Source organism: Musa acuminata, chromosome BXJ2-9 (assembly GCF_036884655.1).
Source record: "Musa acuminata AAA Group cultivar baxijiao chromosome BXJ2-9, Cavendish_Baxijiao_AAA, whole genome shotgun sequence".
Taxonomy (NCBI): Eukaryota; Viridiplantae; Streptophyta; class Magnoliopsida; order Zingiberales; family Musaceae; genus Musa; species Musa acuminata.
The window spans coordinates 29,995,870-30,067,958 of NC_088346.1; the positions used below are offsets into that span (position 1 = coordinate 29,995,870).

The 72,089-nt window shown below is 44.5% G+C and overlaps 2 protein-coding genes across 3 annotated transcripts; one reads left to right on the forward strand and one right to left on the reverse strand.

The window, feature by feature from the left end:
- Positions 1 to 8,160: 8,160 nt before the first annotated feature.
- On the forward strand, positions 8,161 to 23,648 carry LOC135623345 (COP9 signalosome complex subunit 4-like). 2 transcript variants are annotated; one of them, XM_065126205.1, is made up of 15 exons: positions 8,161 to 8,426; positions 8,530 to 8,681; positions 10,979 to 11,082; positions 11,166 to 11,226; positions 11,320 to 11,412; positions 11,507 to 11,607; positions 12,872 to 12,980; positions 20,744 to 20,788; positions 20,953 to 21,021; positions 21,107 to 21,198; positions 21,281 to 21,323; positions 22,170 to 22,229; positions 22,545 to 22,604; positions 22,976 to 23,090; positions 23,423 to 23,648. In XM_065126205.1, exons 1-14 carry the CDS (start codon positions 8,291 to 8,293, stop codon positions 23,048 to 23,050), a joined length of 1,200 nt encoding a protein of 399 aa, XP_064982277.1. In that variant the 5' UTR covers positions 8,161 to 8,290; the 3' UTR covers positions 23,051 to 23,090; positions 23,423 to 23,648. The 2 variants fall into 2 exon arrangements, with proteins under 2 accessions (XP_064982277.1, XP_064982276.1); XM_065126204.1 differs by lacking the exon at positions 23,423 to 23,648 and having other exon boundaries at positions 22,976 to 23,222.
- Positions 23,649 to 64,223: 40,575 nt separating this feature from the next.
- LOC135622021 (uncharacterized) lies at positions 64,224 to 66,536 on the reverse strand. The gene is made up of 4 exons (XM_065123651.1): positions 65,742 to 66,536; positions 64,948 to 65,642; positions 64,641 to 64,881; positions 64,224 to 64,583 (listed from the first exon to the last, which is right to left on the reverse strand). Exons 1-4 carry the CDS (start codon positions 66,534 to 66,536, stop codon positions 64,224 to 64,226), a joined length of 2,091 nt encoding a protein of 696 aa, XP_064979723.1.
- Positions 66,537 to 72,089: the final 5,553 nt, after the last annotated feature.

Sequence of the window (72,089 nt, forward strand, 5' to 3'; positions counted from 1 at the left end):
TTGTATAGATAAAGCTATTTATAGAAACTTTACACATAATGAATTTTACTTTTACTTACCAAAAAAAAAAAATTACTCTTTTACACTCTTTCTCTTTTTCACGTGTTTAGGAGATAACCCTTATAAGCCTCTTTTTCTTAGACCTCATTTCTCCCTTTAGATGAACTTCTAAATACTAGGAAGAGGTGATCCTAAATCCTAAGAGAGTTTCCCAATTTTTTTAAGTATTCATTCCCTATTTTTCAACTCAATTTCATGCTTAATTATTGCTACTCCATGTAGGAATAGCTAGGGCATTTATAGACTCTAAATGGCTTCAAAATTGGAGCAAAAAAATGTCTCATCCCAGGTTTCCTGAGTCCGGGCGGTACCACCGCTTGTGCTGGGCGGTACCACCGCCTACAGCACTAACACTAGGCAATACTACCGCCTAGTCTAGCGGCACCACAGCTTGGGAGACTATGTCCAGGCGGTACCACCACCCAGACTAGCGGTACCACCACTTGACAGTCTCAGAGACTAAGTTTGGGTGGTACCATCGCCCAAACTAGCGGTATCATTGCCTAACACAATCTCAAAGACTATGCCATTGATGGTTTTATCTGTTGGGTTACTATTTGGGCCTTTCACTTAGCCCAACACATCCTAAACTTGGGCCCAATTGGCCATTAATTGTGTTGGCCCAATTCCAACCTAATTACGCCAAAAACCTACTTCGATCTAGACAATTATTACGAAACTAATCAAATGTTGTCCAGCATGTCATTAGTTCATCGACGCTTCGTCCGAATCTTCGGCGCATTATCCTCTCTTGCAACTTATTGCCCAATCGGCTAGTTGACCTCCGCAACTCCGATTTCCTTAGCACAATTTTCACTCTTCTTGGCCCGATGTTCAAACCGATGGCATGAAGCCTTCTGTCGATATGTCGACCGATCCTCCGACTCGACGTTCAATCTTTTGACAAGTTCCACTCTCGCCCAACATGATTCTTCCTGCTTTTAATTATCTCTCCTTAATCGAAGCTTCCTACGTCACTCAAAACACAGATCAAATAAACACTATTAATTGGTTTTATCATCAAAATCTGAGATTCAACAAAAACTTCCTACATTCCAGAAGTTCGATGGCATTGGGAAGGTGAATCACACTAACTAACCCAATAGAAGGAATGCAAACACTTCAAGTGCATGAGAAGTGTGAGCAAAGAGCAAACGAAGGCTAATAACTAGCTTGATGCATGGAATACAACCCTCGAGGAGGTAGGCAAAATCAAAGTAGCATTTGTCTTCTCAACTCTTAATAGAATGGGTGAAACTGAGTACCCCAATTCTCCTATATATATCCAGCAGAGGAGCTTTGCACATGTTCAAAGATCTTTCTAGAAGACAATAGTTGTCAAATCCTCACCAATGATAATCAATGCTACTAAGAGTAGATTGTCCGCTTCATTTCCCAATAAAATGCCAAACAAAAGCAAATTTTGTAAAGGGATGACCCAAAAAACTTCAAAAGTTTATGAGGTGATGCTCGTTATAACTTCAACAAACATCCACCCAGTTCAAACAACGTGAGGCATTTGAGATACTAACGCATAGTAAAGATGGTCTTTTCCTTCATTTAAAGGATCAGCAAGAATCAACAGGGATCAACACAACTCAACCAACCCTACACTAAAGTCAGAGTCATTGGCGAGTTGAAGCAGCATGGTGGATCAAAAGTTCGACTACTCAACAACAATAGTGGAGAGCAATTGAGAATCAAGAGGCACATTGTAGTTAGAGCAAAAGATTGAAGAGTTAATAAAGGTGAGGAGTTTGTTAGGATCGAGAGCACTAAGAGGGGGGGGTGAATTAGTGCAGCGGAAATCGTATAATAAATTTAAAACCAAAAGCTGCGTTTGTTCAAAAACTATTATGATGCAAAAGCAAATTCTCAGTTTGTATCTAAGTGCAGTTTGCGTCTAAGCGCAGATTGCGTCTAAGCGCAGTTTTGCGTCTAAGCGCAGATTGCGTCTAAGCGCAGTTTTGCGTCTAAATGCAGATTTACGTCTAAACGCAGATTTTACGTCTAAACGCAGTTTTACGTCTAAACGTAGTTTTACGTCTAAGCGCAGATTGCGTCTAAGCGCAGTTTTGCGTCTAAATGCAGATTTACGTCTAAACGCAGATTTTACGTCTAAACGCAGTTTTACGTCTAAACGTAGTTTTACGTCTAAACGCAGATTTACGTCTAAACGCAGTATTACGTCTAAACGCAGTTTTACGTCTAAACGCAGTTTTACGTCTAAACGCAGTTTTACGTCTAAACGTAGATTTACGTCTAAACGCAGTTAGACGCAGATTTACGTCTAAACTTTGAAACTTGTTTGTATACTCGCAGAAGGCAGTATGCAGATGAAACCAAGACGTAAACGTGAACTGAAATCTGATGATTGAGCGAAGAAAGTCGATTTACGTCTGAATGCAGTTTTACGTCTAAATGTTGAAACTCGTTTGTAAGATCGTAGAGGACAGATTGCAGTTATTAATAGGATTAAAATGTAAGCGTAAACTGCAAGGAAGCTCGTTCGTAAAAGCACGGAAAACAGATTTGCAGAATCAAACGTAAACGTAAACTGTAATGTATGAAAATACGAGTTTACGTCTGAATGCAGATTTGGAAGAACAGCACTTAGAACTTGTTCGTGAAAGCGCAGAGAGCAGTAGTGATGAGGGAGGTTTGCAGTAATGATAAAGTGCTCGAAAATAAACGCAAACCAGAGATTTAGAGTGGTTCGGTCAGCCTTGACCTACTCCACTTTTGGCTTCCTCCACCGATGAGGTTGCCGACGTCAACTAGCTGCCTTCCTTCAATGGGCGAAGGCCAAACTTCCCTCTTACAGTTTCTCTCCTTTTGACAGGCTTAGGAGACAACCTTTACAGACCTTTCTCTCCTCACTTTACAGTTGAAAACTTGAAGAACAGAAGGAGGAGACTCAAGGGCTTTACAACACTTTTGAGCTCTTTAGAATCACAGAAAAGATCACAATTTCGGTATAGGTCTGTGTCTCTTCAGTGCTGAATGGGTGGGGTATTTATAGGCCCCAACCCAATTCAAAATTCGAGCTCAAAACGATCAAATCGATCAAATCCCAGAATTTCTGGGATCAGGCGGTTGCATCACCTGGCAGAGCTCGAAGACTGAGCTCAATGGTTGCATCACCTGGCAGAGCTCGAAGACTGAGCTTGGTGGTTGCATCACCTGGCAGAGCTCGAAATCTGAGCTCGGTGGTTGCATCACTTGGCAGAGCTCCAAACTGAGCTCAAGCTGATGCACCATTCTGCCATAGCTCGAAGACTGAGCTTGGTGAATGCATCACCTGGCAAAGCTCGAGACTGAGCTCAGGCTGATGCACCACTCTGCCAAAGCTCGAAGACTGAGCTTGGTGGTTGCATCGCCTGGCAGAGCTCGGAACTTGAGCTCTGGCGGTGCAACCTCTTGGCTGGAGCGGTTGCACCTCCCAGCCTTGCAACCCTGGCGGTTGCACCTCCCAGCCCCACAGCCCAGGCGGTTGCACCTCCTGGCTGGGGCGGTTGCACCTCTCAACCCCACAGCCCAGGCGGTTGCACCTCCTGGCTGGGGCGGTTGCACCTCCTGGTGCAATCAGGGTCCGAATGGTTCACTCCATTCGACCCACTTTGAATCTTTTCAGGGGCCCAATTGCCCCAAGATTAAGCTAATGGGATCACCTCCCATTTTCATGCTTAATCATCGTGCTAACTACGATTATCTCTAAGACAACTTCTGCAGCTTGCTCCGATGCGTCAATCGCTTCTTCCGGCGAGTTTCCGGCCAACTTCCGTCGATCAACCGATAACCCTCGGTGATCCTTCTGCGGACATCCGGCATACTCCTGGACTTTGCGACGATCCACTTGGCGAGTTCCGACGAGCTTCGCTTGGCAAGCTTCTGGACTTCTCGGATCTGTTCTCTCTGAACCTCCGACGACCGTCCGAACTTCCGTCGAACTCTCGAACTCCCAACGTGATCATGATCTTGACTCCGGCGCAACTCCTGCTGCTTGTCTTAATCTCATCGTAGTTAATCCTGCACACTTATCTCAACACATAGATTAGATAACAAATGACAATTGACTTCATCATCAAAATCCGAGATTCAACAGAGTTGACACTAGCAAAGGCTTCGACAAGGACGTCGAAGGAATAAGTGGGGGAGAATATCATGGACAAAACTGTAAACAGGGTGTTTAATGTAATGCTCTTATGTGTCCATATCTTTTAGTTTGTTTATGCTTTGTACAACATATAAAGGGATGGTCGAAGGCTTAACAACCCCAATTTAGTTGGGTTTAGTGGCCAATTTAGGCTTGTAAATAAAGGTTGTATCATGTGGACACTTGTGAAAGATTTCGGTCTGTAGTGGACCATTTTAGATTATTTGTTATGCGACCGTTTAGAGTTTATGAAGTATGTTTGAATTTGTATTGGTTATGAAATGTTTCCTGAAATGATTACTTATGGATCTCGAGTGAGGTACTTTCTCTAACCCATTTTCTCTTTTGTAGGTCCAAGGGATCATAGGAGGTTTCAGGGAGGCTGACCTTTGCGAATGAGCACGAAAGGGTGACGTACAACTTAGGTAAAATCGGCTAAGTCTATGACATAATGGACCATAGGAGGTTTCGGGGAGGTTGACTTTTGCGGACGGACACGCAAAGTTATCGCACGACTTAGGCAGAACCAGCTAAGTCCGTGATAGTAGATCACAATGACCGAACCATTATAAAATTGGTGTGTCTTCTCTTCTTTGCTATTTACTTACTTTGCAACTACTTTATATCTTTATCACTCTCCTATAAATATCTTTAAACTTAAATGTCTTTCTGATACGATTTTATCGTATGAATTTTTACGATCAACGTAGTTCTCCAAAAGCACTAATTCACCCTCTCCTCTTAGTGCCAACTTAATCCTAGTAGCCACTGCCTGACCCAATTGTAGGTCACTAAATAGGTCATCCAATAGGCCTAACTCAACCTTGATTAAGACCCAATAGGCTGTTGGGTAATCATGGGGGGGCGACATCATATGCGCAGCGGAAGAACAAGAAAACAAAAATCCCCGATTCCCAAAAAGATGTTCGTCGTCGTGTGAAGATTGGTGTGCAAAAATCCGCAAAACACAAAACTGCATATAGAGATTGTGTTACCTAGGGAGATCGTATATCTCTGTTTCCTTGCAGATCCTTAGGAGAGGGTGAAGGAGGTCAAGCGTCCTCCTCTCTAGCGGTGATCCACACAGCAGGGTTGCGACGACGCTCCTCAAAACTCCAGGCCTACTCTGAGGTGGAGAGGGAGAGGAGAATAGGAAAGGCAAGCAAAGACTCTGATCTATGAGGCTGTGAATCCCTCCTATTTATAGAGATCCCGTGTCAAACCCTAATGGGTCCTTCCCTAGTGGGTATTGGATCTGCATCCAATAAGACAAGGGCTCCGTCGGATATCTCATATCCGAACCTCTACTCATCGCAATGCCTACCATATGTGTGTGACCCTCTAGGCCCAATATCGAGCTGGCCGTGAGTCATACCTGTCAGAACTCCTTCTAACTCAGTGAATTATTATCTCTGTAATAATTCACTCGACTCATCGACTACGGACGTACTAGGCCACTACGCCGTAGTCCCTAGACGATACAGGGGAATCCAATCCATTGGACCTGTCTGTCCTCAGTTACCATGTACCTATAGTCCCTCATCCATCTAATATCCCAAAGACCGTATATCGAGCATGGTGTTGTCAGACCCATACGGTTTCTACTCGAGTCTCGCTCTAATCGGATTCTCCCGGAAAACTCTTTCTCTCTCAACCCGAATGACCCTGGCTAGGGATTTGTCTGAGCAAGAACACATGGGATATTCCTCTCATGACGCCGAGAGTGGATGATCCTCTGTCGACACTCAATAGCCCTCGTAAGGTCGACTACCACTCCCAATGACCAACTGTACTAGATCTGGGACAGTCAAACCTATAAGTCTGGTATCAAAGAGTGGAGCACTTATACAGGACATCCTTGGTGTCTCAAGTCTAAGGACCAGATACACCACTAGGACTACGGAATCGCTGTCTAACAATAAGGCATCATCAACCATCAAGTATTCCGTAAGCGGATCAATCAGTGAACTCATTCTCCAATAAGCACCTGTACTGTATCCATAGTGTCCCTACACGAGCAGCTATGAGACCAGCTGCATCCATCATATGGACGGGTATACAGCACACCAGTCTATCCGGTTATCACGATGTCCCTCTCGAGTAACCTATGACCGGGATTATTTAGGATATGTGTTTAAAGGTGAATCGATCTCATTATCGTGATCTCATCACGATCCGATTCACATTGCACAAATCCAAGGACATCACAATATATATATGCATTTATGCAATAGTTATAAAGTGATATACGCCAAAATATAATAAGCAAAATGATTCTGTATTAAGTCACACGTGCCATCACTCACGTGATTGGCTTGCTGAGCACCTATGACTAGCATAGGCTCCTAATCAAGTTGGCATAGTTACACCTAAAACTAACTCAATTAAAACCTAAACTATCAAGATACAACTGATTACAAACATGAATCTTATATTGTCCGACATATCATTGGTTCATCCAGTGCTTCGTTCGAACCTTCGACGCATCGTCCTCTCCTTCAACATATTGCCTGATCTATTGACATATTGACCTTTTGTAATATCTGATCTTCTTGGCATAATATCTGATCCTTCTAGCCCAATGCTCGAACTCATGACATGAAGTCTATCTTCTGACATGTGATCAATCCTCTGATCCAACGTCCAATCTTATAACATGATGCTCTCCAGCCCAACGTATGATTCTCTTGCTTTAATCGATTTGCCTTTTCATAATTGAAATTAGTCCCATGTTACTCAAATGCTTATTAAATCATTACATCATCAAAATATGAGATTCAATAAAGGATCAGCTATTTATTGTCACCAAGGAGATGTCGTTGGACAGTGAGAAAGGAAGACAAATCTTTTTCTAAAACAATAGATGCTCTGATACCATAATAAATTAAAAATTAATGATAAATTACATATGAATTAATTAAATATAAATATCTATTTATACATATTAGAAGAATTTTTTTTTCATAACTTATCAATAAGATTTCTTCGTATAGTTAGAGAAATCTTATCTACTATCAATCACCCGGTTTCCTTTCATCCTTTGTCCGCATACCTTTCGGACTGTACCAACCGTTTCTTTTTTGGGGTCAATATTAGCAATGCAGTTCATCCAACCATAAACCTAATTTGAATTATAGAGCTATGAGACAATCAAACCCGAATGAACAAAATGTTGAGCTATGACACAATCTTTTTTGTTTTTTTGGGTTTATTACTCATTTTTGTACTTACTGTTTTATTTTCTAATTTTTTAATTATTTTTTCAATTGAAAGAAAGAAAGAGAATAGTAGGAATTCTCTTATCCCATTCGGAAAGATTCCATCCTCATAATTATCTATGACTGTTTTTGTAAGACCGATGACATAAACGTTTCCTTTCATCCTTAGTCTGCATATCCTTCAAGACAGATGACATAATACAAAGGTTGGCCTGTAAGGTAGCTCAGGAGGTCCGCTTGTCCTACATCTAGGTCATAGGGGCATTCATCGATTCTAAGCCATATTAGAAGTAGATATATGTTTACTATACAAGACTTTTATCGAGAGGCCCCAACAGCCTCAAATGTCTCCTCGTTTAGAAGCACGAGGACCACCCTCTCTACCAAGCAAAAGGGACTACTGTAATATCAGATCCTGCCTCTAATCTTTCACCGGTAGCCGTGGAGCAAATGGGGGCAGGCACCATCAAAATCCTAGAAGATAATATATATATATATATATATATATAATTAATATTTTGTTTATTTATAATAATAATAATAATAATAATAATAATAATAATAAAGGGACAGATATTTTTCGTTAAAGTGTTTTTGAATGAATTTAAGATGTTTCTTTGTTACATGCATTTATCAAAAATATTGCTAGTCTTTTCTTAAATTTTAAAATACCCAAAAAGGGACAAAAAAGGGAGATTAAAGTGAGAAGCGGCTGCTAGGACGGGGGACGGAACGTGTAGGACCTAATAAGAAGCCACAGGAAATTGAAGGCAATAGAAGCGTGAAGACGGTCGAAAGCTAGGGTTCGGGCGAGGGCAGGGCAGGTGGCGGAGAAGAGGTTCGGCGACGATCAGCGATGGAGGGCGCCCTGGCCACCGCGGCCGCCATCACGGACCAGCGGCAGAAGATCGAACACTACAGGCTCATTCTCGCCTCCGTTCTCTCATCCTCCCCCGTCGACACCTCCCTTGCCAAGCGTTTCATCGATCACAGTGCTCGCTCCCTCCCTCTAATCCTTCGTAGATTAGGGCTTCTCCTTTCCGCCCTTGTCTGTAGTTCTTGATCGGTTTCTTGGCTGTTTTTGGTTGTGTTTAGTGGTGTCGGACGAGGTTCCACTGGTGGTCTCGAGGCAGTTGCTTCAGTCCTTCGCGCAGGATCTGGGAAGGCTGGAGGCGGACGTCCAGAAGGAGATCGCTCACTATGCTTTAACTCAGATCCAACCCAGAGTCGTGTCCTTCGAGGAACAAGTATGGCTTCTAAGTGGAAAGGGATGATCCTGTAGCAATTAGAACATCGACTTCGTTTTAATCCGACCCTTCTCTTATACTGAATATATGATTGTTGACTTGGGAGTTATCTAGTGATTCTAGGGCAGTGCTGCTTATCGATCTAGTTTCAATAGCTTCATTTTTACTTAATATGTATCAGAACAAGTAATTGTTGTTAGTTTAGTTGGTTCTTTGACATAAACACTGTCACTCACAAGTGAGCAATGGAATTGAGTGCTTAGATACGCTATCTGTTTTAGAATACTTCTCTGACCATATCTGTCGGCATAGTGCTGTTCAAATCCCAGGACTATAGTATTGAGTATAGAGCAAATGCATTGGAAACAAAACCTTGGTCTATGATGAACTAAAATGTCAACAAGGTATTGGATTTCTCCTTTATACTTCTCTTTTTCCCAGATAAGAGCTTGATCAGTACCTGTGTTACAGGGTGATGGTTATGGTTTCTATAGTCTCCATGATTTGGAACATTTCAATGAAATTACTGGACACCTTGTGACACATTTCAATGATTTGGAGCATTTTTTATATAATCTTTTCTAGTGTTGCCTCTATCAATGTTGTATGATCTCTTCATTAATTAAATTGTTACTATGTTAATATTGGCTATGTTACTTCTTCAAATTCGTTTGGAAAGAGGATGAGAAGCAGTGATATCATGCTTAATCTGATGTATGGTAAGTGTAGATTTTTCCCTTTGAAGTGATAGATTCTCTAGGAGTTTTTAAGTTCTTTTGTTTGTTATATTTAGTGGTGTTAGTCTGTTAGATGATCAGACATGAGAATATTTTATGAATGAGTATACAAGCATCCAATTTCGTGAGGAGTCGATGGAGGTACGGAGACACTGCATTATGCAAGAAGTAAAATCGAGAAAAAATGATATTGTAATAGTGATATTGTATGAGAGGGAAATCCTAGAAGTTACAGTCATGATAACCCTTATAATGATTAAAAAGACCCAACATCTTATATTGTTAGAGTGTTTCATGATTGAATAGTATAATTCAAGGTATGCAATTTTGTATCATACCGGAGTTTTGACGTTCGCTCGGTACGATACAAAATTGTATACCGAGCGGTATACCGTTCGGTATATATATATATATATATATATATATATATATAATATTATAAAGGCGACGTTGCCTTTTCCTTCTCCCACGCGGGGCGACGTCATCGAGGCGACACGACGTTGCCTCGTTTTTATATATATATATATATATATATATATAATATTTATATATAAAATATTTTTATAAAAGGCGACGTCGCCTTTTCCTTCTCCCATGCGGGGCGACGTTGCCGAGGCGACGCGACGTCGCCTCGTTTATATATTTATATATATATATATGATTATATATATTTATATATAAGGCGACATCGCCAAAAAAAAGCGACGTCGCGTCGCCTATTATAAAATATATATATATATATATATATATATATATATATATATATATATATATATATATATATATAATTTTTTATATTTTTTCGTTTCGCCCGGTAACGGGCGGTCTGTGTACCGGTAAGCTGACGGACCGGTATGTACCACCCATATCGGGCGGTATTATTCGAAATTGCATACCTTGGTATATGGAAGCACAATATGCATCAAACACTTATGGATATGGACATGAGAGTTCATGTGATGTTGTAATTGACTGTGTGATCCTTGTGATTGCTTTATTTAGTAATTCCTTTGGTTCCATGCATAATTTTTAATCTCCCAGCTATGTTGGAGTTATTGTTCATTCTATTTGGGCACTATGCTTTAAGGTTTGTCTTGTACCTCGATAAATATTAAAATTTCCCTTTGAATGTTCTGTTGGCATGTGGCTTATAATTTTATACTTATCTTTTCTAATTAAATCAAATCATAAAGCCATTTAGATCATATCTTTGTCCAGATTTTTCCATCCTATGCTTGTCTGTATCAAGAATAGTTTAGAAGATTCTCCTCTGTTCTCTTCACGATGTTGTAACCCATAAAATATGAAATTGTTTCCATACTAGCTTCAAATATCTCTTTTGCAATCTAATTGTTCAATATGTGTGCTCTATTGTCAATTAACTTTTGCATCATATCCTTGCACATTTTTACACCAGATGGACATCTTGATATGTATGTACTATAGTATTTCTTGTGATAATCCTTAATAGATTGCATCTTGAGATGTCTATATGTGTGTGCACATTTGCCATGGCCTCTCTGAAACCCTAAGTTTTTTCTCCCCTTTTAATACTATTAGGTGCTAATTATCAGAGAGAAACTGGCTGAACTCTATGAATCCGAGCAACAATGGTCAAAAGCAGCACAAATGCTGAGTGGGATTGATTTGGACTCTGGTGTTAGGTAAACTATCTTTGAAAGTGTGCTATTTGTCTGACAAGTCGACTCATGAAGCCTCATCTTTCTATTTGTAATTTCCTTATCAGGATTCTTGATGATATGTATAAACTCTCTAAGTGTGTCCAAATTGCACGCCTCTATCTTGAGGTTTGTTAGTACCAATTCTTATAATTATTTTAACTGAATATTGTCACATTTTGCATCCTATGCTTTATGTGAATTTTTTTCTGCAATTTTTAGGATGATGATGCTGTTAATGCAGAGGCCTTTATCAATAAAGCTTCTTTCCTAGTCAGCAATAGTCAGCAAGAAGTGCTAAATTTGCAATACAAGGTAAAGATAATTTCCCAGAGGCAGTTAGGCTATATGTTGACCAATTGCCAGTTATATTGTACACCTTTCTAAGCCTTTTGATACTTTTTGGAAGGTTTGTTATGCTAGGATATTGGATTTGAAGCGTAAGTTCCTCGAAGCTGCACTTCGTTATTATGATATTTCTCAGATTGAGAAACGTCAAATTGGAGATGAGTAAGTTTAGTTTGTATCGTTTGTAGGTTTAAATTTGGGACTAAGAATCTATCTTATTGTCGAGATAGTGGTACAAGTTTTTCTCTGCACTCCTTTGAATATAATATTTTATATATTTCTCTAATTTGGGTTCTTGTTGTTATTGCTGTCTTGTTTAGATTGAGATTTCCATATTTCTCATTATATTATCTTTATCAAGGACTGTCGTGCCATGCCAACCAGTGGTATTGATCCCTAGGTGGACCGGTATGTATCGACTATGTACCAGTTTTCGGAAAAGGCTGGAAATTAGAAAAAAATCATTTTTTTGGGATTTTTTTCCTAATCTATTGGTATATAAATTGTATTTAGATAAGAATAATGTGTATCTAAGGCATAAATGAATAGGTTATAAGGAGGAGAAGTTGAATTTATCTTTTTGGATCGGTCAAGAGGAAGTTGCTTCCATCTTGAATCAGCCGGTTAGGAACTTTAATCACATAAGTGTGAGAATGAGAGAGTGAGAGAGAGAACAAGAGAGAAGAAGGGGAGGAGAGGGGAGGGGGGGGTGTGTGTTGTTGTTGTTGGGTGAGGGGGGGATTTTAAAGCTCCAAAGAGGCACCAACGGTCAAACTAGACACGATTTGGGTCAGTATCAGTAAAATTCTGATTGGTTCCAACCCGTATCAATCAGTACATACTTCGTGTACCACCCGAAATGGGGTGGTTTGCATACCAGTCAATTGGTGGACTGGTGTGTATTGTCTGCTTCGTGCCGTTTCATATGGTAGGTCAAACCTTGATCTTTAGAATATGTAAATCTTACCTAAGCTTTTATTATGACTTTTTATGTGATATATATATATATATATATATATATATATATATATATATATATATATATATATATATTTGTGTGTGTGTGTGTGTGTGTTTCTATATTGAATATTTGATTGGGGCCCCTAGTGGAATGCTTGTTGCTCCCAGCATACTTGTGTTTGAATCATGGAGGTAGCCGTTTCTCATATGATGGTAGAGCTACATAAATTTGATTTTCCAGACTCTAAAATATGGAATCACATGTGCTTTGTTGCCATTTTTTTGAAGAACTGAGTAGTGTTGGTGTGAATATGGTCTGTGAGATATGTCTAAGGGGTTCACGAGGTATAATAAAAATTAGAATCAAGAATTGGATGCTCTTGTCATGTTTCTTCTGCGTTTTTTTATGCATTTCTTCATATCAGGTTCTCCAGTCCAATGTGAATTTGACAGTAACAAATCTCAGGGAGATTGATGAGGATGCACTGGAGCAAGCTCTTAGTGCTGCCGTGACATGCACAATATTGGCTGCTGCAGGACCTCAACGGTCTCGTGTTCTTGCTACTTTGTACAAGGTATCTGTGAATATTAGTTCACCATGAAAATGTCCTCCTTTTCCTGAGTAATTTGGTAGACTAATTTTTTTTTTTCTGACTGAATGATTTTTCAAACATGAAAATCAGCTCTGCTAAATGATTGACATGATTAATGTATCTAAGCTCAACTTTGGTTTGTTTTTGGCTAATTCATAAAAGCTTCCATGACCAAGTATGGTACTTTGTACTTTTTGCTGTCTTCTGTATTCAATGTAAGATGAGATTGATTAAATATAATGACCTTCTTAATGTTTCAAACAATGGTGAGCCTTCGTGATAAGGATAGGAGACATACTACAATTTATTTTGTCATGGTTTTGCCTAGAAGCCTACCCCATAGATGATTTTAGTAAGATCATTTTTTTTTTTTTGGTAAGTAAAAGTAAAATTATTATGTGTAAAGTTTCTACAAATAGCTTTATCTATACAAGTCATAGACAAAGCCAAGTAACTCATAGAGTGCTAATGCGATAGTTATGACTACACATGCTGTAGACTATAACTATCTGTGGGTACATTATTTGGCATCATTCCCAAGATCTTTAGCTAATAGCAAAATTAAATTTGATAAAAATATCTTTTTCTCTTCGGGTGAAGTGCTCGGTTTTGAGTTCATGCTCCATACAGGATCTTGAGTCTCTAATAATCTCTTTCAAGAGCTGAGCATTGTTTGTGTGTTGACATTCAAAGATTCTATTACATCTCTCCTTCCACATCCACCAAATAGCACATCTGAAAATAACCTTTGCCAGTTGTGTAAGAGGCCCTTTTCTTGAGAAACATTGCATAAGGTCGCCTAGTTCTTGGTGCAAGTTTGGTTGCGGCAGTCTATTGAGTTCAAATCGCTGGAGAATCTCCTTCCATATCCATTTTGTATAATCACAAGCAAAATAGAGGTGGTCAACAGTTTCTTCTTGTTGCAAACAAAGGGAGCATCGGTTAACATGATAGATACCTCTTCTTTTCATATTGTCTATTGTAGGTAGTTTATTGAGAAGGGCCTGCCATGTACATAAGGAGTGTCTTTGTGATCCCGGTCGATCCCATGTCCAACTGCTTGGGACCCACTTGTTATTTCTTTGCCTAATTTGATTCCATGCGGATGTGGCACTAAATTTACCATTGTCATGAGGCCAAATAAGTATATCTGAAGAGTTGTTCCTGATTCGAATAGCTATGATAGTCGGCCAAAGTGATAACATTTCAGGAGAAATAGGATTAGGGAGACACCAAGTACCGTTAGCGATGAACTCGGAAACCTTCCAATCTTTGGGAGCCCCAAGATCTTTTCGTATTCTGTCGCCATATAATTGAAATATACTCTTCCCATTCACCCAAGGATCGTACCACATATTAGTACTAGTTCCAGAAGAGATTGCATACGAAATGTGTTTGATTAGCCAATTCCTTGCCTTTAAAATTCCTTTCCAAGCTGCAGAGTGGTATGTTCTTGTTGAAATTTCCCATATTGATTCCTTTGAGAGATACTTAGCAGAAACCCAATGTGACCATAAGGAACATTTGTTTTGCAAAAGATCCCACAATTGCTGTACCAAACATGCTTGATTCCAATCTCTAGTATTTCTCAAATTTAGCCCCCCTTCATCTTTCGGTTTGCAAATACTATCCCAATTTACCATATGCATTGCCTTATCATTTGTGCCATTCCAGAAGAAGTTCATTAATAACCGTTCAATATCTTGGAGAAGTCCAGCAGGCAGAAGAAATGTATTACACCAATATATAGAGTAGGAGTGCAATACCGAACGGATGAGTTCGAGTCGTCCTGCTTTTGATAGAAACCTATTTTTCCAAGAAGAAATTCTATTCTTTATTTTTTGCAAGATAGGTTGACAGTGGGTTTTGTGAATGCCTGTGGATATGAGCGGGAGACCCAAATAAGGAACTGGCAAGCTTCCTTCACTAACCCCCAAAGTTTGTGAAATAAAGACCTTATCCTCAACGTAAGGGCTCATATATACTTTACTTTTCGCATGATTTAACTGAAGTCCAGAAACCATACCAAAGTCATTCATAATAGTAGCCAGGTTCTTTACTGAAGTTGGTTCATTTTGGAGAAAGATAAGTAAGTCATCTGCAAATGTTATATGTGATATATGAACAGAACCAGCACTGGGTACCTTAATGCTGTCATTTAAGACTGCGTGTTCCAACATACAGCTAAGTCCTTCCATCGCAATAGTAAAGAGATACGGAGAGAGTGGATCACCTTGTCGGATGCCATTCGTGCTCCCAAAAAAACCAATTGGTGAGCCATTAAAGAGTATCGAAAACTTTGGAGTTTCTAGGCAAGATTGAATCCAATTAATCCATTGCTGTGGGAAGTTCATATCAAGGAGCATCTTATAGATAAATTTCCTATTAACTGAATCAAAGGCTTTCCTTAGATCAGCTTTAATGCAGATTTTTGTCCCTCTTGCTTTTGAATGCAAATCTTTGACCAAGTCATTAGCAAGCAAAATGTTATGATGTATACTTCTCCCTTTGATGAAAGCAGCTTGATTTGGGCTAATGATCTTGTGTAATACCTTTTGCATTCTATTTGCCAATACTTTGGAGATGATCTTGTATATAAAGTTGCATAATGATATGGGTCGATAGTTCTCTAGTGAATCAGCCCCTGCATTCTTCGGAATTAAAGAAATAAAAGTGCAATTCATCTCTCTAAGAATATGACCTGAAGAGAAAAAATGTTGGCAAGCTTTGATCACATCATTTCCAATAATAGACCAAGCAGTTTGGTAAAATTCAGCTGGAAATCCATCTGGACCTGGGCTTTTGTGCTTTGGTGACTTAAAGACAACATATACAATTTCGTCATCTGTAATTGGGGCATTGAGGATTGAAATAGCTTCCGAATCAAGTTTTCTAGTCGGCTCCACATGAATGTTATTAGGTTTCCCAGCTTGATTGAGTAAGGAATAAAAAAATTGCTCTGTGTGTGCTTTAACCTCATCTAAATTCTCAATAAGATTATCATCTTTGTCTCTGCATTTGCTGATACGGTTAACAGCCCTTCGAGTAGCAATTGAAGCATAGAAAAATTTAGTATTGGAATCCCCTAGTGTAAGCCAATGCTGTCGAGACTTCTGCTTTGCAAAACTTTCCTCCTGTTTTAAGGCTTGCATGAAGTTATTTCTGGCTTCCGTCTCTTTGTAGATAATATTTTCATCATTTGGCTGAAGTTGCAGCTCATGTTGCAATGACATTAGTTCCTTTCTGCAAAATTGAACTCTGGTGGTAATATTGCCAAAGGTATTTGTATTCCACTCCTTTAGTGCTGCTTTACAGGCTTTGAGCTTTTGACATAAGATGTAAGGGGGAGATCCATGCACATTAACATTCCAAGCAGATCTGATAACATCAAGAAATTGAGGATGAGTACTCCACATGTTAAAGAATCTAAACGGTTTCTTGCCTCTTGGTGTCGCTTTTTCTGCGTGTATATACATTAAAGAATGGTCAGAAAACAAAGGAGCACCATACTCAAGAAGTGAATCTGGGTAAACTGTTAACCATTCATGATTAATCAAACACCTATCAAGTCGAGCCATTATTTTTCTGTTAGCAGCACCTTGATTACTCCAGGAGAGCCAATTACCCACAGATTTCATATCAAACAATGCTGCAGTGTCAATGTAATCATTAAAACTTTGAAGCTGACTTTCTGAAAGTTGTCTACCCCCCACTTTTTCATTTGTGTACCGAACAGTATTAAAGTCTCCAAGAACAATCCAAGGTACATTGAGACAGCCATTTACAATATTAGTCAGGTCAGACCAAAGAGTATTTCTTTCTTGCATACTGTTTGAAGCATATATACCAGTGAAATTGAATTGACAGCCATTCTTTTTATCCTCTACCTTAAGATGAATGAATTGATCAGTAGCAGAAATAAACCAAGCATTAATAGAGTTAGGATTCCATAAGACCCATATTCTACCAAAAGTTTCATTTGAGTCATTGGTAAACAGTTCTGCGTCCGGCCATATTAAATTCTTTTGAGCTTGAACGCGCGATTGTTTAATTTTCGTTTCCACTAGAATAACAATATCACATGCGGCAGACTTGATTATTCTGTTGAGCTCCCGACATTTCTCCGACTTATTAAGTCCGCGAACATTCCAGCATGTTATCTTCATTAGTAATAAACAAATGAAAAGGTAGTAAGGTATTCATCCTACGACTTTGGATGGATTGTACCATCCTTTTTCTTATCCTTCGGTTTTGTATTTTTTTCCCGCACAATATCCTTACCTTTTATGGCTTTATTCCTATATTTATCCACTTCATCTACAGCTTGCAGATTTTTAAACTTTAAAGTACCTTGAATCATGTGGTCTTGATTGGCAGGGTTTGTTGAAGCTCGATAAGATTGTTGCAGCACAATATCCTGGATAGTACTTGTTGGAGCAGCGTGGCTAGAGAGGTTTGTTGGGGCATGATTTTGTTGAGTCAGAATATCCTTGTTGGCGATGTTTGTTGTGGCCTGAGTTTGTTGAGGAAGAATATCGTTGCTGGCGAGATTTGCTTGGGCCTGAGTTCGTTGAGCTATTGTGGATGGATCCGATGATATTAGAAGAGATGAAGTTCCTGACTTATGTTTCTCCTGTCCACTAGTACCATGGGACACCTCTGTTGTGGAAGGCTCTGACATTATAGGAAGAGATAAAGTTTTGGAATTGTCCTTCTGTCCGCGGTGCTTTCCTTGCGAGTCGGAATGCTCAATAGTTTTCGCCACCATCGGTGCTACTGCCATTAGAGAAGAATCACTTTGTTGCTGAGGTGGTTGACGTGGTCGATAGACCTTTGTGGTTGGTTGTGGGGTTTGCTGACAAGCTCCATTTGCATGACCAAAAGATAAGCAACGCTGACATCGTTGTGGCTTCCAGGAATATGAGACATGTACCTTCCGAGTGTTCCCATCAAGATCGCGATAGAAAACTTCATTAGGAAGATCTTCATCGGAAGAAACCAGCACACATGCTCGTGCAAATGCTAATCTCGTCTGAGCTGCTGTTGCTTTGTCGATGTAGAGTGGCTGTCCGAGAGTGCTGCATAACTTTGCAATAAAACGTCGACTCCAAAGATGTAGAGGCAGTCCTTGAAAGGATACCCATAATGGAATAGACTGTAGGCTATCTAACTCCAAACGGACATCAGGAGACCAATGTCGTAAAATCATTGGATGACCGCGGATAGTCCAGAATCCTTCGAGGATTCGTTGCAAATCTTCTTCAGAGTATAGCTTGCAAACGAAGAATCCGTTCTCCAGCATATGAAGATCAAATGACGATATTCCCCATCGAGTTTTGATAAATGAGGATAATGGGAAATAAGATGTTTTGAGACCTACCACATAGCCAACAATCGCCATTGACCATGTCTCAATAAGCTCTGCTGAATCAGCAGTCTCGTATACAGCAATCTTCTTATCAGCCTGAACTTCTGGCGTAATGAATTCCAAGCTTAGATCTGGACTTCCAACCGGAGTCTTGAATAGGCTAGTCCAAGGCCGAGGTTCATTGGAAATTAGAGCAGGCTGCCGCGATCTAGAGCGCGACCTGCTTCGATGCTGCTTCATCGAAGGAGTTTCTCTCTGGAGAGGATATGGTGGAGGAGCAACTTGAGGGATAACGGTAGGGAGTCTTGCCATCGTTTCAACCCTCCCGCCACCGTCGCCAGCCCTAAGGGCCGTCGATGCCATGTTTGATCCCTCTTCTGGTCATCGCTACAGAATCGTCACCATAGGGAAAAGTCACCGCTGCAGAATTTCAGATCGTCGCTACAGTACCGTCGCCCTAGATCTGGTCGCCGCTGCAGTGTCGTCGCCGCTACAGTACCGTCGAATCAGATCTGGTCGCGCTGCAGTGTTGTAGGCGCTACAGTACGTCGACCTAGATCTGGATCTGGTCGCCGCTGCAGTGTCGCCGTCGCTACAGTACCGTCGCCCTAGATCTGGTCGCCGCTGCAGTATCGTCGCCGCTACAGTACCGTCGACCTAGATCTGGTCGCCGCTACAGTAACGTCGACCCAGATCTGGTCGCCGCTGCAGTGTCGTCGGCGCTACAGTACGTCGACCTAGATCTAGATCTGGTCGTGTCGCCCTAGATCTGGTCGCCGCTGCAGTGTCGCCGCCGCTACAGTAACGTCGACCCAGATCTGGTCGCCGCTGCAGTGTCGCCGCCGCTACAGTACCGTCGCCCTAGATCTGGTCGCCGCTACAGTGTCGCCGCCGCTACAGTACGTCGACCCAAATCTGGTCGCCGCTACAGTACCCTTTGGTTTGACCTGACTAATATTGTTAATGGCTGTCTCAATTTTTTAGTAATCCGGGGATGTAGCTCAGATGGTAGAACGCTCGCTTAGCATGCGAGAGGTACGGGGATCGATACCCCGCGTCTCCATCATTCTAAACGAATAGTATGTTTTTAGTAAGATCATTTGATCATGCTTTTAGAGCAAAAGGGCATTTGCTAAAGGGGGACTGGACCAAGTACATACTCAAATACATTGTTAATTTCTACGGTTGTTTGGTCATCACCAAATACAGGCCGATGTATCGATAGCAGATATGAGTTAGTACCACCTGGACCTGAGAGAAAGAGGGAGAGAAGAGGGGATGAGGAGGAGGTGAAGGAGAAGAGGACTAGCTGAGGAGGCAGCAAAACAGGAGGAAGAGGAGATGGAGGCTGGAGGAAAAGGAAAAGGCATACCAGTTGGAGGAAACCATGATCTGGTCAAGGAGAGAAGACGGGGGAGTGAGAATGTTGATGAGAGAATAAAATAGGAAAATGTATAATTGCCAATAGTGTTGTTGCAAAATTACTTAGAAGATTATATGTATGGATTGGTAAATACTGGTCTGTCATGATTGGTATGGGAGATATTTGATGTCTAACTTGAATGTACAGGAGATGGGAATAGCTTTGGGAGCTTAATTCAAGACTAAGAAGATGTGGAATTTCTAGAATATGCCCTTTTATTTTTTTATGAAGTCTTTCTTTCTTCAATGACATCTGAAAAAATGTTTCCTGTTGGGCTAATTCCTTGTTCTTAAAGCTCTTGAAACTGCCAAGTTTCTATAGATATATTGTATTTGTCCTTGTTATGAAAGCATACTAGAAAAGTTTCATTTTTCAAGATATGAAATTCATATTCTTCATGCTTGGGCTTGGAGTAGCTGTGTTGGTGAACTATTGTCAAGGATAGGATTTCACCTTCCACTTATTCAGGTTGATCTGTCCTTATGGTCTTTGTGTAATTATGACTTAAGTCTTACATATTGAATCCCAACCTTTGTTTGATATATGAAAAATCTTATTTTGATTAAACATGCTGTATTAACCAAAATAAAAGATACAGGAAAAATCTAATTGCTTATTATTATTATGATAAATGTAATGGGCACAAAAGAAGATATTATATGGAAGGAAAATATAGTTTTAATATCACTGAAAGACTCTTTTTGGATGTGGATTATACTGATAAAAAACTGATAAAAAAATCACCTCATTTTTATGTGCTCTGTTTAGTTTATTCTAATAGACATAAAAGCCGATGTAAATTTTAAATGCTTTACAAATTGCTTATACCAATATCTTCTTTTGTGATGGTTGCTTCTGGGATGACCTGTATCTTATAAGCCTGCATAATTTAAAGCTGAGACATACCAAATAACATGCTTCCTTATTGAAACTTGATTTCCCCTCCTTTTTCAGGATGAGAGATGCTCAAAGCTGAAAATTTATCCGATTTTGCAGAAGGTATTTTACCATGCCCACTTTTTTCAAGTCTCTCGGGTTTGGTTAGTTTATTTTCTTTTCCTTCTATTTATCGTAACTGCCTGTTTCAAGTCTCTTGGTTTGGTTAGGTTCTTTTCTTTTCCTCGAATTTGCTGAAGAATTTGGATCAATATGGCTAATTTTAGGTGAATCTTGAAAGAATCTTGAGGAAACCAGAAATTGATGCATTTGCTGAGGAACTGAAACCACACCAGGTAATCATATATTTCATAACTATTAGTTTTGTTTCTTATCTCTCATCTATCATGCTTATCATCTGTTATATTTGTTTTTAAACAGAAAGCACTTTTACCAGACAATTCAACGGTGCTTGATCGTGCGATGATTGAGCATAATCTTCTGAGTGCCAGCAAATTATATACAAACATAAGGTTGGGAAGAGAGAGCATTTTTCTGTAGTTCCTTATTTAACCTATGATCTACGTTAAACTGATTTTTCCTTCTATCAAACAGTTTTGAGGAACTAGGAACACTGTTGGGTATTCCTCCTCAAAAGGTACGTTTTCTGTAGATTTAATCGGGATCAGGATCGCCAGATGTTATGATGCAGATTTTTTGTTATTTTATCACTTTTATCGTTTTATATTAAAGTTGTCAAAGTTGTATTCCATAATAATGTGATCAATTGTGAACTTTGTACTTGCTAATATGGGTTATCCCCTTATCATGTCGAGTATATTTTGTTTACTTGCCATTTGATGTTCTCACTTTCTTGCTGCTACTTTCCTGTCATAACACACTGATGATCAGATGACTAAAAGAATAAATTGGATTAACGTTTTTTGCCCTCTATATTTATCAAAAGATTAGAGGTATCCTGTGTACTTACACCAAATCTGACCAAGTCCTGAGCAACTTATTTAGTTGTGAAAAAGTGTTTTCTGTTGAGGCAAGAAATTGATTACACTGGACATGGAGATGAGATCTCATTGCTCAACAAATAAAAATGAATAATAAACTGTGCTGAAGCTATGATCTGGGTTTTGATCATTTCTCTTATTTGGTTATGTTTAAGTCAGCAAAATTAAACCTGGCTATGATTTTTTGTTATGCACAACCAAAATCTGTTTTTTGCCGATTAATCTGAAAACTCATATTCAGATTCTGTTGATGCTCCAATATCTGTGCTTATTTCTGGAATCTGATGCTAATTCTTGTTTCTTTATTTTAATGATTATTCCAGAGCAATTTATACCATATTTATGTATACTAGAATCATCTTTGACTTGTAAACTGTTCTTCTGGGAAATTGTTCAAGTACCTTGTTCCATTGGACTATATTGTCACATTTGGAAAATGTTGAATATCTTATTTTGACACACTTCAGCCAATACTTTTGTAGGCTGAAAAGATTGCTGCAAGAATGATATATGAGGACCGAATGAGGGGATCAATCGACCAGGTAAGATACTCTTATATAAGGATAACAAGAACAATTTGCTCCACAATTTTTTCAATCATACTTCTGGTCAACTGCTCTTTCGAGAAAAGAGACGTAATAAAACAATAGAAGGTCGGGTGCTTGAGACAATTTGCTAGGCAAAGATCCAAACTTTGTTTAGCTAAAGACTAGATATATAGCTACACATTCATTTTGTTCAGTCAAATGAAAAATAAGTAACCTTTTCATGTGGGTTTGACACTATAAATTTCATTTTGGTAATGCTCTTGTGGATATTGCTACATGAATATTTAATTCTGCAGTATTCTCTTGCAGGTTGAAGCTGTCATACATTTTGAGGATGACACTGAGGAGTTGCAACAATGGGATCAACAGGTGAGTCTTGGTTGAACTTGCTTTTTCTGGCGTAACCATCTTCTCTGATACAGATGATGTGGTGTCATGTACACACGTGCTGCTAATGAATTCAAAGCTAGTTCCAGTGGGATCGATTTTCATTGTTTACAACTGCTTTTGATTCTCAAATGCAAATTGAACATAGAACACATCCTGATCAGCATTGTCTAATTTGGTTGAGCTATATAGATATGCAGGCATGATTCTTTAACAGTATAAACTAGACTTATGATATTTTCTGCTAAATGGTCACTGTCAACTTAATTTTATGATTCGTTCTGGACAACGATTGGTTTCATGAGACTAACACGTGTTGTATGATTCTTACACTTATTTTCCATTTCATACAGATTGCAGGGCTCTGTCAAGCGCTTAATGACATACTTGATAGTATGACAAGCAAGGGCATGTCAGTTCCGGTCTGAAAAATGTCTCATTGCGAAGTCCATAAGTAGATGAGTGGTGGTAATTTTAATTCTTCTGGTTGAGAACCTCTTGTACTCGAAGCTTTCTTGTATGAGTAGATGTCTCATTGCAAGTGAAAATATATAGCAGTTTTGTTCTTTAAGATGGTTTCCACCGTTATTTTTGGTTCTAGTGGCTTCAGCATATGGTGCTTGCCAGGAATTCTGTAGTTTTTCCGTGGTTTCTTCGTCTTTTTTGGAATGATCACTAGTTGACATCATCTTTTAATGTGATGAAATGCTGATTACATTTGTTCTAACAAGTATTGTTTTTCCTGTTTTTGATTTTCTGTCAAAACCATGGGCTGGGTAACAAACGCGTGTCAATGCCAGGGCGAGGAGGGTTCACCAATGCCCAAGATTGATGGATTCTTGTTACTCGTTAGACTAGTCTTTCTTTGGATCTGCATCCGAGCTGTTCAAACCATTCTTTGTTAGCCCGCTGACGCTCCAGTGTTGAAGCGCTCTTTCGGTACTCTGATTCGTGGGCCATTAAAATGTGATTAAGAAATCTACATTAGTGACTTTTGACTATTGAGTTAGATGTTTTAACTCTTTAGATCTGACCAGAGTGAATCGGCAAGAGTTGGTTTTAGAATCTTTGTTTCGAATCGATAAATTTTTAATATTTTTTAATTATATCATTATTTTTTATCTAAAAAATATGATTATTTAAGTCAAATCTAGATAACTGAGCTTGAATTTGATTATTATTTTTATCCTTAATACGAGTGATATTTTTTATCATTGGCCATCGACTCATGTCTGCTAGCTCATTTCTTTTTTATTATCAATGTTATCGCAAAATGAAGAATATATCATTCAGAAAAGCATCATCTCCACAAACATATATATATAAAAAGAAAATATACAGGAAACAAATGATAAAATTATTTCTAGACATCATTTACATCCATGGATTCTAAAATAATTATTGAAAATATCTTTAAAGTGTTTTTATTTAGTGTTTACACTATTTTTGTTCAAATTTATAAGACATCATAAACGTTACATCGAAATACTATGGTATATTTCTAAAATTTTCTATTCATTATATATAGTACATACCATAGACACAAGTGGACTAGAACACCATTTGCATCATAACTCTAAATAAGTGATTAAAGAATATCGTTATAGTGCTTTTATGAAGCGGTAATAATATTTTTTATTCATATTTTTAAAACACTATAAAGATAATATAAAAAATATTATAAAGGCAATATTTTCATTTTTTATTTATTACATTATATACCATATACACAATTACATTAAGGCATCATTTGCTTCATGGAGTCCAAAAATATTAAAATGTGTTTCCATTTTTTATATTTGTATTTATAAAATATTGTAAAGAAATTTTTTTTAAAAACACTATAAATGATCGATTTTCATAATTCCTCTACATTACATTCTATAAAGATAATTATATTATAATGTTATTTGTAACATGAATTCCATAAAAGTGATTATAAGTGATGAGGGCAATAATGACGATGGGACGCGGGTTAACGTCAGCTGCGCCCGGATGACGCCTCGCGCCTCGGTTGACCTGACAGTGCTTGGCCAAAATAGACCGGAACACTGACCGAGGCACATTAACATCCTGTGCGAGCCCGGTCATTCACGCCACGCCAACACCGGTGTCGGACGTTACCGGGAGTACGATCCTACTCCCTACGAGCGGGCACATCAGGCAACGGTAACTTTCCCTGTAAAAACCCTCGCGCAAAGAAAGAGGAGGAGGAGGAGAAAAACAAAGGGAAAAAAACCCCCTAAAACTATCCACTGACTTGATCGTCGGAGGGGTCGGGTCGAGCCTCCCGACCCGACCTGTGTGCAGGGACGAAGACGGAGCGCCTCCCACCGCGTGCCCAGGCGAGGAGTTCCCTTCTAGAGGAAACGACTGTCCCGTCGCGATCGGACCACCGCAATCGGCTACCTCAACAGTCTCAAGGGTCGCTCAGGAAGATCCTCAATCATTCGGACCTGAACCCAGCCGTGTTGGCCCCGAGGCCACGGCTTAAAGTTGTTGACACCAACATTTTTGGCGCTAGAAGGAGGGCCTGAATGTCGAGGGATCGACATATCGACTTAGATGAACCTACAGTTGAGGGGTCACGCCTGATCGGGGCTACGAGGGATCACCCCCCGAATGACCAACCTCGAGAAGAGCACCCCGCCGCCACCTCAGAGCGCTATTGGCGGTTATTTAACGACCTGGGCTTGCCGCCACCTGAAGGTATACCAGCCAACTCGTCGATCGTGTCGTCTGAGGCCTTCCAAGACCTCGCTCATCAAGTCTGAACTCTGACGGGGATGGTGTAGACCATTATCCCGCTCGTCTCTCACTCGGCGCACCCACCTACGATTCAACCACTGCGGTGGCAAGAGCCATCCGCTCGGGCTCAAACGCCACTTCCGGAGCTCCCTCCATCGCCTCGTGTCCGATCGGCCCTCCTCAAGGATCGGGCGATGGGAAACTCGAGCGGCCGCTCGGAACCCGAGGCATTATCTTTGGACTCAACAGACTCCTTGCGAGCCCAGCTGCGCTTTGTTAGTCAACGGCTCGCCAAAGTGCAGAAGGAGGTTCGCAGGTCAAAGGGAGAGCTCGGGGTGGACACACGCCAGGGGTCTCCGTTCATACCCGAGATACAAGATCAAATAGTTCCCATGAGCTTCCGGCTCCCCTCTCTTGACGCGTATAATGGCGCCACCGATCCGTCGGACCATGTAGCTACTTTCCGTGCCCAAATGTCATTGTATGGAACTTCGAACGCTTTGATGTGCAAGACGTTTCCCATGACTCTAAAAGGCCCAGCCCGCGCATGGTATAGCGGCCTGAAGATCGGGACGATCGCCTCCTTTGATCAGCTAGTCAAAGACTTCGAGCTTAACTTCCTGGCCTACACCCGGCCAAAGTCGTCCGTGGCACTGCTCCTTAGACTCAACCAAAGGGAGGACGAGCCCCTCTCCCACTTTGTGAATCGCTTTACTACGCAGATTCGGGGGTTGCCGGACGCTTGTCCCTCTCTATTGATGCAGGCATTTATGATAGGCTTGTGGCCTTCCAGATTCTTCTGGTCCCTGGTGGAACGACCCCCCACCGCAGTCCCGGAGATGCTCTAGCGGACGAACCAGTTCATTGCGGCAGAGGTCTGGATGGCCGGGAAGCAGGAAGAGCACAAAAGGGTCAGGGCGGAGCCATCCCGCGGGCAACAGTCTGCCGCACCGAGGCACATATTGGACCGCCCCGACCCGCCGGCGTTGACATCTCAACTCCCCTCCTCGGGTGCATCCCGAACAGATATATTTCTCCAGATAAGAGACAAAGGGTTGCTCAGAACCCCCAACCCGATGAGAAATCCGTGGGAACTCGCGGATCAGTCGAAGTATTACCGTTTCTATTGGCAAAGCGGGCACGACACTGAGGAGTGTCACGAATTGAAACGACAGATTGAGGAGCTCATCCGCAAAGGGCACCTCGGTCGGTACCTCCAGCAAAGCAAGGAGCTTTCCCCCCACCTAAAGGGTCCCGTCGAACGTCAGATCAACGCGATCACTGGTGGCCCAGCGGCCGGGGGGAACAGTATGTCTGGACGGAAGGCATACGCCTAGGCCACAATGGCCGAGGCTACTAGATGTGGACCCGACCCCGAGGTTACGTTTCCTGCTGAAGGGGCCGGGCGATCCGAACACGACGATGCACTTGTCATAACAGCCAGGATTGCCAACGCTCAAGTAAGGAGGATCATGATCGACATAGGGAGCTCAATTGACGTACTTTATTTTGATGCCTTCCAGAAGCTTGGGTTAGCTAGAGAAGCTTTGGAGCCGATGACCTCGACGCTCACCGAGTTCACCGATGATTTGATTTCGCCATTGGGAGAGGTCACTTTGCCCCTAACCTTGGGAGCGCCACTAAGATCGAAGACAATGATGTCCACATTCTTAGTGGTTGACCTCCCCACTGCATACAATGCCATCCTTGGTCGCCCGACCCTCAACAAAGTCAGAGTCATTGTCTCCACTTACCACCAAACGGTGAAGTTCCCGACCCATGCCGGGGTCGGCGAAGCCTGGGGAAGCCCCAAAGAGTCTAGGCGGGGGTATCCCCAGGAAACAAAGAGATCGACCCGGCATCCTGAACCAACGGAGCCCACTTGTGACGTACCACTACTGAAAGGACGCATAGACCGGACGATCAAAATCAGGTCAGAACTCTACAAGCGAGAACAGGATCAGCTTGTCGGCTTCCTATAGGAGAACGCCTAGAAATACCCGTGAAGAGGTGGAGTGGCTTTTGGCAGCAGGCTTCATAGAAGAAGTCAAATACCCGCGATGGCTGTCCAATGTAGTCCTTGTGAAGAAATCTAATGGGAGCCGGAGGATGTGTGTTGACTACACCAGTCTCAATCGTGCATGCCCGAAAGACTGCTACCCCCTCCTGAGGATTGACCAGTTGGTCGATGCGACCGTCGGGCATGCTCACCTTTTGTTTATGGATGCCTTCTCCAGCTACAACCAGATCAGAATGGCGCCCGAGGACCAAGAGCACACGGCCTTCCTCACTGACCAGGGGGTATATTTTTACAAGGTTATGTCGTTCGGGCTGAAGAATGTAGGCGCTACGTATCAGAGAACCGTGAACAAGATGTTCGCCCAGCAGATCGGACGAAACATTGAGGTCTACATCGACGACATGATCATGAAGAGCCATACGATAGCGGACCACTTGACTGACTTGGCTGAAACGTTTGCCACGTTGCGAAGATATGGCCTGCGACTCGACCCGGTAAAATGTGCTTTTGGCGTCAGCTTGGGAAGATTCCTCGGGTTCATCGTCCACGAGAGGGGAATTGACGCCAACCCGGAAAAGGTCCAAGCGATCATCAGTATGCAAACCCCTCAGACAATTAAGGACTTGCAGCGGCTTAACGGGAGGCTTGCCGCCCTATCTCGATTTCTTTCCCGATCGGGTGATCACTGCCTTCCCTTCTTCCGGGCCCTAAAGAACCCAAAGAACTTCTAATGGACGACGGAATGCACTGAAGCCTTCGAACGAGTAAAACAACATCTGGCTAGCCTCCCCCGCCTTGCTTTGGTCTGTCCTAGGGAGAAACTCAGTATCTACCTGGCTGCCTCCCGGCACGCAGTTAGCTCCGTCCTGACCAAAGAAGCCTCCGGTGAGCAGCAACCTGTCTACTACATTAGCCATGTCCTAAATGGGCCTGAGGAGCGATACCCGCCAATCGAAAAGCTGGCTCTGGCACTCATATTGACAGCTCGAAAGCTGCACCCCTACTTCCAAGCTCATTCGATCGAGGTAATCACGGACCAACCGCTCCGATAGGTTTTATCTAAGTTCAATGTGGCAGGCCGCCTCCTCAAGTGGTCAGTAGAGCTCGACGAGTTCGACATATGATACGTATCGAGGACCGCCATCAAAGCTCAGTCGGTGGCTGACTTCATCTCAGAACTAACCCAAGTCAAAGACAAGGATCCTAAGCAGTTCAAAGAAGGATGGGTCCTGCACGTGGACGGATCAGCCGACTCGAAGGGTGCGGGCGCGGGACTGGTGTTGGTAGCCCCTAACAGATGCTCCTTCAAACGTTCCCTCTGCTCCGGGTTTCAAGCCACCAACAACGAGGCCGAATATGAGACACTCCTAGCAGGACTCAGGCTGACCCTCAAGATGCAGGTGAACGCCATCCACGTTCTCACCGATTCGCAACTGGTGGCCAAGCAACTCAGCGGCGGATATGAGGCCAGGAAACCAACCATGGCAAAGTACCTGGTGGAGGTAAAAAAACCTAGCCTCCAACTTCTCTCGCTTTATGATATCTAGGGTGCCAAGGAGTCAAAATGAGCGAGTCGATGAGCTGGCTAAACTGGCCTCAAGGTCGGACCCCGAAACCCAGCCCGAGATAGAAGAGCTCCCTTTTCGCGCTATCTCGATCTCGACTGTGTCTTCGACCGGTGCACAAACTACATGGGTATAGGAGATGCTACGCTTCAAGCGTGATGGGATCCTTCCCGCTGACGAGGCCGCGGCCCAGTGCATGCGCTGCATGCAGGCATGGTACTCCGAGGTGAACGGACGACTCTATAAGCGTTCTTTCTCATATCCTCTCCTGCGGTGCCTCGAACCCGAAGAAGCTTGGACGGTCCTGGCTAAGGTCCACGAAGGGATTTGCGGAGAACACATTGCTGGGCGGACCTTGGCATACAAGATCCTTCGCCAAGGGTACTATTGGCCCACCATGTCCCGAGACGCGAGAGCTTACATACAATGGTGCGGCTCGTGCCAGAGGCATGCCCAAACCCCTCGACGGCCCACGGTTCCGCTCGCCCCCATTGACTGTGCGTGGCCATTCACACAATGAGGATTAGACCTCCTCGGACCTTTTCCGCCAGCCTCGGGGCAGCAGAGATACATCATCATGGGAGTGGACTACTTCATGAAGTGGGTCGAAGCCTAGCCGCTAGCGACAATCACGGAACATCAGGTAGAAAAATTCGTATGGAAAAATATAGTGACTCGGTTTGGCTTGCCCAAGACTATCATCACGGACAACAAGGCCCAGTTCACCAGCGCGTGATTCCAACAGTTCTGCACGAACTATAGGATTCAGCTGAGGTTTAGCTAGGTGGCACATCCCTAGATGAACGGCTTGGCGGAGGTGACCAACCGGTCCATTCTGGACGGGCTAAGAAGAAGAGTGTCCGTGGCCCGATCGGCTTGAGTGGATGAGCTCCCGAGCATCCTATGGTCCCTGTGGACCACCCCCAAAACCGCGACTGGGGAATCCCCCTATAGCCTCGCATTTGGAGCCGAGGCCGTCCTGCCACCCGAAGTGGTTTTCCCCACAATTCGGACAGAAAACTATGATGAAAGGACATCGACCCAAGGACTACAAGCCGGTCTTGACCTGCTCGAGGAGCGGCGTGCTGACGCATACTTGAAAGACCTCTCCTACAAGAGAGCTGTCGCTAGAATCTATGTTAGGACTCTAGCTAGGAGAGTCCTAATTGAGAGGGACATTCATGTAAAACTGTTAGGATTTTAGCTAGGAGAGTCCTAATTGAGAGGGACATTCTGTTAGGACTCTATCTAGGAGAGCCCTAATTGAGAGGGACATTTTGTTAGGAGGTTTTTTCTTAGAGAAGAATTAGGAGTTGTAAGGGAATAGGAGTCTTGAGTAGGAGTCCTATTAGGAGTTGGTTAGAAGTAAGAGTCTTAAGTAGGAGTCCTATTAGGAGTTAGGGTTTAGAAGCCCTATAAATAGCCATGTATTCCTCCTCTTTTCTCAAGCAATAGATGAATATTTTCTGCAGCCTTTGAGCAGCAACTTGGAGAGAGGAACCCCTATAGAGTTCCAAAGAGGCTGATCCCCTAAAGAGATCAACCCCAAGTTTAGAATCTGCAAGGGTTCTAACACCTGGTATCAGAGCAGCGTTCTTGGCGTCTCGCTGCCCTTCCACAGCCATCCATCAACCCTCCACAACTGTCCAAAGCAATTCCCACAATTGCTTAAAAGATCATCGCCGAATTCCGCCATCATCTCCACCACCACGGATCATCCTTTGATCTCCCCGTGAATTGCAATAGGTTCTGGTTTTCTACCTTACTGCTGCTGCAATTTAGTTATCTTTATTTGAAAATCCCAAAAAAATTATTCCTATATTGTTGCATAAACCTTTCGTCATAAAGTTTTCATCTCTAAGACGAAAGATACATTGCAGAATTCCAGCCGCATAGTACCATCTGTTTGATCTTGCTACTGTGCTTTTTCTATCTAAATTTCTATGAAATTTTTATGACATCTTTGACACTTCCTAACAGCAGATTTTTTTTTTTTTTAAATTATCAATATAAACCATTGATCTTTTACGTCAAATATGCTATACTTGAAAATATGCACTGTAAAATTTTAGCCGCATAACACTGTTTGTTTGATCTTGATACTACATTGTTTCTATACAAATCTCTACGAAATTTTTATGATAGCTTTGACACTTCCTAACAGTAGATTTCCCTTTGGTTTCATCAAAAAATTCTCAATATAAACTACTGATCTTTTATGTCCAATCTGCTATACTTAAAAATCTGTGCTACAGAAAATTTCAGCGGCATATTGTTGCCTTAACCCATCTATTTGCAATCTTTTTTGAATGAAATTTCTTATACACTTCATAGATCATCTTGGCTTCCATCTAAGATTGATATATTAAGGAATTCATCTCTAAAAATAATTTTGTGTTGTTGCAAATTTTCATCGTAACCCGCTGGAATTTTTCGACGACAATTCTGCTATCGCAACTTGCACCAATTTTATTACTGTTATACTGCTGAAATTCTCTTGATTAAATTAGACATCATTCCTGTCATATAATCTGTGATTTTGCTATCAATTCCCTCCTCAATTCTCTTAAGTTTTTGGTAGAAATTACATCGAGAAACCATTGTTTCTTCGACGACAATTCTACTCTTACAAGACAGCACATACTTGCTGCAACTTCCACTGATTTCTATCAAACCTTTGCTGCCATCTACCACAGATCCAAGACTTTCATCCACAGCCCTAAAACTCTACTAAACCACATCCTCAAACTGCACCCAAAACTGTCACAAAACAATTCTAAATCGTAGCCTACATCCACCGATCCACCAACCCTTTCGACCACCACTTCTCTCAACCTATACATGCCTTTAACCTAACAACAAAAGAGAGATCTTAACATCATAGATTTGGAGGCATATACTATGGCATCTAAGGAGGCAATCAATGCTAAATTCGAAGCCTTGGAGGAGCGAATGGAGGATAAGATTCGGACGCTCTTTACCGAACTTAGATTGGGCCGACCACTAAGCCCGAAGAAATCATATCAAGGAGAGAGCTTTGCCCAATCACACCAAGCCCAAAGATATGACTTCCAAGAGAGGGGAAGCTCTATGACCAACCCCAACTATCCATCCAAGAGAGGGGAAGCTCTATGACCAACCCCTAGATGGGAAGAAGGAGACCCAATTGGTTGGATCTCGCGCGCGGAGCGATATTTTCGGTACCATAAAATCGCGGATGCATCTATGGTGAAAATTGCAGCTATATATCTTGAAGGGGATGCTATACAGTGGTTTGACTGGTTTGAACATACTTATGGAGTCCTTTCATGGCGACAATTCAAAGAAGGACTGCTGATCCGCTTCGGACCAACCGATTACGAGAATATTGACGGAAAACTAGCAAAGATCCGACAAACCTCTACCATTCAGGAGTACCAAACCAGGTTTGAAAGGTTATCTAATCAAACTCATGATTGGTCTCAAAGACAGCTATTGAGAACCTTCATTGAGGGCTTGAAGCTGGAGATCCGAGGAGAAGTTAAAGCGCGACAACCGTATACGCTTATGGCAGCCATCTCTTTCGCACGACATCAAGAGGAGCAATTGAACCATGAAGCTCGGAGGACTAGGGTCACTCCTCAACCAATAATATTGAAGCCCTTAGCCCCCCCTACTATCGACCAAGTCCCTACACCAAAGAGGTTAACAAGAGAAGAGCTTCGGGAGCGATATGCGAAGGGGTTATGTTGGCATTGTGACGAGCCGTGGAGCCGTGAGCATCGCTGTAGTAAAGGGGGACTTCTTATGATTGAACCGATAGAAGAAGAGGTCATTGAACATCCAAAAGAGAGCCTTAAACATGAAGAAGAAGATGTAGAAGAAGAGCCACAACTGACCAAAGTTACGGTACATACACTAGTTGGCTACTCAATCCCACAAACGATGAAAGTTGGAGGCCTTCTCAAACAACAACCGATCACTGTTCTCATCGACACGGGCAGTACTAATAACTTCCTAAATAGTAAGGTTGCTGTCTATATGAAGTTACCTATTGAGAATTGCAGCAGGTTTGTCGTTAAGTTCGCCAACGGACGGATTTTGAAGTGTGATCATAGGTGCCCGAAGGTGAAACGGTTGTTGCAAGACCAAGAGATAATTGCAGATTTCTTCCTCCTCCCTCTTGATGATCATGAGGCCATACTCAAAATTAAATGGTTGATGACATTAGGTGATATTTCTTGGAATTTTATGCAACTAATTATGAAATTTTATAGTAAGGAGAAACAAGTGATACTGAACGGGAAACATGGGGGCGACGTAACAACGATTTGCACACAACAAATGGAGAAGGTTTTGCATAAAGCATGCAACGACTTTTTGGTACAACTTGAGCAGTAAACTAAGGGAGAGCCAACAAAATTTGAAGATCCAAATCTACTTCCTTTGCTTGCTGAATTTTCAGATATATTTGACGAACTACGCAACCTACCTCTTACCCGTCGGCATGATCATTATATAACGATTCTTCCAAGCAAATCTCCAGCAAATGCTCAGCCATATCAGTATCCACATCTCCAAAAGGATGAAATAGAAAGGATTGTTAAAGAGATGCTCAAAACAGGAGTTATTCGGCCATGTTGCAGCCCCTACTCTTCACCGATGCTCCTCATACGAAAGAAGGATGAAATATGGCGATTATATGTTGATTACCGAGCTCTCAATGGCATAACCATCAAGGATAAATACCCTATTCCAGTAGTAGATGAGTTGCTAGATGAAAGGGAGCACAAATATTCACAAAGCTGGACCTTCGATCCGGGTATCATCAAATACGAGTATGCGAAGAAGACATACCGAAAACCACCTTTTGAACATACAACAACCACTATGAATTTTTGCTTTCTTCAAAAGAAGGTGGAATATCTTCGGCATATCATATCAGAGGAAGGTGTGGCAGTAGACCCCTTTAAAATTGGAGCAATGCAAAACTGGTTGACCCCAAGGAACATAAAATTGCTACATGGCTTTCTGGGTTTAACAGGCTACTACTGCAAGTTCGTGAAAAACTATGGAGAGATCAGTGCACTACTTACTTCTTTATTGAAAAAAGATGTCTTCCAATGGTCGGACAGAGCCTTTACTGCCTTCGACAAACTTAAGGCAGTCATGACGACGACACCGGTGCTAACACTACCAGATTTCAACCGACCCTTCATTATTGAGGCCGACGCATCTGGAGTCGGAATTGGAGCAATTCTTATGCAAGATGGTCGACCACTCGCATACACTAGCAAGGCATTATCTCCCTCCCATCAAAATAAGTCAACATATGATAAGGAGATGCTCGCCATTGTGCGCGCAGCAACGAGGTGGAGACCCTACTTGATTGGTCGATGATTTCAAATTAAAACCGACCATAAAAGCCTCAAGTACTTTTTGGAGCGAAAGATATCATCCCCTGAGCAATAAAACTAGGTAACAAAACTTCTTGGATTTGATTATGAAATAACTTAAAAAAAGGGAAAGAGAATGTTCTTGCAGATGCGCTTTCGCAGCTACCCGAGCAAGATGAAGTTTTGGCCATTTCACTTTCGACCAGCGACTTCCTTGAGGATATTAAGATGGAATGACAGGAAGATTCAGAGACTAGTAAGATTATAAAAAAATTGGAGGAAGCACCAAGCTCCGTAGCTCATTACAATTGGGACTCAAAAGAATTACACTATAAGAGTACTAAATTGAAAAGGAGTATGGCATATAACTCACAAACCGACGGCCAAACAGAAGTTGTAAATAGGTGCTTGGAGATAGCCCAAAGCCACCCCCCAAATATGACTACCCAAGGAGGACTTTAGACTCAGCCAAGTGCCATTATTGATCGACAGATTATGACTCGACGACGATGATCCACTACTGAATTGCTAATACAGTGGGCAAACCTACTAACAGAAGATGCCACTTTGGAGAACTATGATGACTTGAAGATCAAATTCAAAAAATTCATGAATCGTCAGCCTCAAGGACAAGGCTGATTTGAAGAGGGCGGGTTTGTTAGGACTCTAGCTAGGAGAGTCCTAATTGAGAGGGACATTCATGTAAAACTGTTAGGACTTTAGCTAGGAGAGTCCTAATTGAGAGGGACATTCTGTTAGGACTCTATCTAGGAGAGTCCTAATTGAGAGGGACATTCTGTTAGGAGGTTTTTTCTTAGAGAAGAATTAGGAGTTGTAAGGGAATAGGAGTCTTGAGTAGGAGTCCTATTAGGAGTTGGTTAGAAGTAAGAGTCTTAAGTATGAGTCCTATTAGGAGTTAGGGTTTAGAAGCCCTATAAATAGCCATGTATTCCTCATCTTTTCTCAAGCAATAGATGAATATTTTCTGCAGCCTTTGAGCAGCAACATGGAGGGAGGAACCCCTATAAAGTTCCAAGGAGGCCGATCCCCTAAAGAGATCAACCCCAAGTTTAGAATCTGCAAGGGTTCTAATAATCTACAACCGCAAGGTACGGCCTCGACCAATTAAATTAGGCGAGCTGGTCTTGCGTAAGGCCGAAGTTAACGACCCGACTCGAGCACGCGGCAAGCTTGCCCCCAATTGGGAAGGACCTTATCGGGTTGCCGACGTTGTCAGGATCGGCACGTATCAGCTCGCAACCATGCAAGGCCACCCCCTGCCGAGGACGTGGAACGTACAAAATCTTAAAAAGTTTTTCATGTAGTAAGAAGCGAAAGGGATAAAGCAGAAGTTTGAGCAAAAAATTTTCCATTCAGATAAAAATTTGGTTACAGGACCAGACAAACTACAGCGTCGGCCGACACCAAGCCAACCCCCTAAGTTATTACAAAGGCCTACTCTATTTTTCGGGGGCTTCGGCGCTATCATCAAAAGGGACCTCGTCCGGCATATCGATGCTCAGGTCTTCGGAGCAGGAGGCAAAGGGGTCTTCTTCGACCCCTAGACCAGGGTGACGCACTTTGAAGCGGGCCAGGGCAATCCGGTACCCATATTCATAGGTAACTTGCCCTGACCGGATCAGGCCGAGCTGAAAGCCCGAGGACTTTTTGTAGTCCTCGATCAGCTCCTTGTCCTTCTCCGACCGCTGATCCTTCTTGGTAGCCAGGGCCTCAGAAGCCCCCTTCACCTCGGCGAACGCCTCCTCCAGCTTTTGAGTGAGGGCAACCGCCTCATTTCTTGCCAAACGCGCCTCGGCCCGAGTCATCTTTAGGAACGCCTGGAGCTCTTTATTTTGCTCATCGGCCGCCTTTACCTCGGATTTAAGGTGCGTCGACTTCGCCTCCAGCTCCAAGGTACGTTGCTCGGCCGCCCTCACCACGGATGTGAGGCACGTCGCCTCTCCCTCCAGCTCTGAGGTACGTTGCTCGGCCACCCTCACCATGGATGTAAGGTGCATCGCCTCCACCTCCAGATCCGAGGCACACTACTCGGCCGTCGCGACTGCCTTCGGAGCCGCTCCCGCGCGGACCTCCTTGATCTGCCTGTTAGGATCAAGAGCACTAAGAGAGAAGGGGGGGGGGGGGGTGAATTAGTGTAGCGAAAATCTTTCTACGATTAATAAAAACTGCGTTCGAACGATAAAAACGATTTCGGTGTGAAAGTCGATTCTAAGATTACTTTAACTTAAGATCAAGCGAGATGATGTTAAAGTCAATCTATGAAGGTAGTTTGCAGTTATGATGAAAACCATAATATAAGCGCAAACTGAAATACGACGTTCGTACGAAGAAACTGATTTACGTCTAAATGCTGATTCATAAATCACTTGATTAGGCGAGATGCAGTTTAAGCAAGGATATAAAGGCAGTTTGCAGTTATGATAGAAATCAAAGTGTAAACGCAAACTGAAATATGATGTTCGTACGAAAAAATAGATTTACGTCTAAACGCTGATTCAGAAAGTGCAAAGCGTGAAACCCGATCGTATATGTGCATAAAGCAGTAAGCTTTAGAGGAGGTTTGTAGTAAAGATAATATGCTCAAAGCAAATGCAAACCAAGATTTAGAGTGGTTCGGTCAATTTTGACCTACTCCACTTTTGGCTTCCTCCAACGACGATGTCACCGACGTCAACTAGAGGCCTTCCTTCAATAGGCGAAGGCCAACCACTCTTTTATAGTTTCACTCCTTTTGACGGGCTTAGGAGACAACCCTTACAGAATTTTCTCTCCTCTCCTCTCTTTACAGCTCAGAACTTGGAAGAAAAGAGGGAGAAGGACTTTTGGTCTTTACAACAATTTTGAGCTCTAAAAATCACAGAACAAGATCAAGATTTCGGTGTATATTCTATATCCTTTCAGTGCTGAATGGGTGGTGTATTTATAGGCCCCAACCCAGTTCAAATTTTGAGCTCAAAACTGTCAATTCCCAGAATTCCGGGATCAGGCGGTTGCACCTCCTGACTGGAGCGGTTGCACCGCCTAGCAGAGCTCGAAGACTGAGCCTCTAGGTGGTGCCACCTCCTGTCAGGGGCGGTTGCACCTCCTGCCAGTGCTCGAAGACCGAGCTCAGGCGGTGCAACCTCCTGACTGAGGCGGTTGCACCGCTCAGCCAGTGCTCGGAGACCGAGACCAAGCGGTGCCACCTCCTGTCAAGGGAGGTTGCACCGCCCAGTCTCGCTCGGAGACTGAGCCCAGGCAGTGCCACCTCCTAGCTGGGGCGGTTGCCCCGCCCAGCCTCGCTTGGAGACATAGCCCAGGCGGTGCTAGCTCCTGGCTTGGGCGGTTGCACCTCCTGCAAGAAATCAGGTTCGAATGGGTTGATCCATTCGGCCCAATTTGGGGTTTTCAAGGGCCCAATTGCCCTAAGTTTAAGTTAATGGGATCACCTCCCATTTCCAATTTAATCATTGTGCTAACTACGATTTTTCCTAAGACATTTACTGCAACTTGCTCCGGTGCGTCAATCGCTTCTTCTGGCGAACTTCCGTAGATCATCCGATGAACCCTCGGTGATGCTCCTACGGACTTCCGGCAAACTCCTGGACTTGCGACGATCCACTTGGCGAGTTCCGACGAGCTTCTTTGGCAAGCTCATGGACTTCTCAGATTTGTTCCCACATAACCTCCGACGATTGTCCGAACTTCCGTCGAACTCTCAAACTCCCAACGTGATCATTGTCTTGATTCCGGCGCAACTCTTGCTGCATGCCTTTCTTCTATCATAGTTAATCCTACACACTTAAAATAAAACTTCGATCGAGACAATTAATCCTAAGCAATTAACCAAGTTGTCCGGCATGTCATTGGTCCCTCAACGCTTCGTTTGATTCTTTGGCGCATCACCCTCTCCTGCAGCCTATTGCCCAATCGGTCAGTTGACTCTACAACTCTGATATCCTTGGCACAATACCTGCTCTTCTTGGCTCGATGCCCAAGTCCACGGCCCGAAGCCTTTTGTCGATACGTCGACCGATCCACCGGCCCGACATCCAATCTTCTGACATGTTCCTCCGGCACAACATGATTTTCCTGCTTTAATTGTCTCATCCTGATCGAAGCATCCTGCATCACTCAAAATGCAGATTAAATCATAAACATATATCAAGTGGTTTCATCATCAAAATACGAGATTCAACAATCTCCCCATTTTTTATGATGACAACTACTTGATGACGGAGTTAACCTTAACTCCCGGAGTTCAAACAAACTCCCTCTATCAATATGTCATATTGATAGAAACTCTTGGATTCAAAAGTCCAAGCAACATGTCATCATAAACTTATGCATAACATGTCATGTCATCAACATACTTCTCCCCCTTTGTCATCAATAAAAAGGAGAAGTCCAACTATTCTTGTGTTTGGAATATTAGTTTAACTTATTGCATGAAAAACATAATATCAAGTTTTATCATCATGCAGTTTTGAAGCCAAAAAATTTAGCAAATGTTACATAATGCTTAGAACATTCAAGCTATCAAGTTTTAGATATGCAAGTTTTACAGCATACAAGATAGCACTTTTAGAACATGCAAGCTAGCAATGTTATAACATTTTAGAACTTGCAAGCTAGCAATTTAGAGATGTTCAAGAAGGCAACTCTTGCTTCTTGAAATATGCAAGTTGCAAGCTAGCAAATTTTTGCTTCCTTTGCAATGTTTGAGCTCGCAATTTTGCTTTCATTACAAGGTATAAGTTTAGCATGTTTAATTTTCTTGAGATAGCAACTATTTGCTTCTCTTTATACTACAAGCTAGCAATTTTTAAGATATGCAAGTTTTGCTTCTTGAGATAAGCAAGATAGCACTTTTGCCATTTTTGTTTGGCAAGCTTGTGATGCTTAAGATAACAAGCTCTTTCTTCTCTTTTGAGAAGTGTCATTTTTTGCTTTCTTTGCAAAGTACAAGATAGCAAAATGCCAAACTAGCAAAAGATAATGTTTTACATGAGGCAAGCAAACAATTTGGCAAGTGTTACATTTGCATCTTCTCTTTAGATGTGCAAGAAAATAAACAAGTTTTTACGTTTTCTTGACATTTCAAACTAGCAATTATCGATGATGTTCAAGATAGCAATTTTTTCTCTTTTGTAAATTTTGCCTTTTTCTTGAATTGTGCTAGCAATCTATCTCCCCCTTTGTCATTGTTAAAAAAAAGGAAAAACCCTTTACATCAATTTCTAAATCATGACAAAGGTAAGAAATCATTCTTATTTGTGCATCATTATAGTTTTAATGCACAAATTCATTAACATTTCATTTTTTTTATGCACGATACCAAAAAATCAATCATCATATCAAACATGATATTCAAGCATTCATGATATATCATTTTGGCAACATGATCATAGCTATTCAAATGATGGTATCTAAATGTCAAAATTCATTACATCCTATCATGCATGATCAAAACTTCTTATTTGTATACATCAAAACAAATTAATGAATATTTCATATATTCTTATCATCACATAAGGAATATCAAGAAGAATTATTGGGTGATGAGATAAATATTTCATGAATACAAGGAATTGCATAAAAATCATATCATAAGTGTTTCATGTATTCATATTATCACATGAAGCATACAAGACAACAATGCAAAGAAATCTTGTTATTTATATATTATGAAATATATGATATCAAGGCTCATGATTCATTTGAAAAGATATAGCACAAAGAGCAACTTGAAACATTCTTATCAAGATCACATTTTAAAATATTCCAAGTATCAAGATATCAATATGACACTTCATTGAATTATGAGAAATCAAAAGACAAGTTACATTTCATTTGAAGAATTCCTTTTTGATAAATGTAGGGAGCATAATGAACGATCTTGATTTATAAAGAGCTTCATGTTATAATTATCAAGATCATGATTTTAATAATCACAAAAGCACTTTATTTTTGCATAAGAAATCTCATTGTATTATGATTTTTAAATTCTTTTTCTACACATGAATCATAGGAGATATGTATGTGAAACAAATCTTTACAAGCAAAAACACTATCATTCATATTTCAAGATGAAATTTATAAATAGGAATCATTTCATCAAATCCATTTCAGAAAAATATTTTTCATATAATAAGTGTATGAGAAAATCTGATTTTTAGGATACCAATTGTTAAGCGAATCCGAAAATGAAATTAATACTTTCATGCATTCGGACAAGACTATGCTATTGCACATAATTTCCAATATGTTATTTAGGTATGTAATAGTATAAAATCATCATGGCAATTAAGTGATTTGAACATTGAATCAGGAAAGTCCGAAAAATAATATTAAAAAGTTCATGCATTCGAGCACATTTTTGTCATAGTTTTTCAAATACACTCATGAAAATAACACATGCTTATCATCAGCTTAAAATCTCATGTATAAAATTGTTAATCAAAATATTTAATTTCATCATTATGCATTTCTTCAAATGAAACATGATTTTTTTTAAAATCAAAATCGAGAAATAACAATGGAAATCAACGTAATACATATTATTACTTCTTAACCATGATTTCATATTTTCAATCAAGATCATTTTATTTGTAATATTATCATTTTCGAAATTACTTAGCATGATCATAATTTTTTTTTAAAACATGTAATTTTTAAGAAAATTAATTCTAAACTAAAAGAGAAAATACATCATGAAAGCATCAAGTAATTTCAAAATAAATTAGGGGGATTTCGATTATCTCATCATTGAAAGCGATTAAGGCGTAGTTTGCCACCTTGCCTTTCTTGATTTTCTCCTCGTCTTCGGAGGAGCTCGATTCATCCCACTTTGTGTTCTTCTTCTTTGGCCTCTTCCTTCATTCAAGTTTATTATTTATTTTAGATTTTTGTTTAATAAACTTATTAAGATTTAGTGTTCGAAGTTCAAGTTCATCATTGTCCTCATCACTTGAGTCATCGCTCAAGTGGTATTCATTTGTCTGGAGTTCCAAATCCTTCCTGTTATTTGGAAGGTGATTTTGTTCATCATGTGCATTGTGCACAATTTCATATATTATCAACGAACCAATTAGTTCTTCAAGTAGTAAGTTGTTTAGGTTTTTAGCTTCTTGTATTGCAGTTACTTTTGAATCCCACTTCTTAGAAAGAGAACGCAAAATCTTGTTTACGAGTTCAAAATCTGAAAAACATTTTCCAAGAGCTCTTAAACTATTGACGACATCCGTGAAACGGGTGTACATGTCGCCTATAGTCTCGCTTGGTTACATTCGAAAAAGCTCAAAATCATGTAATAAAATGTTAACTTTCGAGTCTTTGACTCTACTAGTTCCCTTATGCGTGATTTCAAGTGTTCGCCAAATGTCAAAAGCCGTTTCGCACGTAGAAATCCGATTAAACTCATTTTTGTCCAAAGCGCAAAATAAGGCATTCATAGCCTTTGCGTTTAAAGAAAAATACTTCTTCTCCAAATCCGACCATTCGTTCATCGGTTTAGAGGGAAGTTGAAAACCGTTTTCAACGATATTCCATAAATCCAAATTCGTAGAAATCAAGAAAACTCTCATTCGAGTTTTTCAATAAGTGTAGTCCAATCCGTTAAACAACGATGGATGAAAGACTGATAAGCCCTCTTGAAAGCCATGAAGAGCCATTTCTCTCGGGTGTAAATCCGAAATGAGAAAAACCGGGCTCTGATACCAATTGTTAGGATCAAGAGCACTAAGAGGGGGGGGGGGGTGAATTAGTGCAGCGGAAATCTTTTTGCGATTAATAAAAACTACATTCGAACGATAAAAACGATTTTGGTGTGAAAGCCGATTCTAAGATTACTTTAACTTAAGATCAAGCGAGATGATGTTAAAGTCAATCTATGAAGGCAGTTTGCAGTTATGATGAAAACCATAATATAAGCACAAACTGAAATACGACGTTCGTACGAAGAAACTCATTTACGTCTAAATGCTGATTCGTAAATCACTTGATTAGGCGAGATGCAGTTTAAGCAAGGATATAAAGGTAGTTTGCAGTTATTATAGAAATCAAAATGTAAACGAAAACTGAAATATGATGATCGTACAAAAAAATAAATTTACATATAAATGCTGATTCGGAAAGTGCAAAGCTTGAAACCCAATCGTATATGCGCAGAAAGCAGTAAGCTTTAGAGGAGGTTTGCAGTAAAGATAATATGCTCAAAGTAAATGCAAACCGAGATTTAGAGTGGTTCGGTCAATCTTGACCTACTCCACTTTTGGCTTCCTCCACCGACGAGGTCACCGACGTCAACTAGAGGCCTTCCTTCAATAGGCGAAAGCCAACCACCCTTTTACAATTTCACTCCTTTTGACGGGCTTAGGAGACAACCCTTACAGAATTTTCTCTCCTCTCCTCTCTTTACATCTCAGAACTTGGAAGAAAAGAGGGAGAAGGACTTTTGGTCTTTACAACAATTTTGAGCTCTAAAAATCACAGAACAAGATCAAGATTTCGGTGTGTATTCTATATCCTTTCAGTGCTGAATGGGTGGGGTATTTATAGGCCCCAACCCAGTTCAAATTTGGAGCTCAAAACTGTGAATTCCCGGAATTCCGGGATCAAGCGGTTGCACCTCCTGACTGGAGCGATTGCACCGCCTAGCAGAGCTCGAAGACTGAGCCTCTAGGCGGTGCCACCTCCTGTCAGGGGCGATTGCACCACTTGCCAGAGCTCGAAGACCGAGCTCAGGCGGTGCAACCTCCTGACTGAGGCGGTTGCACCGCTCAGCCAGTGCTCGGAGACCGAGCCCAGGCGGTGCCACCTCCTGTCAAGGGAGGTTACACCGCAGAGTCTCGCTCGGAGACTGAGCCCAGGCAGTACCACCTCCTAGCTGGGGTGGTTGCACCGCCCAGTCTCGCTCGGAGACATAGCCCATGCGGTGCTACCTCCTGGCTAGGGCGGTTGCACCTCCCGCCAGAAATCAGGGTCCGAATGGGTTGATCAATTCGGCCCAATTTGGGTTTTTCAAGGGCCCAATTGCCCCAAGATTAAGTTAATGGGATCACCTCCCATTTCCAACTTAATCATTATGCTAACTACGATTTTTCCTAAGACATTTACTGCAACTTGCTTCGATGCATCAATCGCTTCTTCCGGCGAACTTCCGTCGATCATCCGATGAACCCTCGGTGATGCTCCTGCGGACTTCCGGCAAACTCCTGGACTTGCGACGATCCACTTGGAGAGTTCCGACGAGCTTCTTTGGCAAGCTCATGGACTTCTCGGATTTGTTCCCGTAGAACCTCCGACGATTGTCCGAACTTCCGTCGAACTCTCGAACTCCCAACGTGATCATTGTCTTGACTCCGGCGCAACTCTTGCTGCATGTCTTTCTTCTATCGTAGTTAATCTTGCACACTTAAAATAAAACTTCGATCGAGACAATTAATCCTAAGCAATTAACCAAGTTGTCTGGTCATTGGTCCCTCGACGCTTCGTCTGATTCTTCGGCGCATCGTCCTCTCTTACAGCCTATTGCCCAATCGGCCGGTTGACTCTACAACTCCGATATCCTTGGCACAATACCTGCTCTTCTTGGCCCGATGCCCGAGTCCACGGCCTGAAGCCTTCTGTCGATACGTCGACCGATCCATCGGCCCGACGTCCAATCTTCTGACATGTTCCTCCGACACAACATGATTTTCCTGCTTTAATTATCTCATCCTGATCGAAGCATCCTGCGTCACTCAAAACACAGATTAAATCATAAACATATATCAAGTGGTTTCATCATCAAAATACGAGATTCAACACTACCTACGTAGCTCCGCGTTGCGGTTGCTCAAAATGCCGAGGTCCCAACCCACGTCGTGAACGCGGTCCATCAACGCCATGGCATAGTGCTGACTCTGCAGAAGGAGTTATAACAGTACCGTTCGGGTATAGGCAGGGAGCCGATGACGAGATACTTACCCATAGCAGCGACTTGGCAGACTTGCCAAGCAGAACCTCGGAGGGCAAGGCATACAGATCCCGAGCCATGTCGGGATGAAGCCCACCACGGACGAACGAGGCCGCCAAATCGCCGTCGGCCCATACTCGGTCCCCGCGGGTCAAGCCCGCCTAGCGGGACACTAGCAGGTCGGAGGGTTGGCCCTCCGGGAGTTCGCCCATCGCCCGAGCCTAGTAAGGCTCATCCTGCGTTCTTGTTCAAAGGTGGCACAGATCACGAATGGAAGGCTCCCGAGGCGCCTTCCCTGCCCCCTCCCTGCTCGGGTCGGCCTCGTCCCGACCGAGGCTCCCTTTCTGTTCTTGTCCCATCGGAACAGCAACGGCTCTCCCCAGCTGAGCTGCCGGTGAGTTCGACTTCTTTTTGACACCGGTCTTCGCCTTCGTTCAAGGCCGACCAGCCTCGAGTTCCACTGGTGCTTCTTTCGAGCCGATCCTCGGCTCGATCGGCTGACATTGCGATGCGACCGAAGAAGCACGCCCCCCGCGCACGGCGATGAGATTCACCATCTCTGCATGAGAACAACGACATTGGTCAAAAACACAAAAAAAAAAAAATTAGAAAACCCTAACACTACCCCCTATGGGCCTACCTCAAGGCATCAGGCTAAGACCCGCCTCGACCAGCCACTGCTCGGTCATATTCCGGATGGCTCGGGAAGCTGGAAGAATCTCCTTGAGCCTCCGAAGGTCCTTGCACTCCCCGTCGTTCAGAGCTGGAGCGGAATTGTTGATCATGTGCGCCGCCCATCGGAGCCCGAAGCTCCAGCCCTCCGCATAGCAAACATAAAACAAGCGCCCCTTCTGCTAGTCATAGTGCTAGTCATAGGTGCCCAGCAAGCCAATCACGTGAGTGATGGCACGTGTGACTTGATACAGAATCTTTTTGCTTATTATATTTTGGTGTATATCACTTTATAACTATTGCATAAATGCATATATATATTGTGATGTCCTTGGATTTGTGCAATGGGAATCGGATCGTGATGAGATCACGATAATGAGATCGATTCACCTTCAAACACATATCCTAAATAATCCCGGTCATAGGTTACTCGAGAGGGACATCGTGATAACCGGATAGACTGGTGTGCTGTATACCCGTCCATATGATGGATACAGTTGGTCTTGTAGCTGCTCGTGTAGGGACACTAGGGATACAGTACAGGTGCTCATTGGAGAATGAGTTCACTGATAGATCCGCTTACGGAATGCTGGATGGTTGATGATGCCTTATTGTCAGACAGCGATTTCGTAGTCCTAGTGGTGTATCTGGTCCTTAGACTTGAGACACCAAGGATGTCCTGTATGAGTGCTCCACTCTTTGATACCAGACTTATAGGTTTGGCTATCCCAGATCTAGTACAACTGGTCATTGGGAGTGGTAGTCGACCTTACGAGGGCTATTGAGTGTCGATAGAGTATATCATCCACTCTCGGCGTCATGAGAGGAATATTCCATGTGTTCTTGCTCAGACAAATCCCTGGCCAGGGTCATTCGGGTTGAGAGAGAAAGAGTTCTCCGGGGGAATCCGATTAGAGCGAGACTCGAGTAGAAACCGTATGGGTCTGACAACACCATGCTCGATATACGGTCTCTGGGATATTAGATGGATGAGGGACTATAGGTACATGGTAACTGAGGACAGACAGGTCCAATGGATTGGATTCCCCTGTATCGTCTGGGGACTACGGCGTAGTGGCCTAGTACGTCCGTAGTCGATGAGTCAAGTGAATTATTACAGAGATAATAATTCACTCAGTCGGAAGGAGTTCTGACAGGTATGACTCACGGCCAGCTCGATATTGGGCCTAGAAGGTCACACACATATGGTAGGCGTTGCGATGAGTAGAGGTTCGGATATGAGATATCCGACGGAGCCCTTGTCTTATTGGATGCAGATCCAATACCCACTAGGGAAGGACCCATTAGGGTTTGACACGGGATCTCTATAAATAGGAGGGATTCACAGCCTCATAGGCTAGAGTCTTTGCTTACCTTTCCTATTCTCCTCTTCCTCTCCACCTCAAAGCAGGCCTGGAATCTTGAGGAGCGTCGTCGCAACCCTACTGTGTGGATCACCGCTAGAGAGGAGGACGCTTGACCTCCTTCACCCTCTCCTAAGGATCTGCAAGGAAACAGGGATATACGATCTCCCTAGGTAACACAATCTATACGCAGTTTCATGTTTCACGGATTTTTACATATCAATCTTCGCACGACGACGAACATCTCTTTGGGAAACGGGGATTTTGTTTTCTTATTCTTCCGCTGCGCATGTGATGTCGCCCCCATGATTTCCCAACACATAGGTGCCCAGCAAGCCAATCACGTGAGTGATGGCACGTGTGACTTGATACAGAATCTTTTTGCTTATTATATTTTGGCGTATATCACTTTATAACTATTGCATATGTGCATATATATATATATTGTGATGTCCTTGGATTTGTGCAATGGGAATCGGATCGTGATGAGATCATGATAATGAGATCGATTCACCTTTAAACACATATCCTAAATAATCCCGGACATAGGTTACTCGAGAGGGACATCGTGATAACCGGATAGACTGGTGTGCTGTATACCCGTCCATATGATGGATGCAGCTAGTCTCATAGTTGCTCGTGTAGGGACACTAGGGATACAGTACATGTGCTCATTGGAGAATGAGTTCACTGATTGATCCGCTTACGGAATGCTGGATGGTTGATGATGCCTTATTGTCAGACAGCGATTCCGTAGTCCTAGTGGTGTATCTGGTCCTTAGACTTGAGACACCAAGGATGTCCTGTATGAGTGCTCCACTCTTTCATAACAGACTTATAGGTTTGGCTGTCCCAGATCTAGTACAGCTGATCATTGGGAGTGTTAGTCGACCTTACGAGGGCTATTGAGTGTCGATAGAGGATCATCCACTCTCGGCGTCATGAGAGGAATATCCCATGTGTTCTTGCTCAGACAAATCCTTGGCCAGGGTCATACGGGTTGAGAGAGAAAGAGTTCTCCGGGGGAATCCGATTAGAGCGAGACTCGAGTAGAAACCGTATGGGTCTGACAACACCATGCTCGATATACGGTCTCTGGGATATTAGATGGATGAGGGACTATAGGTACATGGTAACTGAGGACAGACAGGTCCAATGGATTGGATTCCCCTGTATCGTCTGGGGACTACAGCGTAGTGGCCTAGTATGTCCGTAGTCGATGAGTCAAGTGAATTATTGCAGGGATAATAATTCACTCAGTCAGAAGGAGTTCTGATAGGTATGACTCACGGCCAGCTCGATATTGGGCCTAGAGGGTCACACACATATGGTAGGCATTGCGATGAGTAGAGGTTCGGATATGAGATATCCGACGGAGCCCTTGTCTTATTGGATGCAGATCCAATACCCACTAGGGGAGGACCCATTAGGGTTTGATAGGGGACCTCTATAAATAGGAGGGATTCAGAGCCTCATAGGCTAGAGCCTTTGCTTGCCTTTCCTATTCTCCTCTTCCTCTCCACCTCAGATCAGGCCTGGAGTTTTGAGGAGCGTCGTTGCAACCCTGCTGTGTGGATCACCGCTAGAGAGGAGGACGCTTGACCTCCTATACCCTCTCCTAAGGATCTGTAAGGAAACAGGGATATATGATCTCCCTAGGTAACACAATCTACTCTATACGCAGTTTCATGTTTCGCGGATTTTTGCGCACCAATCTTCACACGACGACGAACATCTTTTTGGGAATCGAGGATTTTGTTTTCTTGTTCTTCCGCTGCGCATGTGATGTCGCCCCCAAGATATCCCAACAGTAATATCAGAGCCAGGTTGTTCGTGCAAATGATTGGTTTTGAACTGCGTGTGTTGTGTTTAGGAAGAATTTTGACGTCAAAATCGTTGACGCAAAAACAAGGAAGGGCAGCAACAGTTGCTGCCCTCGATCTGCGTGCGTGAAGCGCAGCCGAAGGCGGGCAACATAGGGGCTGCATCTGCAGCAGCCGGCCGACGGCCAGCTTGCAGTAGGCTTGCAGCCGGTGGGGCTGGCAGCCCACGGGCAGAGGCGCCGTAGGGCAGCGGCGCAAGCCGCCGCAAGGAAGCAGCGCCTGTCGCCGCAGGGCAGCGGCGCCTACCGCCGCTGCTCCCGCGGGCGAAACCCCCCCCACAGGGGCGGCCGCCCGGCGGGACAGCATCGCCTGCGGAGGCAGCGGCGCCCGAAGGTGGCGCCCACCCGCAGCGGCATCGCCGCCAGTGGGCGTGCCGCCTACAGGCGAGGGCAGCGCCCTCGCCCCGCCGCACAGGCCGCCGCTGGCAGGGTGGCGGCGGCGGCACCAGCGAAACGTGGAAAGGGCATTAGGGTTTGCTGAGAAAAAGATAGTTTTGCCCCTCGGAATTTACAAAATTCCAGTTTCTGTCTTTTGTCTAAATTACAAAAATACCCCTATAAATTCAGAAATTCCCTATATGTCCCTGATTTCAAAAAATATTAATTAATTAAAAAGTTTAGTTGATTATTATTTTTTATTATTATCTAGTAGTCCTACATGATGATGATTATTTATACATGTGATGTATGATGTGTGGACAGATGATCATGGACCGTGTGATGTGTGTACTTGTGATTATTATTATTGAGGTCTACGAGCCTCCATTATATTTCTCGTTTATTGTCGGGCCTACGTGCCTATGATTAAGTTGTAATCACATGAGGAGGCACAGCGGGAGCGTGGATGCGATAGCGGGACCCACGAGACGAACGATCGCGATGCATGAAGATGCATCAAGATGTTGACGGAACCGACGAGGACGAGATGGACGATCACAGGGCATGGAGATGCACCGTTGCACACATAGATCTTGATGTGAGTGATTAGGCCTACTGGCTCGGGCCTAATCACATTAGGTTGTGGTCCATGATCATCTGGTGTAATTGATTATACACATACTAGATAAGTATATATATTTGCATGCGATGTATATATATATTAAATATGTATATGTGTGACATGTCATATTAGGAGACCAAATCTTAGAAACATCTCTCGATAATATTAAGTCGGTAAATGTGAGGCAATTAGATTGACCCACGTGGCCTTCCATCGTTATGAGTAGGAACCGATTCCCGGTGTAGGTTGAGTTGGTCGAGTCCCTCGAGACTCACCTATATCGTGATTCGCTATCTTGCTTACGACATAGAGATGTCACCGGTGACCTGAGGGCATGGTATACTTGGTCGAGTCCCTCGAGGGTATATCATCAAATCAGACTCATCTTGTAACGAAGGTGTTGACTTAACTGAGCATCATAGTTGGTCGAGTCCCTCGAGGCCATGGTGATTCAGAGGCCGAACAGGACAGGAATTACAAGGAGTTGTGATCGGCAAGAGTTGCCTACCTTTTAGGCTTAGTGTGATTGGTCGAGTCCCTCGAGGTTACACTAAGACGCTGATTGGATCCTGATCCCCACTAGAAGTTTGCCGGAGTCTTCCGTTTCACGTGCTGAGGGTGTCGTGTGACTCGTTAGTAAAATAGTGGGAGCATATTAAGATAGAAGTCCATATCTTGATAGTTTATTTCTTACAAAATATGCATGTTATTCATTTCTACTGCATCTTTATTTTCAGAAAATGTCACTTTCTATTACGGTAAGTAACTTTTTTAGCCGTGACCTCGGGGTCGACCCGGTTGGTTCAGGGCTCCGAATGACTGGGATCAGACGTGGCTCCCCTTGGGGCGTTGTGGTAGTTGAGGTAGGAGGTCTGGCTGGAAAGTTCCGCGACGTCGGAAGGATCCAACAGCGGTCGAATACCTCCACACAGGTCGGGTCGGTAGCTCGGCCCGACCCCTCCGACGATCAAGTCAGCGATGGCGGAGAGGAGTTTTGAGTGAGATTGTCCCCCTTTTTCTTTAGAGTTCGAGGGTATTTATAGATGAAGTTTGATGTTACCTGACGTGGCTGTCTGCAGGGCAGGGTCGTACCTCTGTTGGTGTCTATCGTTGTCGTGAGCGTTGCGTGGAAGGCCAAGCTGCCGCAGGGTATGGGGGGTGTCGGTCAGCGCCTTCCCCCGCCTTGGCCGGCCATGAGGGGTCAGCCCTGTTGAATCTTGGATTTTGATGATATAATCAATTGGTGGGTTAATTGATCTAATTCATATTATTGAGTTAAGTGCGCAGGATTAACTACGATAACCAGAAAACATAAAGCAAGGATACCGGAGTCGAGCTCGATGGACGTTTAAGAGACCGAAGAATCATCGGAGATGCTGCCGGAACCATCCGAGAAGAAATCGGGAACGTGTCGGAAGTTCGCCGAAGAAATCGTCGGAGGCTCGCGGAGATCACCGAGAAGGCTCGGCTACTCGTTAAAAGTCATCACAAAGATTGGGAGCTTGCAGGGAGTCCGTCGGAAGAAGTTCGTCGGAAAGCTCGCCGGAACAAGACTCGACGTTCGCAGTTGAAAATTTGCTTAGGATGTGTTTTGGTTATGTAGTCCACTTGTAATTAGGATTAGGATTAAGAGATAATCCTATATCCTGGTTAGGGGCCAACTGGGCCCAAAGTCAGAGTTGGTTTAGGCTAAAAATTAAGCTAAACCAGCGAACTAGAGAGCCAAGATTGAAGCCCAACTAGTGGCTGAAAACACTGTAGTTGGGCTGAAAACACTGTAGGCGGTGGCACCGCCTAGTTGGGCGGTGGAACCGCCCAGCACCCGAGTGCTGGGCGGTGACACCTCCTTGGCTGGGCGGTTGCACCGTCCAGTACCCGAGTGCTGGGCGGTGGCACCGCCTGGCTGGGCGGTGGAACCTCCAGCACCGGGAACCCTAAAAGAATTCAAATTTTGAAACCCAAAATTTGAATCCTCTTGAGGCCTATAAATACCCCTCAAATCTCAACTGAGGTTACAACTTTTGAGAAGCATTTTGATTGAGAAAAAAGTCTTAGAAAGTCTTAGCAAGTCTTGTTTTCAATTTGCTAGAGAGTTCTCCTCCTTCTTTCTTATTGAAAATTTGTAAGAGGTTGAGCTGCTTGTAAAAGGTTGTAAGAGGGGTGTTTACCCTTCCATTTCAAGAGACTTGCTAGTGGAAGGTGGGAGCCTCATCGAAGAGGGGCCTCGCAAGTGGAGTAGGTCATTTGACCGAACCACTCTAAAAATCGGCGTAATCTCTGGTTTACTTTTTATTGTTGTCATTTACATTACTGCAAATCTTCTTACTGCTTTAGTTTGTATTACTCTTGCTGCGCAACTTTAAGAATACGCCTTCAAGTTAAATTTCTCAAGTTTCGTTCTTAACGTACGAAAGATTTTGATTAAAATCGAAGTTTTAATCCGCTGCACTAATTCACCCCCCCCCCCCTCTTAGTGCCGCTCCGATCCTAACAAGTGGTATCAGAGCAAGGTTATCTCTCATATTTGGTTTAATACCCAAGAGAGATGGCTTACTCCGGCATGCAAGAGGGCCATTCTATTGCACGACCACCTTTGTTTAATGGGTCGGATTACACATATTGGAAGACTCGCATGAGAATCTTCCTCATTTCTATGGACTTTGAGCTTTGGTCTATTGTCGAGAATGGATTTCAAAAATCTTCTCTTCCGATGAGCGAATGGAATGAATCGGAGAAGAAGGTTTTTGCTTTAAATGCAAAGGCTATGAATGCCTTGTTTTGTGCACTAGACAAAAACGAATTTAATCGTGTTTCAATGTGTGATTCGGCTTTTGATATTTGGAGAACTCTTGAGGTCACTCATGAAGGCACTAGCCGAGTGAAAGAGTCCAAAATCAACATCCTTGTGCACTCTTACGAACTTTTCCGAATGAAACCAAGTGAGTCCATCGGAGACATGTACACCCAGTTTACGGATGTCATCAATGGACTCAAAGCTCTTGGTAAAGATTTTACTAACTTTGAACTAGTAACTAAAATCTTAAGATCCCTCCCTAAAAGTTGGGATCCAAAAGTTACGGCCATTCAAGAGGCCAAAGACCTTAAAGCATTCCCTCTTGAAGAACTCATTGGGTCTCTAATGACCTACGAAATGACATGTCAAGCTCATGACGAGCTCGAGAACCCCCTTCCAAAGAACAGGAAGGATATGGCACTCAAATCACAAGAAGACCACTTGAAAGGAACATCAAGTGATGAGGACAGTGACAATGACATTGCACTTTTGACTCAAAAGTTTAAAAAATATTTAAGAAAGAACAGATTTAAAAATAATACAAAAAATAAATTTGAACAAAAGAAAGACCAAGTGATTTGCTATGAATGCAAAAAACCGGGACACTACAAGAACGATTGTCCTCAAGCCAAAAAGAGGACATCAAAGAAGAAGGCGTTCAAGGCAACGTGGGATGATTCAAGTGCATCCGAAGAAGAGGAGTCCAACACCGAGCAAGTTGCTCATTACGCGCTAATGGCGTTAGGAGAAGAGGTATGTGATTTATTTAATGAAGATTTATCTTTTGAAGAACTGTCTATCGCTTTTCATGAATTATTTGATGAATGTAGAACTGTTAGCAAGAAGTTAAGTATCTTAAACAAAGAGCATGCTTTGCTACAAGATAAGTTTGATAGTCTTCAAACTCCTCCATGCTCTAAGTGTGAGCACTTAGAAGCAATAAAAAATGAAAATATGCTTCTTAAGGAAACCTTAAACAAGTTTAAGGTTGGTAGCAAAGGATTAGATATGATCCTTGCAAACAAGGGTCACATCGCAAATAGAAATGGAATTGGATTTGTAAAAGGATTACATCAAAATCCCACCACTTTCGTAAAAGGACCTACATTACATGTTTCCTCTTATGTGAAATGCAACTTTTGTTGCAAATCCGGACATATTGCCTACAAATGCCCATTTAGGAAAATTAGTTCACAAAAATTAATATGGGTTCCTAAAGGAACTATAAAGAATTCAATCATAAATAACAAAGTTAGTGGGTCAATTTTTGAGGCACCCAAAATCAAATGGGTACCTAAAAATCATCCTCTTTTGTAGACAAACCCACAAGCTAGGAGCAAGAGATGGTATCTCGATAGTGGATGCTCAAGACATATGACTGGAGATCCATCTCATTTCTCTATGCTCACTAGCAAAGAAGAAGGGTACGTTACCTTCGGAGACAACAACAAGGGCAAAATCATTGGCAAGGGAACTATTGGTAACAAATTTAATTTTTCCATTGATGATGTCTTACTAGTTGATGGATTGAAACATAATCTCTTGAGTATTAGTCAACTATGCGATAAAGGTTACATCGTTAGATTTGAATCAAATATGTGCATTATTGAAAAACCAAATCATAACATGACTATGATTGCTTTAAAACAAAATAATGTCTATACCATCAATCTTGATGAACTAAGTAATGAAATGTGCTTCTCCGCCGTAAATGATGATGCTTGGCTTTGGCATAGGAGATTAGGCCATGCAAGCATGAAAACAATATCTAAGATCTCATCTCAAGAATTAGTACGAGGAATTCCAAATATAAAGTTTATTAAGGACAAAGTATGCGATGCATGTCAACTAGGCAAACAAATAAAAACAAGCTTCAAACCAAAAAATCAAATTAGCACTACTAGACCATTACAATTGATCCATTTGGACTTATTTGGACCAATTGATACAACAAGTCTAGGTGGAAGCAAATATGCCTTTGTGATTGTGGATGACTACTCTAGATACACTTGGACCTATTTCTTAGCTCACAAAAGTGATTGCTTCAAGTGTTTCTCTAAATTTTGTAAACTCACTCAAAATGAAAAAGGCTTCATGATTTCATCAATTCGGAGTGATCACGGTGGTGAATTCCAAAACCGTGACTTTCAAAATTTTTGCGAAAGTAATGGGTACAATCACAACTTCTCAACTCCAAGAAATCCTCAACAAAATGGAGTAGTTGAAAGGAAAAATAGAAACCTACAAGAAATGACAAGAACTATGTTGAATGAACATAGTTTACCTAAGTACTTTTGGGCCGAAGCCGTAAATACGGCTTGCTACATCATGAATAGAGTCCTAATAAGACCATCCTTATCCAAAACTCCCTATGAATTATGGAATAACAAAAAACCAAACATCTCCTATTTTAAAGTTTTTGGTTGTAAATGCTTTATTTTAAATGAAAGGGATGCTTTAGGAAAATTTGATGCTAAATCCGATGAAGGCATCTTTCTTGGTTACTCTTTCGTTTCTAAAGCTTTTCGGGTTTTTAATAAAAGAACTTTAGTAATTGAAGAGTCTATTCATGTAGTTTTTAATGAAATTTCTGATTTAAAGAAAAATGATTTTGATGATGATCTTGGTTTTGATAATTTGAATTTAAATGAACCCTCTCCTCAAAATAGCCTTTTGAATGCATCTTCTTCCGAAATTTCTTTACCAAAAGAATGGAAGTATGTAGATGCTCATCCAAAAGAGCAAATTATAGGAGATACATCAAAAGGGGTTCAAACTCGTTCTTCTTTCAAAAATTTCTGTGCTAACGCCGCTTTCCTTTCTCAAATTGAACCTAAATGCATTGACGAAGCCTTAAAAGATGATTTTTGGATCATTGCAATGCAAGAAGAATTGAACCAATTTGAGAGGAATGAGGTATGGAAGCTTGTTCCTAGACCATGTGACCACTTAGTCATAGGTACTAAGTGGGTCTTTAGAAACAAGCAAGACGAAAATGGTATCGTGGTTAGAAACAAGGCTAGATTAGTGGCCAAAGGTTTCAACCAAGAAGAAGGTATCGATTACGATGAAACCTTCGCTCCCGTGGCTCGATTAGAAGCCATAAGGATGCTCCTTGCCTATGCTAGTAGTAATAATTTTAAACTATTTCAAATGGATGTTAAAAGTGCTTTCTTGAATGGTTTTATTTCCGAAGAAGTATTTGTCGAACAACCTCCCGGATTTGAAAATTCTCTTCTTCCTAATCATGTATTCAAATTGACTAAAGATCTCTATGGCTTAAAACAAGCTCCTAGAGCTTGGTATGAAAGGCTTAGTTCCTTTCTTATTTTAAATAATTTTACCAAAGGCAAGGTTGATACTACATTGTTTATTAAACATTTTGAAAATAATTTTCTTATTGTGCAAATTTATGTTGACGATATTGTGTTTGGCTCTTCGGATGAATCACTATGTGAATCATTTGCCAAATGTATGAGTCTTGAATTTGAAATGAGTTTAATGGGTGAATTAACTTTCTTTTTGGGATTACAAATCAAACAACTTAGTGATGGTATATTTCTTAACCAATCGAAATATACATTAGAATTGTTAAAACGATTTAACATGGATAATTCAAAAGCAATAAACACCCCTATGTGTACTACGACTAAGTTAGATATGGATGAAAATGGTGAAAGTTTCGATCAAAAAACATATAGGGGAATGATAGGTAGTCTACTCTACCTCACTGCGACTAGACCGGATATTATGTTTAGTATAGGACTTTGCGCTAGGTTTCAATCTAATCCTAAATTATCTCATCTTAAGAGTGTTAAAAGAATATTTAGGTATCTTAAAGGAACTCCAAATTTAGGATTGTGGTATCCAAAATCTGAAAAATTTGATCTAATAGCTTATGCAGATGCCGATTTTGGCGGAATAGATAGAAAAAGTACATCCGGAACATGCCAATTTTTAGGACATGCACTTGTTTCTTGGACTTCCAAGAAACAAAATTCAGTTGCACTATCTACGGCGGAAGCCGAATACATTGCTGCAAGTGCATGTTGTGCACAAGTAATTTGGATGAAAAATACATTAGAAGACTATGGAATTCACCTTGAAAATATTCCCATAAAATGCGATAATACTAGTGCCATATGCCTTACTAAAAATCCAATTCAGCATTCTAGAACTAAGCACATCGACGTTAGGCATCATTTCATACACGATCATGTCCTTAACAATAATGTTGTTCTAGAATTCATTGACACAAAGCATCAATTAGCAGATATATTCACAAAAGCCTTGAATGAAGACCAATTTGAATTCATTAGAAGGGAATTAGGTATGTTAAATTGTCCCTAAATAATAAACTTGTTTGATTGGATTTTCCGTAAAGTTTTTCATCTTCTTTCCATCTCTCATTCTCCTTCAAATTCCATATGACATGTTGTGAAATCTCGAAATCGACTTTGATGACTTGATTATGAATTTCAAGTTAGCGATTTGATTTAAATAAGTTTTATCTAAATCATAATCTTGATCTTGCAAAATTGGAATCACAAATAATATCTCTTGGCATTCATGAATTGATACTTACAAATATGAAAGTATTGGCATTCATGACTTGAATTTGATTGAAACATTGTATGCTTAAATTCATCATTCTCCTATGTTTCAAAAATTCTTTAAATGCCTTATGTGATGATTAAAAAGTAATGTTGAGATTTTCATGAATTTGACGATTTGAATAAGTTTGTATTCGAATTATGATCTTGACTTCGTGAAATTACTACTTGAATTTTTTATCCCAATCTCTCTCTTATACATCTACAATTTCTATTATTCATAGAAAGAAGAGATTAGATAATATGAATGCATGCTGAATTTTCCTCTAAAATGAACTCTGCGTAAATATTTTTGCATACTTAATTTTCAATGATAAAATCGTTGTATGACAAAATTTGTGCTTCAAGTCTCATTTTCCTTTTTGTTGATGACAAAGGGGGAGAAGTGATGACTTATATGACATGACTAATATGAATTACAAAAACTTGTGTGATATGAATGTCTTATATGACTTGCAAATCCTTGAAAATATCACAAGATTGATATCATGAAATTTATATTGAAAATCTTTATCTTCTGTGTGATATGAATGTCTTATATGACTTGCAAATCCTTGAAAATATCACAAGATTGATATCATGAAATTTATATTGAAAATCTTTATCTTCTGTCGTAGCAAAATTCGTCCCGTATCATTTAACTTATGATTTTCATCGAAGTTTCGTACTTACTATTGTTTAATGAGGATAACGATAAAGTTCTACGATTAGAACTTATCGGGTTATGCTTGAATCCAATGGGATGGAATTCAAGTGTTTTTTATCTTCTCATAATATGGCATATAGATAGGGGGAGTTATGTTTAACTCCGTCATCAATTGATTGTCATCATCAAAAAGGGGGAGATTGTTGAATCTTGGATTTTGATGATATAATCAATTGGTGGGTTAATTGATCTAATCCATATTATTGAGTTAAGTGCGCAGGATTAACTACGATAACCAGAAAACATAAAGCAAGGATACCAGAGTCGAGCTCGATGGACGTTTAAGAGACCGAAGAATCATCGGAGATGCTGCCGGAACCATCCGAGAAGAAATCGGGAACGTGTCGGAAGTTCGCCGAAGAAATCGTCGGAGGCTCGCGGAGATCACCGAGAAGGCTCGGCTACTCGTTAAAAGTCATCACAAAGATTGGGAGCTTGCAGGGAGTCCGTCGGAAGAAGTTCGTCGGAAAGCTCGCCGGAACAAGACTTGACGTTCGCGGTTGAAAATTTGCTTAGGATGTGTTTTGGTTATGTAGTCCACTTGTAATTAGGATTAGGATTAAGAGATAATCCTATATCCTGGTTAGGGGCCAACTGGGCCCAAAGTCAGAGTTGGTTTAGGCTAAAAATTAAGCTAAACCAGCGAACTAGAGAGCCAAGATTGAAGCCCAACTAGTGGCTGAAAACACTGTAGTTGGGCTGAAAACACTGTAGGCGGTGGCACCGCCTAGTTGGGCGGTGGAACCGCCCAGCACCCGAGTGCTGGGCGGTGACACCTCCTTGGCTGGGCGGTTGCACCGTCCAGTACCCGAGTGCTGGGCGGTGGCACCGCCTGGCTGGGCGGTGGAACCTCCAGCACCGGGAACCCTAAAAGAATTCAAATTTTGAAACCCAAAATTTGAATCCTCTTGAGGCCTATAAATACCCCTCAAATCTCAACTGAGGTTACAACTTTTGAGAAGCATTTTGATTGAGAAAAAAGTCTTAGAAAGTCTTAGCAAGTCTTGTTTTCAATTTGCTAGAGAGTTCTCCTCCTTCTTTCTTATTGAAAATTTGTAAGAGGTTGAGCTGCTTGTAAAAGGTTGTAAGAGGGGTGTTTACCCTTCCATTTCAAGAGACTTGCTAGTGGAAGGTGGGAGCCTCATCGAAAAGGGGCCTCGCAAGTGGAGTAGGTCATTTGACCGAACCACTCTAAAAATCGGCGTAATCTCTGGTTTGCTTTTTATTGTTGTCATTTACATTACTGCAAATCTTCTTACTGCTTTAGTTTGTATTACTCTTGCTGCGCAACTTTAAGAATACGCCTTCAAGTTAAATTTCTCAAGTTTCGTTCTTAACGTACGAAAGATTTTGATTAAAATCGAAGTTTTAATCCGCTGCACTAATTCACCCCCCCCCCCCTCTTAGTGCCGCTCCGATCCTAACAAGCCCAGGAGGTCGTTCGGGTACGGCGGGTGTGGGTGCGTGTCGCGTCATTATTAATACTCGCTCTGGGGCGGTGTGTCGCGCAGGGTGTCCGACGTGGGGGTGTATTACGTCAAATCCGGGGTGTTATGTCAAATCAGTTTTTTACCCCTATCATATGCCCCACCCGAAAGGAGCTATGCGTCGGTTTTGCATATGGGGAGTCTGATGCATGGCTTCCTGCTTCAAGCGGGCTATTCGTGCGGGTCTGAGGGGTGTGCCGCGGATGGGTCGGTCACGTGAACGCATCTCGAGCAGCACAAGGCCGAGGCGCGCAACTCAGTCGGGTGGTCGAGCAGGATCGGACTCAGGGGGCGTACGACCGAGGGCCGAGGAGCACAACGTAGGCGGGGTGACCGCGCAGGCGTGATCTCGGGAGGCGTAAAGCCGAGGGCCGAGGAGCACAACGCAAGCGGGGTGACCGCGCAGGTGTGATCTCGGGAGGCGTCGAGCCGAGGGCCGAGGAGCACAACACAGGCAGGGTGACCGCGCTGGTGTGATCTCGGGAGGCGTCGAGCCGAGGGTCGAGGAGCACAACGCAGGTGGGGTGACCACGCAGGTGTGATCTCAGGAGGCGTAAAGCTGAGGGCCGAGGAGCACAACGCAGGCGGGGTGACCGCGCAGGTGTGATCTCGGGAGGCGTCGAGCCGAGGGCCGAGGAGCACAACGCAGGCGGGGTGACCGCGCTGGTGTGATCTCAGGAGGCGTCGAGCCGAGGGTCGAGGAGTACAACGCGGGCGGGGTGACCGCACAGGTGTGATCTCGGGAGGCGTCGAGCCGAGGGCCGAGGAGCACAACGTAGGCGGGGTGACCGCGCTAGTGTGATCTCGGGAGGCGTCGAGCCAAGGGCCGAGGAGTACAACGCGGGCGGGGTGACCGCACAGGTGTGATCTCGGGAGGCGTAAAGCCGAGGGCCGAGGAGCACAACGCAGGCGGGGTGACCGCGCAGGTGTGATCTTGGGAGGCGTCGAGCCGAGGGCCGAGGAGTATAACGCGGGTGGGGTGACCGCGCAGGTGTGATCTCGGGAGGCATAAAGCCGAGGGCCGAGGAGCACAACGCAGGTGGGGTGACTGCGCAGGTGTGATCTCGGGAGGCGTAAAGCCGAGGGCCAAGGAGCACAACGTAGGTGGGGTGACCGCGCAGGTGTGATCTCGAGAGGCGTCGAGCCGAGGGTCGAGGAGCACAACGCAGGCGGGGTGACCGCGCTGGTGTGATCTCGGGAGGCGTCGAGCCGAGGGCCGAGGAGCACAACGCGGGCGGGGTGACCGCGCAGGTGTGATCTCGGGAGGGATTGACCGAGGTGCTTATTGCAGGCAGGCTGCGTCCGAGGCGACGGCCTCGGGCGTGATACGACTGGGGCGGTACTTGTTCTTGATCAGCGATTGGCCATTCGACCGTGCATAGGTGCGGGTGGCCGGGTCGCTTTTTCCCTGGGGAAGATCAAAGGGCCACCCCTTTTGAGAGTCGTTGGTTTTCGAGGTTGACATGATTGGTGACTCCGTGCTTTGCACCGCGCTGCGATTAAATGCTGCGCCAGTCATAGTTATGGCGACACGACGTTTGCGCCTTCGTAGTGCGTCTGAGGAGAGGAAAAGTCGTTGTTCCGACGGGAAGCAGGCTATAAGGAGCGCTCCGTTGGCCCCTTTCACCTCCTGGTGCCTGCATTAGTTTCGACCCCTTCTTTGGGTGACCTAGCCCAGCACTTCCTCAGCCGTCTTACCTTTTCAAAAGCTCGGTAAGGAATGGCTTCTCCTCCTTCGCCTCCTCTTTCCGGTGCCGTTGGCAAGGAGGCAGTGTTGGCGAGCTCCCGCTCCTCGTCCGAGGAAAGGGCCACCAAAGCCCTCGAATCGCTGATGTGGCCGCACGACCTCGACTCCACCGCGAGCGAGTCGTCGCTTGGCCTCCTTTGGGATCGTTACGGTATCTCGGCGGAATTCATGCTCATTGCTCCCGAGCCGGGGCAGCGGGCGTATGATCCCATACCTAGGGGCTTTGCTCTAACCGTAGATGCCTTCGAGGCCGGGCTACGCCTTCCATTCCATCCAGTCATAACTTCCTGCGTCTCGTGGTGGCACATCTCCCTTTCTCAGATGGCGCCAATTTCCTAGCGCTATCTAGTGGCGTTCCTTGGGGAATGTCACTATGCAAAAATAACCCCGAGCCGATCTCTTTTCCTTTCCTGCTTCCGCTTGTCCAGAGGGTCGGGGGGCTATTACTTGTCCGCTCGACCGGGTTTCCGGGTCAGCGGGGCTCCTTCCAGCAACAAGGGGTGGAAGGAGCGTTTTTTCTACGTATGCCATCCGGAGAGTTGGAACTTCGGGCTTCGGTGGGCGGCGCGCGCGGTCGATAATACTGCCTCGGTCTTGGATGAGGGGGAGCTTCAGGCCCTTCGAAGGTTGAAGGAGATTCTCCCGTCTTCCAGTGTCATCCGAAAGATGACCGAGGCGTGGTTGGTCGAGGCGGGCTTGAGCCCGGTACCTCGACGTATGCCTAGAGAAGGGGGTGGCGGTAGGTCTTCCTATTTTATTTTTCCCTTTTGGAATACTAACCAGTGTCGATGTGTTTGTGCAGAGATGGTGAACCTTTCTGTAGTGCGCGGAGGGCGCGTTCCGTCGGTCGCATCTCCCCAGCGTCAGATCGGCCCAGGCATTGGCACAAGAGAGGCGCCGGTGGAGCTCGAGGTCGGTCGTCCTCGGAAGAAGGCTAGGGTTGTCGTTTCGAAGAAACCGACTCCCCGGAGGGCTCAGGAGAGCGTAGGGGCGGCGGAATCGGGCTCGTGCGACCGGCGAGGAGACCGAGGCCGGGGCGAGGCCGGGTCGAGCAAGGAGGTGGCAGGGAAGGCGCCCAGGGAGCCTTCGATCCAGGACTTGTGTCGTCTGCCCACGGGGCCGCCGAACGACTCCTATCAGGCGCGCCTGATGGGCGAGCTTTTAGAGGGCCAGCCTTCCGACCAATTGGTGGCCCGTTGGGGGGAACTGACTCGCGGGACCCGGGTGTGGGCTGATGGGGTGACCGCAGCCGCGTTCATCCGAGGAGGGCTGCATCCTGATATGGCTCGGGAGATGTACACTATGCCCTCGGATGTCTTGCTCGGTAAATCCGTGAAGTCATTGCTATGGGTAAGTGTCCCGCCATTGGTTTCCGACATGTGGTCTGTATGAGGATCGTTCTGATTTTCCCTCTGTAGGGCCAGCACTACGCGATGGCGTTGGCGGATCGCGTACGCGATGCAGGTCGAGCCCTGGGCATTCTGTGCGACCGCAATACCGAGCTGCACAGGCAGCTCGAGGAGGTTCGCACGGGGGCGGCTCCGGAGGCGGTTGCGACGGCCGAACGGCGCTCCTCGGAGCTCGAGGCAGAGGTGACGTGCCTCCGGATTGAGGCAGGGGCGACCGACCAGCGCATGTCAGCGTTGGAGACCGAAGTCCTTCGCTTGAGGTCCGAGGCGCAGGCGGCTGAGGAGGAGAAAGACAACCTCCGAGGGCTCCTGGGGGGGGCGCAGTCCGAGGCTCGCCAAGTCCGAGGCGAGGTGGCCGCCCTGACCCAGCGATTGGAGGGAGCCCTGGCCGACACGAAGGGGGCCTCGGAGGCCCTGGTGGCCGAGCGGGAGCGGCGGCCAGAGAAAGAGAAGGAAATAATTGAAGCCTACAAGGAATCCTCGGGCTTCCAGCTTGGGCTGGTTCGGTCAGGGCAGGTCACTTATGAGTACGGGTACCGGATTGCCCTGGGCCGGTTCCAGATGCAGCATCCCGGGTTGGAGGTCGAGGTGGATCCTTTTGCGTCGCACCCTGAGGATTTAGATGTAGATATGCCAGAGGAAGTTCCTTTTGACGATGGCGTCGAGGGTTCCAACGGTTAGGGTAGTCTGGAGGTCGGCTCGGTCGAGCGGTTTTTGAGCTTTGTAATTTTTGTAATCTTTGTGTCCTGTTGTGGCTGAGTCTTGCTTCAGAAATAAAGAAATCTTTTGCCAGTGTGTCTCTTAGCTTTGAAAGTCGATTCTTGTGATTCCATGCTTGAATCTTGGTAGCCGCTTTGGAAGAGAAAACACCTCTTTTAGCCGAACAACTTCGCACAGGCAGAGACCTCAGACAAAAAACCTTCTAAGTTCTGGACGTTCCATGGTCTCGGCAAAAAGGAGCCGTCCATTGTGGTGAGCCGATAAGCGCCCGGTCGGACCACCCCGGTGACCCGATAAGGTCCCTCCCACTTGGGGGCCAGCTTCCCCCTTGTTCGGGTTGGGTCACTGACCTCGGCCTTTCGTAGGACTAGATCGCCTAACCTGATCGGTCGAGGTCGCACCTTTTTATTGTAGATCCTCGCGACGACCCTTTGGTGGGAGAGGGCCTTTAGGTGCGCGTCGGCGCGTCGTTCTTCGAGTACGTCGAGGCTGGCGCGAAGCCCTTCGTTCGAGGCTTCCTCGTCATAGCTCCCCGTTCGGAGGGTGGTGACAGCCATCTCGGGCGGCAGGACAGCTTCGGTCCCGAATGTCAAGCTGTACGGGGATTCTCTGGTAGCGGCCTTGGGGATGGTGCGCAGCGACCACAGTACGCTGGGGAGCTCATCCGTCCAGGCCGATCGGGCCGCAGATACTCTTCTTTTAAGTCCATCCAAGATGGATCGGTTGGTTACCTCCGCCAGCCCGTTCGTCTGAGGATGGGCCACCGAACTGAACCTCAGTTGGATGCCATGAACGGCACAGAACTCCCGGAATCTTCTGCCGGCAAACTGAGGTCCGTTGTCCGTGATAATGGCCTTGGGCAGCCCGAACTGAGTCACCAGGTTTTTCCACACGAACTTCTCCATTTGGTGTTCCGTGATCGTCGCCAGCGGCTCGACCTCGACCCACTTTGTGAAGTAGTCTACTCCCACGATTATGTACTTCCGTTGTCCGGAGGCTGGTGGGAAGGGTCCGAGCAGGTCCAACCCCCACTGCGCGAATGGCCACGCACAATCGATGGGGCTGAGCGGAAGCGCGGGCTGTCGGGGTGTGCGGGCGTGTTGCTGGCATGAGTTGCACCGCTGTACGTAAGCTTTCGCGTCCCGGCACATGGTCGGCCAGTAGTAGCCTTGGCGGAGTATTTTGTGCGCCAAGGTTCGCCCACCGATGTGCTCGCCGCAGATCCCCTCGTGGGTTTCGGCCAGGACCATCTGGGCCTCGTCAGGTTCCAAGCATCGCAGGAGGGGATAGGTGAAGGACCGTTTGTAGAGGCGGCCACACTCCTCGGTGTACCATGCGTGCGTACGACGCAGGCGCCGAGCTGCAACTTCGTCGGGGGGAAGGGTTCCATCCCGCTTGAAACACAGCATCTCTTGCACCCACGTGATCGGCGCACTGCTTGGGGCCGTAGTTGCTACCTCGATGGTGCGGGCAGGGAGCTCCTCCATCTCCGGCCATGCTTCGGGGGTTGGTCTCGACGCCAGCTTAGCCAGCACGTCGGCTCACTCGTTTTCCTTCCTCGGAACATTAGAGAGTGTAAAATAGCGAAACTTGGCGGTTAGGTCCCTTACCCGAGCCAGGTATTTTGCCATGGTTGTGTCCCGAGCTTCATATCCGCCGTTGAGCTGCTCGGCCACAAGTTGCGAATTGGTGAGGATGCGTATCGCGGCCACCTGCATCTCGAGGGCCAGCCTTAGTCCGGCTAGGAGCGCCTCGTACTCCGCCTCGTTGTTGGTGGCTTTAAACCCGAAGCAGAGGGAGCGCTTGAACGAGCGTCCGTCAAGGGCGAGGAGAACCAGCCCTACGCCGGCGCCCCTCGAGTTGGCCGAGCCGTCGACGTGTAGGGTCCAAACTTCGGGAGCCTACTCAAGATTTATGTCCTCCATTTAAGTCAGCTCCGCAATGAAGTCAACTACCACCTGGGCCTTGATGGCGGTCCTGGACAGGTATCTTATGTCATGTTCGCTGAGCTCCACCACCCATTTGAGGAGCCGTCCTGCAACATCAAATTTTGTTAGGACCTGCCGAAGAGGTTGGTCGGTGATGACCTCCACCGGGTGTGCCTGGAAGTAGGGGTGCAACTTCTGATCCGAGAGCACCAGGGCGAGTGCGAGTTTCTCTATTAGTGGGTAACGCTCCTCAGGGCCACTCAGGACATGGCTGACGTAGTAGATCGGGAGTTGTTGGCCGGAGCTTTCCTTGACCAGGACAGAGCTGACCGCTCACGAGGAGGCTGCCAAGTAGAGGCCCAGCTTCTCGTCTGGGGAGACAGAGGCGAGCCGGGGAAGGCTGGCCAGGTGCTGCTTCATTTGTTTGAAGGCCTCCTCGCATTCTGATGTCCACAGGAAGTTCTTCGGGCTTTTAAGGGCCTTGAAGAATGGGAGGCGGCGATCGCCCGATCGGGCGAGGAAGCGAGACAGAGCGACGAGTCTTCCGTTAAGTCGTTGCAGGTCTTTAATCGTTCGGGGAGACTGCATGTTGATTATTGCTTGAACCTTCTCCGGGTTGGCGTCTATTCCTCTCTCGTGCACGATGAACCCAAGAAACTTCCCGGAGGTGACGCCGAAGGCGCACTTTGTGGGGTTGAGCCGCATGCCGTACTTGCGCAGCGTGGCGAAGGCCTCGGCCAGGTCGGCAAGGTGCGTTCCAGCCTCTTGGCTTTTTACGATCATGTCGTCCACGTAGACTTCCATGTTCCTCCCGATCTGGTGGGCGAACATCTTGTTCACCGTTCTCTGGTATGTGGCCCCAGCATTTTTTAGTCTGAATGGTATGACTTTGTAGAAGTATACCCCTTGATCGGTGAGGAAGGCCGTGTGCTCCCTGTCCTCGGGCGCCATCCTGATCTGGTTATACCCTGAGTAGGCATCCATAAAAGAGAGTCGCGTGTGACCGGTCGTCGCGTCGACCAGTTGGTCGACCTTCGGGAGGGGGTAGCAGTCTTTAGGGCATGCATTGTTGAGACTGGTGTAGTCAACGCACATCCTCCAGCTTCCATTGTGTTTCTTCATAAGGACTACATTGGACAGCCATTGAGGATATTTGGCTTCTTCTATGAAGCTTGCGGCTAAGAGCCGGTCCACCTCTTCTCGTATTGCGCGTTGTCGGTCAGGGGCCTGGCGCCGGGGCTTTTGTTTCACTGGGTGAGCGTCAGGCGGGATGTTGAGGTGATGCTCCGCGACCTCTGGGTCGACACCCGTCATGTCTAATGGGGACCAGGCGAAGACGTCGGCATTTTCCCGTAGGAGACCGACGAGCTGCTCCCGTTCCCGCTTGGGCAGCTCCGATCCGATCTTGACTGTCTGGTTCGGCCGAGCTTCTCGCAGAGGAATGTCAACGGTGGATCCCCTCGGCTCGGGATGAGGAGCCAGTTTCTTCGTTTCGCGCGGATCTTCCAGGGGCGCCTCGGTCCTAGCTCTCTTGCCTAATGAGACGGAGGTGAGGTAGCACCGCCTGGATTCCCAGGGGCTTCTCGTGACTTCCCCGACTCCAGCACAAGTTGGGAACTTGATGGTCTGGTAGTAGGTCGAGACGGCGACTCTGACCTTGTTGAGGGATGGCCGACCAAGTATGGCATTGTAAGCAGTGGGAAGGTCGACCACCAGGAAAGTGGTCATCACTGTCTTCGACCTCGGCGGGGTCCCTAGAGTCAAGGGCAAAGTAATAGCCCCCAGGGGTGATATTGAATCTCCCGTGAAACCGGTGAGCGCCGAGTACATCGGGCTCAGATTCTCCCTGGCCAAGCGTAGCTTTTGGAAGGCGTCGAAGTAGAGTATGTCGGCCGAGCTCCCCGTGTCGACCATGATCCTCCTCATCTGCGGGTTGGCTACCCTGGCCGATATCACCAAGGCATCGTCGTGGTCGGGTCACTCGGCAGCCCCGGTTGGGAAGGTAATCTCGGGTTCGGACTCGTGTCCCGAGGCTTCGTCGGGAGCGGCTCGGGCATATGCCTTCCTCCCCGACATGGAGCCTCCTCCTGATGCGGGTCCCCCGGCTATCACATCAATGTGTCGCTCGACGGGGCCCTCCGGGCGAGGTGACTGCTCTTTATTCGGCCGGAGGTACTGGCCGAGGTGACCTCTGAGGATGAGCTCCTCGATTTGCCTCTTTAGCTCGTAGCACTGCTCAGTGTCGTGCCCGTGCTGCCGATGAAATCGGCAATACCTTGATCGGTCTGCGAGCTCCCGCGGGTTCCTCATCGGGCGGGGGTCCTTGAGCAGCCCCTTCCCCTTCTCGTGTAGGAATATTTCAGTTCGGGACGAGTTCAAGGCGGGAAGAGGGGGCCTTGGGTCAGGTCTGTCCAACTTTCGTTGGGAGGCGGAGGGTTGCTGCTGTCGGGGCGGCTCCGATTTGACCTTTTTGTGTTCGTCCCGCTTTCCAGCCATCCAAGTCTCCGCGATGACAAACTGACTGGCACGGTGGAGCATCTCGGGGACCGCGGTGGGGGGCCGCTCCACGAGCGACCAGAATAACCTGGAGGGCCGCAGGCCCATCATGAATGCCTGTATCAGGAGAGAGGGGTGAGCATCCGACAATCCACGGATTTGTGTCGTAAATCGGTTCACAAAATGGTAGAGGGGCTTGTCCTCCTTCTAGTTGAGCCCGAGGAGTAATGCCATGGAAGACTTTGGTCGGGCGTACGCCAGGAAGTTAAGCTCGAAATCCTTGGCGAGCTGATCGAAGGAGGTGACGGTCCTTGGCTTCAGGCCGCTGTACCATGTGCGGGCTGGCCCCCGCAGAGTTGTTGGGAACGCCCTGCACATCAAGGCATCAAATGTCCCGTACAGCGCCATCTGGGCGCGGAAAGCGGCCACGTGGTCCGCTGGGTCAGCGATGCCGTCATACGCGTCCAGCGAGGGGAGGCGGAAATGTGGCGGGATCGCCTGCTCTTGTATCTCGGGGTTAAATGGGGATCCCTGCTGCCCGTCCACCCCGAGCTCACCTTTTGACTTTCGGACTTCCTGTTGCACTTCATCGAGTCTTTGACTGACGAGGCGCAACTGAGCTCGAAGGGCGTTCGTCGAGTCGGTGGTCGGAGCCTCGGGCTCGGGGCGGCTCACCGTGTCTTCCGCTTCTCGACTCTCGGGCCGAGCCGCGGGGTTTTGAGGTGAGGCGGGGAGCTCAGGAAGTGGTGCGTGAGTCCGGACAGGGGTCTCTCGTTGCTGCGAGGGCTGGGTCGCATGCGGAGGGGTCCGCTGGGAGACGATCGGGATGATGGTTTGAACCATGCTTGTCAGGGCTCGGACTTGGTGGGCGAGGTCGTGAAAGGCCTCGGGTGACACTGGCGACGGGCTGGCGGGCGCGTCGCTGGGAGGCGATAGGCCTAGGTCATTGAACAGTTGTCAGTACCGTTCTGACACCGCTGCGGGGCGTTCGTCGTGGGTTTCATCATGTGGGGGATGTTCCCCCGAGGCGGGGAGCCCAGGAGTTGAGGATCTGCCGAGGTGGATTCGCTGATCGCCTGACATTTGGACGGGCCCTCCTTCTAGCGCCATTCTGTTACGGTAAGTAACTTTTTTAGCTGTGACCTCGGGGTCGACCCGGTTGGTTCAGGGCTCCGAATGACTGGGATCAGATGTGGCTCCCCTTGGGGCGTTGTGGTAGCTGAGGTAGGAGGTCTGGCTAGAAAGTTCCGCGACGCCAGAAGGATCCAACAGCGGCCGATTACCTGCACACAGGTCGGGTCGGTAGCTCGGCCCGACCCCTCCGACGATCAAGTCAGCGATGGCGGAGAGGAGTTTTGAGTGAGATTGTCCCCCTTTTTCTTTAGAGTTCGGGGGTATTTATAGATGAAGTTTGATGTTACCTGACGTGGCTGTCTGCAGGGCAGGGTCGTACCTCTGATGGCGTCTATCGTTGTCGTGGGCGTTGCGTGGAAGGCCGAGCTGCCGTAGGGTATGGGGGGTGTTAGTCAGCGCCTTCCCCCGCCTTGGCCAGCCATGAGGGTGTTAGGATCGAGAGCACTAAGAGGGGGGGGGGTGAATTAGTGCAGCGGAAATCTTACAGCAATTTAAAAACGAAAGCTGCGTTCGTCCGATAAAAAACGGTTTCGATATAAAAGCAGAATCACAGTGCAGTTTGCGTCTAAGCGTAGTTTTGCGTCTAAGCGCAGTTTGCGTCTAAACACAGTTTGCGTCTAAGCGTAGTTTAACGTCTAAACGCAGTTTTACGTCTAAACGCAGTTTTACGTCTAAACGCAGTTTTACGTCTAAACGCAGTTTTACGTCTAAACGCAGTTTTGCGTCTAAACGCAGTTTTACGTCTAAACGTAATTTTACATCTAAATGTAGTTTTGCGTCTAAAAGCAGTTTTGAACCTGAAAAAGCGTTTTACGTAGAAAGCAATTTGCAGTTATAAATGGAATCCGAATGTAAGCGTAAACTGCAGTGTGAAGATCGTACAAAAACACGATTTACGTTTGAATGCAGATTCTGAAAGATCAGAGCTTAGAAACTCGTTCATAAAGGCGCAGAGGGCAGTAGCAATGTAGGAGGTTTGCAGTAATGGAAAAGTGCTCAAGGTAAAAGCAAACCAGAGATTTAGAGTGGTTTGGTCAGTCTTGACCTACTCCACTTTTGGCTTCCTCCTCCGACGAGGTCACCGACGTCAACTAGCTGCCTTCCTTCAATGGGCGAAGGCTAACTGCCCTTTTACAGTTTCTCTCCTTTTGACAGGCTTAGGAGACAACCTTTACAGATCCTTTCTCTCATCTCTTTACAACTCAAGACTTAAAGAACAGAAGGAGGAGAACTTTAGGACTTTACACAAATTTGAGCTCTTAGAATCACTGAAAAGATCAAGAATTCGGTGTGGATCTCTCTACTTTCAGTGTTGAATGGGTGGGGTATTTATAGGCCCCAACCCAATTCAAATTTGGAGCTCAAAACGATCAAATCCCGGAATTCCGGGATCAGGCGGTTGCACCTCTTGACTGGAGAGGTGGCACCGCCTGGCAGAGCTCGAAGACTGAGCTCAGGCGATTCCACCTCTCTGCCAGAGCTCGAAGACTGAGCTCGGTGGTTGCACCGCCTGGCAGAGCTCAAAGACTGAGCTCGGTGGTTGCATCACCTGGCAGAGCTCAAAACTGAGCTCAGGCTGATGCACCTCTCTGCCAGAGCTCGAAACTTGAGCTCTGGCGGTGCTACCTCTTGACAGAGGAGGTTGCACCGCCCAGTCTAGCTCGAAGACTGAGCCCTGGGCGGTTGCACCTCTTGGCTGGGGCGGTTGCACCGCCCAGTCCCGCTGGAAGACATGGCCTGGGCGGTTGCACCGCCTGGCTGGGGCGGTTGCACCGCCCAGTCCCGCAGCCCTGGCGGTTGCACCTCCTGGCCTAGGCGATTGCACCGCCTGGTACAATCAGGGTCCGAATGGTTCACTCCATTCGGCCCAATTTGAATCTTTTCAGGGGCCCAATTGCCCCAAGATTAAGCTAATGGGATCACCTCCCATTTTCAAGCTTAATCATCGTGCTAACTACGATTAACTCTAAGACAACTTCTGCAGCTATGCTCCGATGCGTCAATCGCTTCTTCCGGCGAGTTTCCGGCGAACTTCCGTCGATCATCCGATAAACCCTCGATGATCCTTCTGCGGACATCCGGCATACTCCTGGACTTTGCGACGATCCACTTGGCGAGTTCCGACGAGCTTCGCTTGGCAAGCTTCTGGACTTCTCGGATCTGTTCTCGCTGAACCTCCGACGACCGTCCGAACTTCCGTCGAACTCTCGAAATCCCAACGTGATCATGATCTTGACTCCGGCGCAACACCTGCTGCTTGTCTTACTCTTATCGTAGTTAATCCTGCACACTTATCTCAAACACATAGATTAGATAACAAATGACAATTGACTTCATCATCAAAATCCGAGATTCAACAATCTCCCCCTTTTTGATGATGACAATCAATTGATAAAGGAGTTGTCCTTAACTCCCCCTATCTATATGCCATAGTTGAGATAAGTCAACCTTGAATTCAAGACCTAAGAATTCAAGTGACGTATTGATAAGTTAGATCAGTTAAACTTATCAATGCTCCCATCATGATGCCCATCATGATGTATGATGTCAAGGCATGACATACATCATCAAGTTTGTATGATAGTGTTTGTAACTATTCATCATGTAATCATATAAAGCTACGAAGGACTTTTACATGATGCACACATTTGAGATTTTCTAGCAAGTTTGCATATACTTCACAAGATAGAATATCAAATCAAGACATGATGCAAACTATAGCACATGTTCACATATCTCTTGGTGATGCAAGGATGGCATAACTATAACATTGTTTATAGCATCACTCAAGTATTTGCAACTATGACATAGACATGATTATGGCAGTTCAGCTATGACATAGTGTTTATCAATTCATATGTTTCTCCCCCTTTGTCATCAACAAAAAGCATGATAGCATTATCAAGCACATAAAGGAAGTCATGACACATATAATTCTTTGAATATCTCTTTATTGTTTGTTGCTTGAAGGAGGAAAGTCATTTTTCAAAAAGTTTTCATAAGAGTGTACAGGAAAATCCCATTTTTAGCATACAAACCGAAAAATGAACTTCTTACATGCATTTGGTTAAAAATATTTGTCACATAATTTGCAACATGTTATTTGATCAAGCGTTGTCAAGGCATGTAATAGTAATAACTTTCGAAAAATAATTTTAACTAGTTTAAGTATTCGGACACATCAACATTCCTAATTCTCTTCTTATGTAATCAAATTGTTCTTCACATAGGGGTTTTGTAAAGATATCAGCTAGTTGATGTTTGGTATCAATAAACTCTATGGTTACATCATGATTAGTGACATGATCTCGTATAAAGTGATGTCTAATATCAATGTGTTTTGTTCTTGAGTGTTGTATAGGATTTTTAGTTAAGCATATTGCACTCGTGTTATCACATTTAATGGGAATATCTTTAAGATTCACTTTGTAATCTTCTAAAGTGTTTTTCATCCATACAACTTGTGCACAGCATGCACTTGCTGCAATGTATTCAGCTTCGGTTGTTGATAGAGCAACCGAGTTTTGTTTCTTAGATGACCAGGATACAAGGGCATGTCCTAAAAATTGACATGATCCTGATGTGCTTTTTCTGTCTAGTCTACAGCCAGCGAAGTCCGCATCAGCATAAGCTGTTAATTCAAAATTTTCTGATTTTGGGTACCATAACCCTAGATTGGTAGTTCCATTAAGATATCTGAGTATTCTTTTGACTGCTTTGAGATGAGATATCTTAGGGTCTGATTGAAATCTAGCACAAAGTCCTACACTGAACATGATGTCTGGTCTGGTGGCAGTGAGGTAAAGTAAACTTCCTATCATACCCCTATAGGTTTTTTGATCGAAGCTT

What these genes read in the sequence shown, in the direction of transcription:
- LOC135623345 (XM_065126205.1), top strand. Translation starts at nt 8,291, where the DNA reads ATGGAGGGCGCCCTGGCCACCGCGGCCGCCATCACGGACCAGCGGCAG. An exon ending in TTTATCCGATTTTGCAGAAG is followed by an intron (nt 20,789 to 20,952) that starts GTATTTTACCAT and finishes GGCTAATTTTAG; the next exon opens with GTGAATCTTGAAAGAATCTT. An exon ending in TGAGGGGATCAATCGACCAG is followed by an intron (nt 22,230 to 22,544) that starts GTAAGATACTCT and finishes ATTCTCTTGCAG; the next exon opens with GTTGAAGCTGTCATACATTT.
- LOC135622021 (XM_065123651.1), bottom strand. Translation starts at nt 66,536, where the DNA reads ATGAGGAGGATCATGGTCGACACGGGGAGCTCGGCCGACATACTCTAC. An exon ending in CTCTACTTGGCAGCCTCCTC is followed by an intron (nt 64,882 to 64,947) that starts GTGAGCGGTCAG and finishes CTACTACGTCAG; the next exon opens with CCATGTCCTGAGTGGCCCTG. An exon ending in GGACCGCCATCAAGGCCCAG is followed by an intron (nt 64,584 to 64,640) that starts GTGGTAGTTGAC and finishes AATCTTGAGTAG; the next exon opens with GCTCCCGAAGTTTGGACCCT.